The 72089-nt window shown below is 42.7% G+C and overlaps 3 protein-coding genes across 5 annotated transcripts in view; 2 read left to right on the forward strand and 1 right to left on the reverse strand.

Moving 5' to 3' along the window:
• Positions 1 to 10680: 10680 nt before the first annotated feature.
• On the forward strand, positions 10681 to 26283 carry ppm1na (protein phosphatase, Mg2+/Mn2+ dependent, 1Na (putative); the record flags this gene model as incomplete). The annotated part of the gene is made up of 6 exons (XM_079515057.1): positions 10681 to 11086; positions 15374 to 15945; positions 20033 to 20150; positions 20806 to 20920; positions 21060 to 21123; positions 25871 to 26283. 6 exons carry the CDS (start codon positions 10681 to 10683, stop codon positions 25913 to 25915), a joined length of 1320 nt encoding a protein of 439 aa, XP_079371183.1. The 3' UTR covers positions 25916 to 26283.
• A 5090-nt stretch (positions 26284 to 31373) lies between these two features.
• LOC306933059 (amino acid transporter heavy chain SLC3A2) lies at positions 31374 to 48321 on the forward strand. 3 transcript variants are annotated; one of them, XM_079515055.1, is made up of 10 exons: positions 31374 to 31597; positions 34755 to 35154; positions 35809 to 35955; positions 38558 to 38667; positions 40241 to 40318; positions 40473 to 40528; positions 41615 to 41810; positions 42882 to 42989; positions 45539 to 45601; positions 46955 to 48321. In XM_079515055.1, exons 1-10 carry the CDS (start codon positions 31544 to 31546, stop codon positions 47372 to 47374), a joined length of 1632 nt encoding a protein of 543 aa, XP_079371181.1. In that variant the 5' UTR covers positions 31374 to 31543; the 3' UTR covers positions 47375 to 48321. The 3 variants fall into 3 exon arrangements, with proteins under 3 accessions (XP_079371181.1, XP_079371180.1, XP_079371179.1); XM_079515054.1 differs by having other exon boundaries at positions 31376 to 31591; positions 35791 to 35955; XM_079515053.1 differs by having other exon boundaries at positions 31377 to 31597; positions 35791 to 35955.
• Positions 48322 to 66853: 18532 nt separating this feature from the next.
• The window catches only part of ptgir (prostaglandin I2 receptor), a gene marked incomplete at both ends in the record, with an annotated part of 48709 nt that continues 43473 nt past the window's right edge, over positions 66854 to 72089 (reverse strand). The window contains one exon of the mRNA XM_079514929.1: positions 66854 to 67153. Within this exon, the coding sequence (XP_079371055.1) occupies positions 66854 to 67153 (300 nt within the window). The remainder of the gene's footprint in view (positions 67154 to 72089) is intronic.

Here is a 72089-nt window from a genome sequence, read left to right on the forward strand (position 1 = left end):
GTACACTATACCACTCGTCCCCGTGGAGGCCCTGCTATAGCCTGCCTTTATGCTTTGTTTTACTTTATTTTCTATTGTTGCTACTACTTATTTGTGACCAGGAGTCATCAATAATGTCCATGCACGGAGGCAAAGACTTGGTCTTGTCCATGGTGGCGCATTTTGCGGCAATCCTGCCCGTCGTGGGCCTTTGGATGTTTTCTTTTAGTTAAAGTAACGGTTTGACCAGTTGTATTGATTTTATTTCTGTTACTGCCGAGATTGTTTTTACTTGCTCCATTTTTACGTCTTCCTTTAAGTAACGATGAACTGGGTTGTTGTAAATGTATGTGTGCATATATATATATTTTTTAAAGTTATATGGGTAAAAGCAAAAGGGGGGTAAGGGTTTAATAAGTTTTATACTTCATCCTACTCCTTTTCGGACATTGTTGGTGTAATTCTTTGTTTTAATGTATTTGTTTTCAAATAATGTTCGAAATAAACACATTCATTCATTTTTATACACCATTATAAAGTTCTTATTTTGAACATTTACTGAATGTCAGTCTCCATGTTTTATTCAGAATAATGATGTATGACACTGATTTACTAGGACACTATGGGACATTAGGAGTCCAACTAATACCAGTGGTTACTGGTTCTCAAATGTTTCATATGCAAGGACCCCCATAACTTTGAGAGGAACCAAATGGACCCGTAAGGGGTCCATCTGTACACTCTCAGAGTTACAGGCCTGTTATGGTCATTCAGGGCTACAGTAGCTCTTTACATGTTATGGGTGATATTATTTTCCAGTATTTTGTATGTACAGTACTTGACAAAAATGTCCACCAGAAGGCAAGCCAGCAGGCAAGGAGTAGGACCAATATGCACTGACGTACCTTATTGTACACAGGAGAACATAATACAGAAAAGTAGCTTGGTAATAATTCATTAATTGTGTCACATTTGTCTTTGTTTTCTGCCTTTTCAGTGCACTGATGTCATTCTGGACAATAACGTTTATTGTTAAAAGTGTAAAATGTGATTAAAGTGTCAAATGTGATTAATCAATGATTTGTGTGACAATGAATCGTCAACTTAAATGTTGTCGTCTTGACAGCCATATGAAGGCTTGATCTCTCACTGCTGTCTCTCCTGCTGCCTTGTTGTGGACTTGTTGAGCACAAACTCGAGTCGAGACCAACAACAAGCCATTGCAACGCACTGTGAGAAGTGACTCATCAGTCATCAACTGCCCAGGCTGTCTGTTCTTTGGCTAAATAGAAGTGTATATTTGCACGTCTCTAAAAATGTTTTGATGAATTGAACAAGGTGGACCCGGCCTCTTGTAAACAAGTGTAATGCTTTATTGGGTCGTCCACTCACAGTTAATAGTTTTTTTGTATTGAGTTGTGCTTGAAACGTACTGTAATTCTGCAATACTTCAATCTATCAAACCCACCTGGGTTCATGCCATTAACATGCAAGACCACAACACAGTTGCTATGGATACAACTTCAATATCGAATACACCTCTGACATACAGTAGTATATACAAATATAAAATAATAATATATACTAATATAAGATTCGATAGACCACCAAGATACCCATGTACCCGTCTAAATATACTTCCTTAAAACCCATTTTGGGCGGGAACCCCTTTTGGTGTTAGCATTATGTTATGCTTTAGCTATTGAAAAATAGCAGATCTACAAGCTCATAGCGCGGCACCGAGTGCCGCGCTACGAGCTTGTAGGTCTGCTATTTTTGAAAAATCGAAGAACGACTGACATAGAAACAGCTTTTTCAGAAAACTGTCAGGATTTAGAAGACATTTTTAGAATCTGATCTCAGGTCAAAATGGGTTAATGTCAACGAACTCCACACCCACAACACCAGAGGGAGTTCAACTAACCATGTGCAACCCAGATTCGGCACAAACAAGGGACTAAATTAACTTTGCTCCTATGCCACCAAAATGTGGAACGCCCTACCAACAGTCATTAAGACATGCAAATCCCTTGACTCCTTCAAATGAGCTCTCAAAGGGCACCTACGGATGGCTGCAATTTGAAAATGGCCCCCGTAAAATCTGATTCCCTCAACCACCCCTTTTTCCCCTCACTGTTTTTTTCCCCCTTTTTACCTCCTATGATGATTTCCTGTTTTTGGCTAAATAGAAGTGTATATTTGTTTGTACGTCTCTAGATGTTGTGATGAATTGAACATGGTGGACCCTATTGTAAAGAAGTGTAATGCTTTATGGAGTCGTCCACAGTTAACAGTTTTGAATTGAGTTGTGCTTGAAATGTACTGCAATTCTCCAATCTGTTAATAAATCTTTCTTTCAATCAATCAATCAATACACAACACTGTCCCATAACTGTGGCGCCCACTGGCCTAGTGGTCCAGGCACATCATGCCACATATAGGCTCTGGCCTGACAGCGCATCGCGGGTTCAAGTCCCGTTAATGACCACCTTTGCTGCATGTCCCTCGCCCTCTCTCTCTCTCCCTCTTTCCTGTCAGTCTTCACTTGATACCATCAATAAAAGGCAGAAAAGCCAAAAACCGATCTGCGTGTAAAGGTTTTAGGTAAAAAATGTGAAAAGCTGCCTCATGGTGGCGCTATAACTGGCCGTTCTGGAAAATGTGGGGCAGAGGTTCATCGTTGGCATCCAGGGAGTGTGTGTGCAAAGTTTGGCATCGGCCGGGTTAACGGTGCCGGAGATTAGCTGTACACAGACGGACGGAAGGACGGACACACACACACACACACACACACACACACACGGACGGAGTGCAAACTAGAAAAAGTGCCCTTCTGGGCACAGGTCTCCACCAGGAGGATAGGACTGTGTGAGATGTTTGGAAAACCTTTTAGGATTAATATAAACATGTTTTTGAGGCATTTTGTTCCAAAAAGGTGTTTTGCCAAAATCAACCTGTTGGTGGCGCTATAACAGGCCAATGTGAAAAGGGTGGGATATATTCCTCAGCCTAGTAAGAAAATGTGTGAAAGATTTCACGTAAATTGCATGCTGCGTTCATGATTTGAGGCTTTTGTTCAAAACGGGGCAATCTTGCAAACTGTGAAAGCCAATTATAGCCAATTAGGATGGAATATGAAATCTCGGACAGATCCGACTTGAGCACATGACCATAGATATACTGTGTAACGATTTGTGAGATTTTTGGACAGAATCTGGAGGAGTAATATCAAAAAATGTGTTTTACAAAGGTCGGCCTCCTGGTGGCGCTATAAAAGGCAGATGCGGAAAATGCAGGTAAAAGGTTTGTCCTTGGCCTCTAGGGAGTGTGCATGCAACGTTTCACGCAGATGGTGCAGTTTTAGGTAAAAAATGTGAAAAGCTGCCTCATGGTGGCGCTATAACAGGCCGTTCTGGAAAATGGGGGGCAGAGGTTCATCGTTGGCATCCAGGGAGTGTGTGTGCAAAGTTTGGCATCGACCGGGTTAACGGTGCCGGAGATTAGCTGTACACAGACGGACGGAAGGAAGGACGGACGGACACACACACACACGGACGGACGGACACACACACACACGGACGGAGTGCAAAACATACTCTCTCCCCATGCCTTCGGCCTGGTGGAGACAAACATACTCTCTCCCCATGCCTTCGCCCTGGTGGAGACAATAATAGAAAATATGAAAAAGCTACTACTGTGGAAGAGTTATCATATATTAATTTACTCATATTGATCCAATAAACAATTTAATATAGGTATAGTTTTGCCCACTCAATTCATAATTAACTTTCCAATTTTGGAGCTCTGGCTCATGGACTAAGAACCAAAAAGAACTGAACCGGTTCCCATTGGGAACCAACCGGTGGAAAATGGGTCTGGGTGGTGCAGTATTTAAGTCCCTCCCTGCCCCCCACCATGTAGGTTGTGGGGGTTGAAGGTTCGAATCCACCGCGGTGCATCCGGCTTTGTCGGGCGTCTATGCGAACACAATTGGCCCATGTTTGGGGGCGGCAAGCTGGGTGGGGAGGGTGGTATTGGTCATTGCATGTACTCCTACGGACTGGCGGCGGCACCTGTCAGTGTTGGACGGGAGGAGTATAGGACGAAGGCTCTACGTTCTCCCGGTGGGGGCTCCTCACTGGCAGGTGAGTAAGTAGGATTCAACAATACATCCTCCCGGAGGGGGCTCCTCACTGGCAGGTGAGTCAGTAGGATACAACAGTACATCCTCCCGGTGGGGGCTCCTCACTGGCAGGTGAGTCAGCAGGATTCAACGGTATGTCCTCCCGGTGGGGGCTCCTCACTGGCAGGTGAGTCAGCAGGATTCAACGGTATGTCCTCCCGGTGGGTACTCCTCACTGGCAGGTGAGTCAGCATGATTCAACGGTACGTCCTCCCGGTGGGGGCTCCTCACTGGCAGGTGAGTCAGTAGAATACAACAGTACGTCCTCCCGGTGGGGGCTCCTCACTGGCAGTTGAGTCAGTAGGATACAACAGTACGTCCTCCCAGTGGGGGCTCCTCACTGGCAGGTGAGTCAGCAGGATACAACAGTACATCCTCCCAGTGGGGGCTCCTCACTGGCAGGTGAGTCAGTAGGATTCAACAGTACGTCCTCCCGGTGGGGGCTCCTCACTGGCAGGTGAGTCAGTATAGGATACAACAGTACGCCCTCCCGGTGGGGGCTCCTCACTGGCAGGTGAGTCAGCAAGATTCAACAGTACGTCATCCCGGTGGGGGATCCTCACTGGCAGGTGAGTCAGCAGGATTTAACAGTAACTCCTCCCGGTGGGGGCTCCTCACTGGCAGGTGAGTCAGTAGCATTCAACAGTAAGTCTTCCCAGTGGGGGCTCCTCACTGGCAGGTGAGTCAGTATGATTCAACAGTACGTCCTCCCGGTGGAGGCCCCTCACTGGCAGGTGAGTCAGTATAGGATACAACAGTACTTCCTCCTGGTGGGGGCTCCTCACTGGCAGGTGAGTCAGTATGATTCAACAGTACGTCCTCCCGGTGGGGGCTCCTCACTGGCAGGTGAGTCAGTATAGGATACAACAGTATGTCCTCCCGGTGGGGGCTCCTCACTGGCAGGTGAGTCAGTAGGATTCAACAGTACGTCCTCCCGGTGGGGGCTCCTCACTGGCAGGTGAGTCAGTAGGATTCAACAGTACGTCCTCCCGGTGGGGGCTCCTCACTGGCAGGTGAGTCAGTAGGATTCAACAGTATGTCCTCCCGGTGGAGGCTCCTCACTGGCAGGTGAGTCAGTAGGATACAACAGTACGTCCTCCTGGTGGGGGCTCCTCACTGGCAGGTGAGTCAGTATAGGATACAACAGTACATACTCCCGGTGGGGGCTCCTCACTGGCAGGTAAGTCAGTATAGGATACAACCGTACGTCCTCCCGGTGGGGGCTCCTCACTGGCAGGTAAGTCAGTATAGGATACAACCGTACGTCCTCCCGGTGGGGGATCCTCACTGGCAGGTGAGTCAGCAGGATTCAACAGTACGTCATCCCGGTGGGGGCTCCTCACTGGCAGGTGAGTCAGCAGGATTCAACAGTACGTCCCCTCGATGGGGGCTCCTCACTGGCAGGTGAGTCAGCAGGATTCAACAGTACGTCCTCCCGGTGGGGGCTCCTCACTGGCAGGTGAGTCAGTATAGGATACAACAGTACATCCTCCCGGTGGGGGCTCCTCACTGGCAGGTGAGTCAGTAGGATTCAACAGTACGTCCTCCCGGTGGAGGCTCCTCACTGGCAGGTGAGTCAGTATAGGATACAACAGTACATCCTCCCAGTGGGGGCTCCTCACTGGCAGGTGAGTCAGTAGGATTCAACAGTACGTCCTCCCGGTGGAGGCTCCTCACTGGCAGGTGAGTCAGTATAGGATAAAACAGTACGTCCTCCCGGTGGGGGCTCCTCACTGGCAGGTGAGTCAGTATAGGATACAACAGTACGTTGCATGGTACTCAAGAGTATACCGTATTAACATTGTTCCTGATGTTCTAGCTGCCCTCTTCGGCTGCTCTGATGCCTCCCTCGCGCTGCCATACACTACACAGCAGACGCTGATGCTCGGTACATTGGTAGCCAAACGAATCATATTAACTGAATGGAAGACACCCATTGTGCCCTGTTTCTCCAAATGGCTCAATGAATTTATATCATTGATACATTTGGAGAGGTTGCGATGCAACGGCCAAGACAGCATAGCAACATTTGAATATATATGGGGCCCTATTACAACTCACCTTGACTCTGCTGTGTAACCGCTGGCCTGTTTTCCCTGTTGCTGTGCTCTCTTGCTGATTATGTTCTGTATGCCCTGCTGCTGTACTCTTGTTGATGTCTTATGATTGTTGTGTTCATAGCCTGTTATCTTATCACGATAGGTTTGCCACTCGTTTTATATATTGTCTAGTCTGGTGTATGTGTCATTGTTATGTATGTCCTGTATGTCATGTCTATAAAAAAATAAAAAAAACCTAATAAAAACTAATATAATAAAAAAACAGTACGTCCTCCCGGTGGGGGCTCCTCACTGGCAGGTGAGTCAGTATAGGATACAACAGTACGCCCTCCCGGTGGGGGCTCCTCACTGGCAGGTGAGTCAGCAGGATTCAACAGTACGTCCTCCCGGTGGGGGCTCCTCACTGGTAAGTGAGTCAGTAGGATACAACAGTACGTCCTCCCGGTGGGGGCTCCTCACTGGCAGGTGAGTCAGTAAGATACAGCAGTACGTCCTCCCGGTGGAGGCTCCTCACTGGTAGGTGAGTCAGTAGGATACAACAGCACGTCCTCCCGGTGGGGGCTCCTCACTGGCAGGTGAGTCAGTAGGATACAACAGTACGTCCTCCCGGTGGAGGCTCCTCACTGGTAGGTGAGTCAGTAGGATACAACAGCACATCCTCCCGGTGGGGGCTCCTCACTGGCAGGTGAGTCAGTAGGATACAACAGTACGTCCTCCCGGTGGGGGCTTCTCACTGGCAGGTGAGTCAGTAGGATTTAACAATACGTCCTCCCGGTGGGGGCTCCTCACTGGCAGGTGAGTCAGTAGGATTTAACAATACGTCCTCCCGGTGGGGGCTCCTCACTGGCAGGTGAGTCAGTAGGATACAACAGTACGTCCTCCCGGTGGGGGCTCCTCACTGGCAGGTGAGTCAGTAGGATTCAACAGCATGCAGTGACAACACAGAAATGTGTGTGGGGAGGAATCAATTGTTATAACGACTACATTGGGGATAAAAAGGGGGTAAAAAAAAATTGGATACTAAATTAAAAGGAAATGAAAGAAAACTAGAAAAAGTGCCCCTCGGGGCACAGGTCTCAACCAGGGCAGGTCAGGTTGTGGCCTCCTGGTGGCGCTATAATAGGCCAATGTGAAAAGGGTGCCATTTCTTCATACGCCTTTGATGGCAATTGGATGATTTGAGGCATTTTGTTCCAAAAAATCAACCTGTTGGTGGCGCTATAACAGGCCAATGTGAAAAGGGTGGGATATATTCCTCAGCCTAGTAAGAAAATGTGTGAAAGATTTCACGTAAATTGCATGCTGCGTTCATGATTTTTTGTTCAAAACGGGGCAATCTTGCAAACTGTGAAAGCCAATTATAGCCAATTAGGATGGAATATGAAATATCGGACAGATCCAACTTGAGCACATGACCATAGAGATACTGTGTAACGATTTGTGACAGAATCTGGAGGAGTAATATCAAAAAATGTGTTTTCCAAAAGTCGGCCTCCTGGTGGCGCTATAAAAGGCAGATGCGGAAAATGCAGGTCAAAGGTTTGTCCTTGGCCTCTAGGGAGTGTGCATGCAACGTTTCACGCAGATCGGTGCAGTTTTAGGTAAAACATGTGAAAAGCTGCCTCATGGTGGCGTTATAACAGGCCGTTCTGGAAAATGTGGGGCAGAGGTTCATCGTTGGCATCCAGGGAGTGTGTGTGCAAAGTTTGGCATCGACCGGGTTAACGGTGCCGGAGATTAGCTGTACACAGACGGACGGAAGGAAGGACGGACACACACACACACACACACACACACACACACACACACACACACACACACACACACACACACACACACACACACACACACACACACACACACACACACACACACACACACACACACACACACACACAGACGGAGTGCAAAACATACTCTCTCCCCATGCCTTCGGCCTGGTGGAGACAATAATTGAGCATACCACAAATAAAACTCTGCGGTCCTTCCCACAGCTGGTCCGGGTTTGAAATGAATCCGACCTGACAATCTTTGCTGCAGGTTATCCCATCTCTATCTCCTGACCATCTTTGCTGCATGTTATCCCATCTCTATCTCCTGACCATCTTTGCTGCATGTTATCCCATCTCTATCTCCTGACCATCTTTGCTGCATGTTATCCCATCTCTATCTCCTGACCATCTTTGCTGCATGTTATCCCATCTCTATCTCCTGACCATCTTTGCTGCATGTTATCCCATCTCTATCTCCTGCTTCTCCTTTCTTTCGCTCACTGTTACTATCAGAAATAAATAAAAGTAGAAATGCAGAAAAATTATAGATAATATTCCATGTCTACCTGATCACCTGACACAAAATGAACTGCAGCAAATAAATATATCATAGTGTACAGAGGCTGCAACAGACACCATCTATAAATAATGCAAAACAGTTATGGTTGGAAAAAACCCTGTCTGTCTCATTCTTATAGGCTCCCTTCTCATAATGGATGATTGGAGTCACAGTGGATGACTGAGGGTTTAGTAGCCCAACTACACACAACTTGGTGACAGAAAATATATACAGGTACATCCATTCTTAAGCCTGGCATTACATCCCTTTGTGTACATTGTGGGCGGCGGTGGCTCAGGGGTAGAGTTTCCGGATGGTAACCGCAAGGTCGCCAGTTCGAACCCGGGCTCCCCAGAGTGTCGAAGTGTCTTTGAGCAAGACACTGAACCCCTAATTGCTCCTGATGTGCTGGTTGGTACCTTGCATGGTTTACGCTGCCATCGGTGTATGAGTGTGTGTGAATGGGTGAATGTAATGCACATCTACATGTATGTAAAGCGCCTTGGATAAAGGTGCTATATAAATGCACCATTTACCATTTACATGGCAAATTATAAAACTTATATTTTTCCAAAATAGCAAAAATAATAATTGCGAAGCATTTTGATCTTGTAGAGCGACCATTTCCACATGCCGACGAATAGGGACCACAGGGTTCATGTGGTTAAATTGATCTCATACAAACAACCATTAAGTAGTTTGTCATAAGAACAACTGATAATTCCAAGTACTTCCAATTACGCAATTACTGTAACTAACCCAGACCAAAGCCTACAAATACAAAGTGGTAAGTTAATGAGCTTAAGAAACAGAGTAGTCTTAACGGAACAGCAAATCAACTGTTACTAAGTGAACTACAGCTAGTGGTTCCCAAAGTGGGGTCCGGGGACCCCCAGGGGTCCTTGAGGGAGTTCCAGGGGGTCCCCTGGTAAATGACAGTTAAGAACCAAATGGACCCTTATGGCTCTGTAACTCTGAGAGTGTACAAATGGAACCAAATGGACCTTTGACGGATCCATTTGAACCCATTTGAACCAAATGGATCCTAACGGTTCCATTTGGTTCCATTTGTACACTCTTAAATTAACTTTAATTTTACAATATGTATTAGTGTCCCAGATATAGAAATGCCATTAAATAGGGGACCGTAGCCTATAATTGAGGTCAAACCTGGGGGCCCTAGAGCCGTATAAATCTTCTCTTGGCATGTATTTTCAAATGGGGGTCCACAGGCTAATGAGGACCATTTAGGGGGTCCTTGACATGAAAATGTTTGGGAACCACTGAGCTACAGTATATGACTGGAGAGCCAAGTTGTGGGTTTATGTGTGTACACAGATAGAGGCCTGATGGCCTGAGTGGAACATTGATCCATATAATGAATCATTTCTCAGACATAAAATTGTTATCATAATGTAGTACAGATACAGTACTAAGCACAACAGAGTGAGGTGCTGTACAGTACTTCAGCAAAGGAATTCAACGAACTGACATGCTGAATCATAATCCATGTGGTAGGGCATCCACAGCTTATCCAAACAGCCTGGGAGGCTTAGTGATTATCTGGAAGTGTAATAAATAGAGAGAGAGTGAGAGGGAGAGAGAGAGAGAGAGAGAGAGAGAGAGAGGGGGGGGGGGGGGGGAGAGAGAGAGAGAGAGAGAGAGAGAGACAATGAGCTTGGGAGGGGTTAGAGGAGGGACAGATCAACAGAAATAGATGGACCAATAGAAGCACCAGCAGCGCAACATGAGGACAGGCGAGGGACAGATCGTCTACACACCCTGAAGAAGAGAAGAGAAGAGAAGACATCTAATACATGCCAATACCGTAGATGGATTTTTAGATCCTCCGAACACTCGAGGAAGACGAATTTGAAGATGAATTTGACTACTTTCTAGAAGTGGACCGACCCAATTTTCCATAAAACCCACAAGTCTTGATTTCTCAACTCGGTTCTCACCCCCCCCCCCCCCCCCCCCCCCCCCCACCTTTTGCAGTAACGGCGCAGACCTGTTGCGCTGGACCTCCTGCGGAGGACGAATAAAGGCCGGAGGCGAGTCACCACCAGGCGGAGGCACGCCGCGGCCAGGTCGGGCAAGAAGCTCGGGCGCACACTCCGCGGGGCCATGAGGCGGGCCAGGCGGGCCAGCAATGTGGAGGTGCCCACCTTCCTGCGCCAGCTGGCGCGGGAGACGGAGAAGAGGCTCACGTTCTTCTTCAAGGGGGGCGGGATCCGCGAGAGGGAGAGCGGCGACGAGGAGGACTGGGACGAGGACTCCATGCCCAGCCCCTACCTGGACCGGCCCGTGCTGGAGAAGCACACGGCGGAGGGGGGCTCCCGCACGGGCGTGAGCTACGCCGTGACGGGCATGCAAGGGTGGAGGGCCCAGATGGAGGACGCGCACAGCTGCATGCCGCGGCTCAGAGGGGAGCTGTCCGAGTGGAGCTACTTCGCCGTCTTCGACGGACACGCCGGCAACACGGTGGCACAGTACTGCTCCAGATACCTGCTGGATTACATCCTGAACACGGGTACGTATACTGGTAAACACCCAGGGGTCACAGTTACTAGAACGTCCTGAACACAGGTACTGGTCACAGTAAACACCCTGAACACATAGGGGTCACAGTTACTATAACGTCCTGAACACAGGTACGTACTGGTCACAGTACACACCCTGAACACATAGGGGTCACAGTTACTATAACGTCCTGAACACAGGTACTGGTCACAGTACACACCCTGAACACATAGGGGTCACAGTTACTAGAACGTCCTGAACACAGGTACGTACTGGTCACAGTAAACACCCTGAACCCATTTAGACCTGAGCTCGATTCTACGAAAATGTCTCCTAAATCATGACAGTTTTCTGAAAAACCTATGTTTCTATGTCAGTGGTGCTCAAACTATTTCATTTCAAGGAGGCCCAAAAATTATATGTAATTTGACACCGACCCCCATCTGAAAATATGTTGTTCCAGGGACCCCCGGCCCCAGAAGCAAAGATTAGAGTTAAAAACTGTTCGCTCTGAAAGAATATATATTCCAAATTTGCGCCACATTTTCATGATTTTTCAAAAATAATACTGGTCAGTCACACAGTAGTGTTAATTTTGTAGACTAATACTATGACAAAAAATTTCCGTCAACTACCTTTTGTCACTGACAAAAACTAAATGGAAACCAAATGAAAACTAAGCCATGGTGACTAAAACTAAGACTAAAGATATTGACAATTAAGACTAGTGGACAAGAGATCCAGTACAAGTCATTTTACACTTGCATGCTGAAAATAGCAGATCTACAAGCTCACAATTGTTTGTAGTGTAAAGTGTGTCATCACGACGGCATCAAGGCCCGCCAAAATATATTTTGGTCGCCTAAAAGTACACTGAAACATTTCAGATGACTAAATGAATAGAATAGAAATGTAGCTGCCAAAAACAACACTGGGTCACAGTAAACATCGTGAATACATATTACGATAACATCCTGAATACAGGCTCCGCCCACGGTGACTATAACACCCTGAATTCACCCTGGTCGAACAATGTAAATTGTACGTTAAGCCTTCATAACTGTTCTCTTCGCATTTACTTCGTTATTTGAATGATAATCAACTTGTCAAGTTCATAGCGTTCTATCTAGGTACGTTTCCAATTAACGCACACCTTTCCGACGACGCCACGTTCAAGTTAAAGTCTGTTCATTGAGAGTGTGGTCATGATGTAATTAGCACTTGTTGCTTCCCTAAGGAGATGAGTGTGTGAGTTTAATGGGCAGGTCATCGGGTAAGACTATTTCCAGAGTTACTTCAGTCTAATCTAGTCTGGTGAACACAAAGTACTTGACAGCAGTGGATTATAAGGCCCTGCAGGGCAGAGTAGAGAGAGAAACAGCTTGTTCTAGATACAAGTTGAAGGGAAGACTATTATTGTTCTGATTATCTACAATTGGAAAGCTACAATATAGGAACACCTTAAAAACACCTTCCCATTTACAATGCATTAGTGTTGGGACAAGGACCATGGGTAACATGGAACATTCCCCATTTAAAGCAGGCATCACAGTGAGGGTGAAAAGGCTTAGGATCCAGGCTATTGACATCTCTGCTGAGCTAAGTGGGGTCCGGGGACCCCCAGGGGTCCTTGAGGAAGTTCCAGGGGGTCCCCAGGTAAATGATAGTTAGGAACCAAATGGACCCTTATGGGTCTGTAACTCAGAGAGTGTACAGATGTACACTCTGAGTTAAATTAACTTTGATTTTACAATATGTATTAGGGTCCCAGAGATAGAAATGCCATTAAAATAGGGGACCGTAGCCTATAATTCAGGTCAAACCGGGGGCCCTAGAGCTGTAAAGATCTTCTCTTATGGGGGTCCTTGGCATGTATTTTCAAACGGGGCTCCACGGGGCTAATGAGTATCATTTTGGGGGTCCTTGACATGAAAACGTTTGGGAACCACTGCCTTAAACAGATGTCAAGAATCCACGTATTACTTAGGAAAGGGAGTTAGCTATTAGTGGGAACCTATATAATAATCCGACATAACATTTTAGGAAAGTCACACGCTCTGTTCCACATTTTCCTCCTCACTGGCTTGAGCAATTCACCCTTTGTCAAGTCCCGCCCGTGGTTGTGCCCCTCTTCGCACCCATTGGTTGCAGTTTCGTGGATGGACAAAAATCCTCTCTCCATCCACTACCATTGAAATAACGTGTTTTTCAGTTGCTTCATATTGATATTCTGTGCACTAAATTCTTATTTTAAACTTGGTGTCAGTAAAAAGGAACATCACAGGCGCAGCATGGTGACTGCAGGGCATATCATGTTTGTTTTTAGTTTTTCCCAAAAATTCAACATAAACAAGGTGGAACCAGGGCGGAACAAGGCAGAAAGAGCCTGCTGGTTAGTCAGTCAGGGACCAATCAGAAGGCTGATAAAGGGTGAATTGATCTCAACTTGCACACGGCATTGATCATTAGCATCTATTATTCAAACCCCGGGCAAGCCTTGTTTTTCAAATTTGCCCAAATTAATTCAAGCTGTTCATTTTATTAGCCTTTTTTTTGGAAACTCTGTAACTGTACGCGTGGACACGGATCAGGGACACCTGGAGGGCTCTGTTCTGTTGCCAGGTTCTCTCTGTTGCCAGGTTCTCTCCTTCCTCCGCCAGCGGCCAGAGAGACGGAGAAGAGGCTCTCGTTTTGTTTTCAAAGGGAAAAGGAGACCCACATGACATGATGACACCCATAGACCCACACGACATCAAAAGTCAAGAAACATAAAATAAACTGACAATAATATTGTCTGGTTGCCCTGTGGCTAAAAACACTAATTTATTTTTATATACACACATAAAGATGTAATCTCACCTTGATTTTAAGGACCACTTCACCACTTTTCAACCTATCTTCATATAATAGGTCCTCACAGTTTAGAAACCGTGGGCAGTTTAGAAACCGTCCTCCAGTGACATCATCATTAGGCAGATTTATTTTTAAACAAGATTTTTTTACAAAAATGTTTAGATTTTCATTATCGTGAGAACGATGGCTTCCATTTTCGCATTGCAACTTTTCAGGACTAGAAAGCCTGCAGTTTCTATTAGCTTGTATTCCCCATCGATGATGTCACTGGTGGACGGTTTCTGAACTGCTCACAGCCCTCCTATGAGACACAGACAAAGTAGAAAAAAGATTGCGCCATTTTTTCATGATTATTAGTGAGGACCTATTACATGAAGATTGTGATTGAAAAGTGGTGAAGTGGTCCTTTAATAACTTTTAAGGTCATCTCTGGTCTGGCCCTATCTTACATCTCCGACTTACTCAAGCCATAATGTCCCACAGCGTACTCTGAGGTCCTCAGATAAAGGGCTCCTCGAAATCCCAACATCCATGCTAAAAACGGGCCTTTGCTTTTCAGACCCTCCGGAATGCCCTCCCTCTGGAGACCAGGCTCGCAGAGTCCATCCCCCGCTTCAAATCCCTCCTGAAAACTCATTTTTATATAAAGCTGCTTTCATCCCTTAATTGTTTTAACCTATTGTATCTTTCTCCATATTGCTTGCTTGTTTTATCCTGTATCATTACTTATTGTTGTTTACCATTACATATTGTTTTCTATGATGTGGATTGTTTTTACTCTCTGTGGAGCACTTTGTAACTTCGCTTCGAAAGGTGCTACATAAATAAAGCTTCATTATTATTATTATTATTATTATTATTAATAATCTGTGGGGGTGGTCGCAGCAGTGGCACCCAACAAACAAACAAACATGGTTGTCTACACATCCTCCGCAAAACAACAGGGGTGGGCAGTGACTTTTTCCCCCTCTCTACATCAAATCTCTTCACAGAATATAGCCAATGTACAACAGGCGTTGTACACATTGCTTTGCGTTACTTGCGAAGTTGTGCATCTGCTATTTTCGCTGAATACTTGCCCCGGCCAGAATAGGGCAAGGGGCCAGTGAGGCTATCCAACGTTGAAGCACTGGGCCCTAGTGGTAAGAGGAGGGACTGCAGGCGGACCCGTGGAAGTATGATTGGGAAACCCCGTGCAGCTGGGCTTTAACATGGAGCGCGTTTGCACTTCCGCATTTTGGGCACGAAATTTTGGTGCCCAAATCGAAAAAAAGGCGGAAGTAGAAGGCTCTTCCGGGTGCTTCAAAACGCCACTGAGCAACTTCCACTGACATGAATAGCGGGGGGGCGGAGCTTCACGCCAGATCAGTCTATATCCTTTTATATACTCTATGGAATAGGCCAGGGTCACTACTAAGGTTCATGAGTATTTGACTGTGTGCAGGTGCTGTGAAAGTGGAGGAGGACCCAGAGGAGCTGAAGGAAGGCATCAACGAGGCGTTTCTGAACATCGACCGCCATATGCACGAGCTCACACGCACCGAGGGCTGGGAACGCAGTGGCTCTACGGCGACGGCGGTCCTGATTTCGCCCCGCTACATCTACTTCATCAACTGCGGAGATTCCCGCACCTTCCTCTGCCGCAAAGGCCAGGTGGTCTTCTACACGGAGGACCACAAGCCCTACAACCCCCGGGAGAAGGAGCGCATCCAGAACGCCGGCGGCCAGGTGACCCTGCAGAGGGTCAACGGCTCCCTGGCGGTGTCCAGGTCCCTGGGGGACTTTGACTTCAAGGAGGTGGACTGGAGGTGCCAGACGGAGCAGCTGGTGTCCCCGGAGCCGGAGGTGTACGAGCGGGAGAGGAACGCGGAGGACGAGTTCCTGATCGTGGCGTGCGACGGCGTGTGGGACGCCATCAGCAACGAGGACCTGTGTGCGTTTGTGCGCAGCCGCATGCTGATCTGCGACGACCTGAAAGAGATCTGCGCACAGGTCATTGACCTCTGCCTCTATAAGGTGAGAGGTCAGCACATGCAGGACTGTCTGTCTGTCCACGTGTGTGTCCCTGTCCATTTGTCCATCCGTCTGTCTGTGAGCAGCTAATCTGTTTGGCAGATCGCTGGATGCATTTTTCAGATCGGTTTGTTACAGCGTCACCAGGAGGTCGATTTTTGCTATATTTTATATTACATATTTCTTGATATTACTCCTACTCGTACAGATTTTGTCCAAAGTAAACATTGCGCACAAATGGGTAATATCTCAATAGTCATTATTTAAACAAAACAGGTTTTTCCGATTTGTCATATTCCATCCTGAATGGTTAAGATTGGCTTCCAAAGTTTGCAGGAGTAGGCCTACTCCGTTTTGAACAAAATGCCTCGAATCACGAACGCAGCGTCCGATTGTGGGCATCGAGTGATCTAGGTACATAGACATTGGGGCCATGACACTGTTCAGACAATATATGACACTGATAAGAGGCCATTCTATTCCATTGATGTAGTATTTGTTGTAGAGATTCCTTATGGGGGGGGTCTATGTTTACAAGAACACATGGGGGACTCTATTCATATTAGTTTACACACCTTTTACACAAATATTTTCGTCCAGCTTTTAGTGTATGTGCTAACACAAACTTTGTCCAACACAAACATTAAATGCTGTTGACAATGAATGGACAACTTTGAGTGTTCGTGTAAACACAAACATTGCGTAACACAAACGAAGGTGAGGACGCACATTTTGATTGGCCGGAATGATGTATGATGATGTACGATGATAAGATCTCCCCTGACTTCACACTTTTTACTATGACTTTCGTTCCGCGTCAATGGAACATTTCCAGACTCATAAACAACACAACTAGTAGTAAAGCCGGGCTTTTATAACTAGTTGTGGGGCTGCTAACGGGGCTTAATTTTAAAGCCCCATTAGCCCCATTTTAAAGCCCCATTAGCAGGGTATTTCCATTTCGCTTCATTGCTAGAGGTTTAATCTAGCAATGAACTATGATTTTGAGTTATAATCACGCTTGAGCCTGTTATTCAACAAAAGTTGAATAACTGTTATTCAACTGTTATTCAACAAACTAGATTATAACTGTCTAACATTGGCTAAGGAGGAACATGGGGGAAAAGCTACAGCAATAGCAGCCACCATGCAGTGCTGTTTTTGGCAGCAATTTTTTATTTTAGTTTTAGTCGGTCTCTTGAACAGTTTATTTAGTTTTAGTCACCTGGAATGTTTTAGTGTTAGTCTAGTTTTAGTCGACTAAATATCATAAGATTTTAGTCGCCCAAATCTACAGGTGACGAAATCGTCAGTATATTTAGTCTTAGTTTTAGTCACCATAGCTTAGTTTTCATGTAGTTTCCATTTAGTCAGTGGAAAAAGGTAGTCGACGAACATTATTCGTCTTAGTTTTAGTCGACAAAAAAAACACTGGCAGCCACACATGGCTAAGCAAGAAGCGAACAAATCCTGCAACAAATCCTGCAAGGGGGGGGGGGGGGGGGGGGGGGCTACAACAGATCAAATGTCCAACTGAATGAACAATCGATCGATACGCTGCAAAGTTTGACCTGAGGGTGGCGCAATAAACCAAGTCATGGGGGTCACCGCTTGTGTAGTCTCGCGTAGCCAGACAACTATTCCACAATCTCCGAATGCTATATAGAATCTGGAACTATATACACCTCCAAAAATATTATATGAGTAAGGATAAGCTGCCATTTCCGTTCACGAAAATATATTTTAAACATGTATTTATTTTATTTCCATTTCTGCTAAGCAACAAGCTATACATGATTAGATGATTTCTATTTACATTAGGATAAATGTGCGCGACTGTAAAGACGAAACGGAAGTGGCGAGGAGGCTCCACTTCCGCTTTATAGGTTACGCATGACTATATCCAGACTATATGATGGAAGCATTTATATTTTACTCATGACAGCTCTTTCGTCGCTCCAGACTGTATGATGGAAGCATTTGAAAATTGCGAGAGGCAACAGTCTGGCAACGTGAAACTACCGCTTGTGGGCATGAACCAAATAACTCTGTGGCATGTACAAGCTATGCAGACGTCATGGCAAGCTGCCAAATGTGCCAATTCACCTTTAGCAAAGCCCCGCCCTCTACCACTTAAGACACTCCCTCTTGGACACTTTCCAGCCGGGTTCATTCATTCCAATGTAAATATCATGGATTTTACAAATTAAATACTGGTTCATTTTTGGAACCAGACCTTCAAAATCTCTTCCAAATCCGTCAACAAGGCCTGCCATATGCACTGGAAAGATATGTGTGTGACATTTATTTTTTAAAACAATGTTTTATCATAATATGAAAACTATTGGTGGAGAGGTTTGTCTAACCCATGTTATGCTTAGCTGTGATTGGACCATAGCAGTTTTAGGAGGGGCTTAGCTATAGGTCAATTACATTATGAGATCAATTTAAATTCCATGGCAATCCAGATAGTCCATAATTTCTGTCTACTCATTCTGTCTCAGTACAGGGCTGTGGACAGTTCAGAAACCTGCCTACCAGTGACATCATCAATTTGGATTCCAAGCTAATAGAAATTACAGCCTTTCTCTTCCAGGACAGTTAGCATGCTGAAATAGAAGCCATTATGCTTGCTTAAATAAAATAAAATAAAATAAAATAAAATAAAAAATAAAATAAAATAAAATAAAATAAAATAAAATAAAATAAAATAAAATAAAATAAAATAAAATAAAATAAAATAAAATAAAATAAAATAAAATAAAATAAAATAAAATAAAATAAAATAAAATAAAATAAAATAAAATAAAATAAAATAAAATAAAATAAAATAAAATAAAATAAAATAAAATAAAATAAAATAAAATAAAATAAAATTAAATTAAATTAAATAAAATTAAATTAAATTAAATTAAATTAAATTAAATTAAATTAAATTAAATTAAATAAAATAAAATAAAATTAAATTAAATTAAATTAAATTAAATTAAATTAAATTAAATTAAATTAAATTAAATTAAATTAAATAAAATTAAATTAAATATTATTAAACGAGGCTGTATTCTCATGACTCTGTGGCCTTATAGCAGACTCCAAATCGTTCCATTATTCAGAAATAAGTTCAATGGATTTAGCAGCAACAAATTAATGGAATTATGAATGGCTATAGATTCATGTCAAGAGAAGAGAGGGGCATTAGACCATAGCCTGGCTAATAAGCCAGACCGAATCAGCAGTTGGCAAAAAAACATTGCCTGCCGGCGGATTAGTGTTGTGTGATATTAGTCTGGCTTATTAGCCAGGTTAATTAGACCATGCATAATATTTAACTGTGGAGACTCCTGGGTTAACTTACATGTTAGTTACTTCAATGTTATGTAAGTGGATTTGTTTTTCCTGCAGGTCTTCTTACGTTGGGTCCACTCAGTACCAACATAGCATGTCTTAAGACTGCACCAGCATAGTCTGCACTATTTATAGGTGTAGGGCTATGTACCGTACTGTAGCTGACTTGGATTATCCCGTGTGTGTGTGTGTGTGTGTGTGTGTGTGTGTGTGTGTGTGTGTGTGTGTCAGATGGACAGGCATTACCCACTGTCTAATGAGTCGTAATTGAGTGTGTAAAAGTGTCCCTGTAAAGGGCCCCATCTTGATCCTCTCTGAATCAAATCAACACTCAGGATTTTGGAAGTATGTATGTGCAGACTTTGTGACAAGTGGGTCTCAAATATTTTAGTTTTCCTGCATGCCGCAAAATCTGTACGATAGCCCTATGAATGAAAGACATGTACTATCCAATATTGTTATATCAATAGTTGTTCATCAATAGTTCTGCAATCTATCATCAAGCCATCATTCTATTGTGAACTGGCAAAACCATAATTAAATCGATTATCACCTTAATACTGTGACATCTTCAACTCATTTAGGTGCATCACTGTATATCTGCATGAGACCATCACCAGCAAGCCATTTACATTAATATAATGTGTTGATTTGTCTGCCCTTCCTCTGTATACTGTATGTATGTCATCAGCATAAGAACTCTAATAATAAGTCTGACATCTTGTCTCTATTTCCTCCCCCATAGGGAAGTGTGGACAACATGAGTATGATCATTGTACGTTTCCCTGGCGCCCCCCAGGTGTCACAGGAGGCACTGCAGCGAGAGGCCGAGTTAGAACAACGGATTGAGCTCAAAGTGGAAGGTGAAAATTGCTACTGAAGAGTAAATTAAACCATTGCAGTAACATGACAGTTAAATTAACTACACAACAGCCCTGTAAGACTACTAAGCCTTGAGGTCAATGCCATCTTTTTTTTTGTCAAATAGGTTTTTATTGAGAACAGATTATAAATTGTTGTAGATTAAACATTGTGATATGGACAAAAAAAAGAGAAAGAAAACCCTCAACCCTCCCACCCATACTGTTCAGTGACACCGCATACTATAGAATAAAATAGGAATTTGAAAAATGGAAAACATCTGAAAGAAAATGTCGTACAGTCAACCACATCAGTGGTATCCTGTCTATGAATTGTTTCTACTCAAGTAATGGACAAGGGGCAGCCAAACCTTATCAAATTGTTTCTCCCTGTTTCTCAGGAAATACCTTATTCTCTCAAGATGAAGCGTACTAGTCATTTCATTTAGCCAATGCTTAAATGCAGGAGCCTCCTCCTTTTTCCAGTGCGTCAAAATTAGTTTTTTTGCTGTAATCAGACCATATGAGAAGAGTTGTTTCTGTGCTCTCGTCAACCTAGGCATGGAGTCTGACAAACCCAGAGTAATTAGTAGAGGAGAGGTCAATGCCATCTCTCTGATTCATTGCGTTGTTGTGTTCACCATTTGTCTCCCCACAGAGATTGCCCAGGTGCTGAAGTCTAGAGACGAAGAACCCGACCTGCTGTATGTGATTAAATACCTGACCTCAGAGGAAATACCAGGATTGCCACCAGGGGGCGGCATTACTAGCAAGTGAGGCCTGAAACGCCTGCGAAAGGGATTTGTAGTCTAGTAGACTTTGTACAACTATAGTTAATTAATGTCACATGTTGCTCTAAAAATCTAAACAAATTCTACTGATTAGTACCTGCCTCTGTTTCTCTGTTTGCAGGCGGGACTGTATCATCGCTGCATATCAGAAATATGCCGTGTCTCCCAGAGCTCAAGAGCTGATGGTAAACCGCATAGAATTCACTGCATGTATATGATTTTCTTCCCCAGAACAAGAATCCTATAATCCTATAGTCCTATAGAGCGTCGCAGTCCCTCCCCCTACCATGGACCAGGAAATTAATCCCAATGCATTTTTCCCATAGACATTTCAAAAAGTATTTATTTAAAGACGGTTACGCCGCGGACAAAGCCAACTCGAGTCGTGACAACTCATGACAACACAAACAATATTTTGGACCAAACAAATAATTACAAAGAAGAAAAACAACAAAAAAGTGTTGTAACCTGCTGTTTTTTTCTTCTTTCTAATTATTTATTCGGCCCAAAAAAGTGTTTGTTGTCATGATTTGTCACGACTCGAGTTGGCTTTGTCCGCGGCGTAAACGTCTTTAAATAAATACTTTCTGAAATGTCTATGAGGAAAATGAACGGAGAATCATTTCCTGGTCCATGGTAGGGGGCGGGACTGCGACACTCTATTAGTCCTATTAGTCCTATTAGAACCTATTAGTCCGCTTGCCAGCCCATAGAGCCCCATTGTGAACCCGGACATTTTGAGTACCCTAAAGTTTTATAGAAATGTTGAATATGGGTCCCCAGCATGTAGAAACGGCCAGATGCTAACTTGCATATGTTGGGCAATTTTCTTAATAAGCATAATAACATTCAATATAAGGCAACATTTTCATTATGCTTTAAGTAGCATGTGACGGGTGAAACTAGGGGTTTTCCATGATTCTGAATCCATTGCAAGCATTCGTTTTTCACAAAAAAACACTCTAAAAACGGCCATAGCCATCATCACAAATAGCACATTTGGGCACAATTACAATTTACAATTTAGGCATTTAGCAGACGCTCTTAATCCAGAGCGATTTACATTAGGCAAGAACAAAAGCATGGGAATACATCACATATATAAAATGCATTTATCATGAAACATGCGGAAGCTAAGAACGTAACTAGAACATATCTATATAATGACATATGTACTATGAAGTGCTATGACTACATACAAAGCAATTATTGTGCTGTCTACATGACATGCTATAAGTCTGTTTCAAATGCTATCTAAGTCTAAAAAGTGCTATCTAAGGGGGTAGGATAAGTGCTATGGGCCATGATGGAGTCTGAAAAGGTGGGTCTTCAGACTACGGCGGAAGATTGGGAGTGATGCTGCAGTTCTGATTGCAACGGGGAGTGCATTCCACAGTTTTGGGGCCAGAAGGGAAAAAGTGGCAAGTGGCTATGGCCAAATTTAGCCCAAGGAGTGATTTTTTTTGTGCAAAAATAATGCTTTCAATGGATTCAGAATCATGGAAAACCCCTAGTTTGACCCGTCACATGCTACTTATTACATTTTGAAAATGTTGCCTTATATTGGATGTTAATGGTACCCCAGCTTATTATGCTAATTATGAAAATTGCCCAACATATGCAAGTTAGCACCCGGTATAGTTTCTAAATGCTGGGGACCCATACTCAACATTTCTAACATAAAACCATAGGGTACTCAACATGTCCACCAGCTCAGTGGCCTTGTGGTTAGAGTGTCCGCCCTGAGACTGGGAGGTCGGGGTTCAATCCCTGGCCGGGTCATACCAAAGACTCTAAAAATGGGACCCAGTGCCTCCCTGCTTGACACTCAGCATCAAGGGTTGGATTGGGGGTAAGTCCCTGCGACATACTAGCGTCATGTCCAGAGGGTGTACTTGTACATCAAGCTGCCTCACGCTACAGAAACAGGAGATAGGCTCCTGCCCTATGGGCCTCATGGCTTGGCAAGGCTACTTTACTCAACATGTCCGGGTCCAAATTCTGGCAAGCGGACTATATTCTGGAGGCAAACATTCACAGTGCCTCTTGCTGCGACGGGTTGAGAGCTTGCTGTCGATAAGATATTTCTGGCAAAGAGATTTGTTGAACTTGTGGAGGGTAAAATTGAGCGGGCCTAGTATACAGACCCAATAATGGGAAAATGGGCAATACTTGTGAATTATATATGGTGAAGCTATGAATGATGAGCTGATTTGGTCCTTTAACGATTATATTATACGGTTATATTATAATGAGTGTTGTTCAAGTTACTTTTAAAAAGTAATTAATTATAGTTATAAATTACTAGTGTGAAAAAGTAACTAATTACTAATTACTAATTACTAGTTACTAAATTATAAAAGTAACTAGTTACTAGTTACTTTACTTTATAAAAAAGGAGAAAGATATAAAATATATATAAGATTCAGACACATTGGGCAGTATTATGCGTGTCTTATGTACCAGGTCTTATTACTTAAGTTAAGACCTGGATGCGTGATCAATGCCATTTGGCTATTCTGAGTGGCCAAACAGCATTGACCACGCCTCCAGGTCTTAAGTTAAGTCATAAGACCTGGTACTTAAGACACGCATAATACTGCCCATTGTTTTCAAGGAACAACTATTCCCTAATGTCACTGCTCCAGTTGTGGTTTGATTTTAAAAGCTCTACTTGCCAATACAGAGGAAAAAACAGGAAAAGAACACTAGCCAGAATCCAAATATCCAAAATCACAGAACAATACAACACAAAATATATACACAGTTTACATTTGTGTGTGTGTGTGTGTGTGTGTGTGTGTGTGTGTGTGTGTGTGTGTGTGTGTGTGTGTGTGTGTGTGTGTGTGTGTGTTCCTAACCGTGCGCCACCAGACTTTACACCTTAAGGCTTGCCATGGACTTATAGAGGCGTTCCACCTTAAGGTGCAAGACCCGCCCAACTCTGTGTCTGATTGGCTTACCCTGGAATGTTACCCTATATGTTGACCAATCATCAGCGTGAATCTCGTTTGCGTCCAAGCATACGTATGGTAACGCCCCGCCGGCCTGTGATTGGCCTACAAAAATAAAACGTACAAGTTAGTTACAAGGCTGCATTCTGTCGCGTGTGCCAAGCTGTCATTCTCTTCTCACCATGGAGTAATACCTCGCGTCTCGGAGGACAGTCAAGACGGGCAGTCAAGACGGACAGTCAATCACAGGCAGGCGGGGCGTCGTTACCATGCCTCAGCCATGCCCATGCCTACTGTATGCTCAGACGCAAACGAGATTCACGCCAATCATCATCGTTATGTTGACGTCATGCCCTGTGAAAGCCACCTTCTCTTTCTCATGTGGAATGTGTTTCACTCTGGGAGCGCACTCAGCGCACCCTGTCAGTTTACATGACAGACTCCACCATGTCAGTTTACATGACAGACTCCACCATGTCAGTTTACATGACAGACTCCACCCTGTCAGTTTACATGACAGACTCCACCATGTCAGTTTACATGACAGACTCCACCATGTCAGTTTACATGACAGACTCCACCCTGTCAGTTTACATGACAGACTCCACCATGTCAGTTTAAATGACAGACTCCACCCTGTCAGTTTACATGACAGACTCCACCATGTCAGTTTACATGACAGACTCCACCATGTCAGTTTACATGACAGACTCCACCCTGTCAGTTTACATGACAGACTCCACCCTGTCAGTTTACATGACAGACTCCACCATGTCAGTTTACACTCCTCCTCCGCACTGGCAGGAGGAGGAGACGGTTCTTTTGGATCACATTACGTAACGTGGGTAACTAATAACTAGCTATTGAAAACACAGTAACTATAATGGCGTTACTGAATGGGAAAGGGTAACTAGTTACCGTAATAGTTACCACAAAAAGTAGTTGCGTTACGTAAAGTAACTAACAGTAGTTAGTCACAACACTGATTATAATTGACTGTGGTCCCCCACAGCTCTATACTAGGCCCCTTCCTGTTTTCACTCAAATAGCCTATCTTGCAACGCTTTGTGAGCTTGTAGATCTGCTATTATCACCAAATCGTCTCTCCAGAAAAGGAAATTACTATTTACTATGAAAACGTGCATTTCCCATCAGTTAGTTAGTTAGTCACCCCCAGGCATGACCATATTATGGTCATGCCTCGTGACATCACGTGACATCACGTGACATCATCAGGGATGGAGATCCCTGATGTCATCAATATTAAGCCCATATATGGAGATCCCTGATGTCATCAATATTGGCCAGCAACTCTATTGTACATATGACCTCAAACCTTTTGATCTCCATATATGGAGCTGACCTGTTCTGACATTCCATATGTTGATCCTTCCCCATCCATCCTTCCTCTTCGATGTCTCCCTTTTGACTGATACCTGTCCATTTAAACTCTAGACGGGCCTGCCCCAAAGTTATTAGTGCAGCTGCGGCTCGGCAGCCGGAAAAAACTAGTGTTCTCAACAGGCCCGAAAATTAAGGCCCGGCCCTACCTGGGCCCTCATCAAACCCTGTACACTCAAGACACTGCCCCCACTGCCACCCTTAGATCTCCATATATGGAACTGATCTGTTCTGACATTCCATATTTTGATCTGACCCCCCATGCCAAAGCGCCAGCGCTCACCCAGCAGGCTGCTGTCACCCAGGCGGATATGTTGATTTGACCTCCCATTCCAAAGCGCCAGCGCTCACCCAGCAGGCTGCTGTCACCCAGGCGGATGCGTGCACAGGACTTCGCCCTTTAGGGCGAGGTCACTTCTCGCCCTCACTGTCACACTACAGTGTCGCATGCCGAAAATAGCAGACCTACAAGCTCACAAAGCGCCACATCCGCAATGGGTTGTGAGCTTGTAGGTCGCTATAGTCAACGTACAACGAATTATGAATTGGCATTAAATGTATGACTGTGGCATTTCAGGACACTGGAGCATCTGAAGAGGATTCTTCTACCCAGAGCCATTGAAAGGAGAGTTCTGCCAATGAGGGGGCAGAAAACAGCCCGGTTCACGTGGTCCATGTAACTCGTTTGTCACTCTAAAGCCCATAGACTCCAGTGCATTCCGTAAACTTCCGGTTCAGACCTTTGTCACTATACTCTTCGCCAATAGAAGTCTACGCAGAAGAGCCGCCATTGGACTGGCCCCATGATGTGAACAGAGTTGTCATAACTCTTTCATCTGTACGACTCCAATTCTACCTAAAGTCATTGCCATGGAAACCAAATTAAACTACCATATTGAGCAAAAGGGACTCAACTCAACTGAGAAACTATAGCTATTGATGGAGAAGAAAAATAAAACGGTAGAGTTGGGGTGGCATTTCGCCTGGTAATTATTCTTTGTGTAATATTTTCTTGCACGACAACTGTAATGAGCACTTTGGTTTCTTAAAAGGTATGCAGTGAGAACTCAGTGAGAACTCAGTGAGAACTGACAGAAAATTAGAAGTGTTTTCACTAACCTTACAGTGCCTGGGTAGATCGATATCAATAGATGATGAGACAAAATGGCATCACAGTCCTACAGAAAAAGAAGAAAAGAAAGTTATGGTGTAAAGTTAAGTTATGACTAGCGCCACATGTACATCACACGTGCATCACCCCAGAAAGACTAACAATGGAACACAGTATCTGACAGTAAATAATTATAGTTTGCACAGTCCTGTGATGGAACCAAAGGGATTTAGATAGCAGTGGCATGTTATGCAAGCAGAACGTATGCCATGAAGATAGACCAGAGCGGGAGGGAGGTAGAGAACTTAGAATTGTGTACACGCATACCTCATTAAACATCCCGTTTAGAGAGGAGGTGTGATGTTGAACTGCACTGAGCCCTGGCTGATGCCATGTCTCTGCAGGCTTGTGCAACCTTGTGGACTATTTTGATGTTTTTGTTTTTGTGACAGAAGATGATCTCTGTATAAACTACAATACTTTTACCCTTTCTGACATGGAAATGTAATTAATGACTATGGTATATTTGTTGACTTTGTATTTATGGTAGTTTCTGCTAGTTTCTAAACATGTATCATTGGGTGACATGTTTGCATTATGCAAAAAAAACTGAAATATAGTAAAGAAATCAAATTGAGAGTTGGAAATATTATTCTAACAATTGTAACTGTACAATACATAGCAGGACTTAATTTTGTACAAAGTGTACACTAGTACACTACAGTGACATATCAAAAAACTGTGAGACCTTTTTTTGGGATCGGGACATTCAAATTTGATAGAAGAAAATCTACAAACATGCATAATTCCTCGATGCTCCTGTACTGTCGACGGCATTAAAAGTGACAATAATGAATGAGATTTGTTTGTACTGTAGCCTTGCCAAGGCCTCGAAAACAGGCTCACTTGTCCAGTGGGGGGTCATGGGTCTTGTAGAATGTGAATTGCCAGGCTGGGGTGAGACTCGGCACCTCAGTATTAATTGATCCAGCAAAGCGGTCATGGGACGGCATGTCCTTCCTCACCCTCTCAATCCTCCCAACCACTAAGAAGAAGCAAAGATACTTCAAATAACCATCTCTAGAGATGACATCAGAATACATGTAGTGAATGTGGAAAGTGGACACGGGAGGAAAGTAATATAGAAGGACTTGAGAGGAAAGGAAATAGACTGTAAAGAGGAACTGCTGCACATTTTCAGGTGAGTCATTTCTGTGCATGCGTTTAAAAAATACCATTCAGAACGGGAACCCCTTTTGGTGTTTTAACTAGTATTATGTCATGCTTTAGCTATTGAAAAATAGCAGATCTACAAGCTCGTATATCTGCTATTTTTTTTAATATTTTTGGGGGTCCTTGACATGAAAATGTTTATCGGAATTGTTTCTATGTCAATTCTATTGACATAGAAACAGGTTTTTCAGAAAACTGTCAGGATTTAGAAGACATTTGTAGAATCGTCTACAAATGTAGGCGTTCCCCGTCATGGTTGAACATGGACATAAACTGAGAGGTAACAATGTGTTTTTCCTCCATGTATCCTGATAATAATAATACAGTACAATGACCCAAATGCATGACCACCATTTGTGACCAGATTTGACTGAGGGACTGCCATCGCGCAAATTACAGCTTTTCACCAGAGGAGAAAAACTTTTTTTAGTTATTTTTTTCCAAAATGAGTTTATAGCACAGGCAGACTCTTCACATACTAGAGCATGTCTGAAATAAGTGTCAGAGCTGAAATCAACATGTAAATATGAAATAAATGCTTAAACATGTAGCTAGGTGTAATGTTAGAGACCACAGAAGTGAACCTTTCAAGCCTGTTTTCTCAACTCGCTGTTTTCTGCAAGACATAACTCTATGAGCCATATCTCCAAAACTGGTGGGCCAAACTGAACAACCAATATGTCAATTTGAAGCTATGATTCCCTGCTTTCATATGACATGAAGAAAACGAAAATTCAAAAGAATCCAATGGCAGTCCCTCAGTCAAATTTAGTCACATTTAGAGAGATCTCACTCAAAGGCAAAGGTATTTGAGGTCGAGCCATTGCGGGCTAAAGGCTAGTTCGTACTGTACAAGACAAGCTAGGGCTCATGTCTATTAAACGGCTCTGGGCATTAATCCTCAATAGATCGGCTCACTGTCAAAGCCGTGAGTCATTCATTAATGACACAGCGTGAGCCACCAGAACGTCCAGGAGGATTGAGCCAAGTGGCTCACAGCCTGTGAAGATGTTCCAAATGAGAGCCAAGAATCTGGCTCAGAGAGGGGGTTGATTTAGTAGGAGTTAGGCTTTATGATGAGCCAACGCAAGAAAATCCAAGTTCCACGTATAAATCCAAGTTCCACGTATAGGTTGACTAGGCCTGGCTGCCACAATTATTACATAATCGTCTAATCGCAATTATTTGAGATAATCACAATTATTTTATGTTGAAAAATGTTGAAATATTTTCATACATTTTCCAAAAATAGCTGCTGAACTAGCTGATCTACAAGCTTACAACGTGTCACTTCGGGGCGCATTGTAAGCTTGTAGATCAGCTATTTCAGCTAACTGTACATGTTTTTGAAAGTATAAATTGATTAAATATTAGGGGTGCATGATTATGAAATTATGACCAATATTCGATCTCTGATTATTTGCAGGGTCATATCTGCCGATACCAATTCTGACCGATTCCGATATTATACAGAGGACCACAATGGAAACAAGCCTAGGCCCTACAGGGGCTTGGCCCAAAGCATGTTAATAAAGTATTCAATCAATCAATAAATAGCATAATACTTTTCCAAGTGTCTGTTTTCACAACTGAATGACTACTGAATGAGATGAGTACACAAATTAGATTTTATTTTAAATGTCATGATTTTTTTGCTGTTGATAACCGATTAAATGATCGGTATTATTTTGAGACCATTCCGATACCGATATGGCATTTTTATGGCCGATATGGCTAATTCCAATTATGCTACCGATTAATCGTGCATCAGTAACTCTCTGTAGGCCTATTATTTAAATTATTTGTCATATCTGGCAACGTGCAATTTTTTACAACAAATCCTAAACATGTTCCAATGTTCAATGCCAAAAACACAATTAAAGTGTTAATCGTAATTACGTGCGACAATTATTCGTCAACTTCAATTTGTGATCGTGACAGCCCTAATCTTCACATGTGATGGTTAGATCATAAAGTTGTTGGGGTATTTGCCAAGTACATTTGCAAGTGTACTGTACATAGTGAATGAACTAGAGCCAAAATATTTATAATAAATTCTTCCTGTGTGAAGTGATTTTAAAATGCTTCTGATCATGAATGTTTTTGTGCAAAACAATGCTTGGAATGGATTCAGAATCATGACAACCCCCTAGTTTCGTAGTTTGACATGTCACATGTACTTAAAGCATAATGAAAATGTGAAAATCTTGCCTTATGTTAAAGGACAACTTTAGTCTTTTTTCAACCAAGGTTCATGTTCTAGGTGAGTGTTCATTTTTTTTCATTTGCTGCTTTCTTTCGGTTTCGGGATTTTAGCTGTTTTTGACAGAAGGGCGGGGGTATTCGAGCATGGGGCTAAATATGTATTTTTTTACAAAATATTATGGCGATTTATTTTTTTATTATTTACTATAGTCCTAATAGACCCCAAGAAATTACATCTGGCCACAGAAGTTCACAGGATCTACTGAATGTGAAGGAGGCCTGGGGGGGAGCCACACTGTGTCATAGGCTCAATATGTCAGTTTGACATATTCAATTTCAGTATAGATCCTGTGATCCAGATGTAATTTCTTGGGGTCTAGTAGGACTATAGTAAATAATTTAAAAAAAAATCGTTATAAAATGTTGTAAAAAAATACATATTTAGCCCCTTGTTCGAATGCCCCCGCCCCCCTGTCAAAAAGAGCTAAAATCCCTAAAACGAAAGAAAGCAGCAAATGAAGAAAAATTAACACTTTCTCTAATAACATGAGCCTTGGTTGAAAAAAACCTAAAGTTGTCCTTTAATAGTATGGTCACATTATAAACCCCTATATTTATAGACAATATTTTAGGGCAATAAAAAAAGATGAATGTCCCAAAATGAATGTCCCACTCCACAACTCCGCCTGCCAGACTATAATCAGATGGTGGCAATCAGATTAACATATTTGTCAATCAGTTTGTCTCTCTTCGGCCTTGGTGTACAATGTTGTGTACCATTTATAGAATTAAAAATGTTTCATTCATTTGAGCTTGAAGTCAATACCACAACACTTTGTTGAAGATTAGAACAGGGAGATTGCAGAATCTTGAATGCTCAATTTAATAATAATAATAATAATAATAATAATAATAATAGCCTACTCCTCCTCCTCCTCCTACTACTACTACTACTACTACTACTAATAATAATAATAGCATACTCCTCCTCCTACTACTACTACTACTAATAATAATAATAATAATAATAATAATAAATTAATAATATATTGTATTTGTTTTAACATCATTTGTTATGAAGTAATGTCACAGGAAGATAAATATCAGTAGTAAAAACCCTTCAAGTTTTCTGGAAAACAAAACAAAAGACAAACAAAAAAAACCTCACAAGACTTGACAAACACAAACCCACCCACCCAACCCCCTAATAAACCCAATCACTTTTCATCCACAGCACAGATAATCTCAGTGTTGCATATAACAGACAAAAGCATAGCCCACAATCAATCCCAAAAAGTTAAAAACAAGATTAAAATAAAGTTAAGTCAAGTCAAGTATTACCTGCTGACAGTGGCTAGCCTAAACACAAAAGGTAGCGGTGCACATGTATAATGTAGGCCTACCTTGTAAAGTTTCAGTATTTTCTTTTTTTTATCGAATGTTGTTTTTCTGGCCATGATATTATCATTAAATAATGCAAAAATGTCTCGCGTTCACTCATCTTACCCCATTCTCCGAGCTGAGTGAGCTAGTCCGTTAATTGAATAATTCCAAACACCTGCTACAGCCCATGTGATGTTGTTGATCGAGGTTTGGTAGGAAAAAGATGCTCCTCACCTCACTCAACTTTCTAGACATACTAAAGCTGTGAATATCGATCAGGACAGTTCTGGAAAGTGGAAAGAGGCTAAGCAGCATTCAATGGAGCAACCTGAGGCCGTGGTCGCCAAAAACAGCGTCATTGATGCGGTAAAAGTAGGCTATATATTCAGCAGCTTGTGATCCTACTAATCTAACACTGCGCAATGCATTGCAGGTGTAACCCCTATCTTCTGGTTCCCAGCAATAATACAGCAGACACAGTCACAGTCTGGATTCAGTATTTGTTTTTGTTTTTTTACTAGAGACCACCTGAGTAAAACACACAAATAATATTGTCAGAGGCAGGTCAGATCTGTCATGCTTTCTCCAGCTCCTGTCTCTTCAAAGCCCAACATAAAGTCAATGTTTAACATTTGTTGTCATAGGCTATTCATTGAACAGTCAACATTACTAATGACAACAATACTAATGTGATTAACACCAGTGTTGCAATGACATGAATTGACTACATATATTTATTACATGGCTTGGTTGAATGCTTGATTCTGATTGGTCAATCGCTTAATTCAGCGGTGAGTTATCTCATGATAATGACCGCTCCGCTGTATAATGACCGCTGCCTAATCAAACCCTCTGAGCACCACCAGCTGCGCGGCTGCGCCCGCTTGATTTACTGCCGTTTCCAACATAACAGCCATGTAAACACACACACACTACTGACACACAATGTAATTTACAGCTAAACATTGCTCTTAAAAATGTTTTTGAAAACATTTGAGCGAGAAATAGACGAAGCAGCTGGACCCGAAAATGGATTCTATTTGATCAACTCACTTCCTTGTTTTCCGACAGTGCTTCAGCCCTGCAGCTGGGCAGACTCAGCCAGCGCGAAGTTATGGAATACTTTTTTTGTTGTGTTTTGGATCAATGGATTAATTTGTTAGTTAGCCATGTAATAAGCGGGATAATATCTGGCTAGGTGGTCATTGTCGGGATATAATTCACCTTCAGGGAGTGTAACCACCTCGGCTTCGCCTCGGTGGTTAAACTCCCTGTCGGTGAATTATCTCCCGACAATGACCACCTAGCCAGATATTATCCCTTACATATATATCAGAACCATAAAACAATAAACACAATAATTGTACACTCCACACATCTGTTACACAGGCATGCAGATGAAGGCTGGCTGAGAGGCCAGTCAGTGGTAGCCTGGCTAATAAGCCAGACTCAAATCACACTGTCAACTTTTTCATGTCAAGGACCCCCAAATTGACACTAATTAGCCCTGCGGACCCCCATTTGAAAAGCTATGCCCAGGGACCCCCATAAGAGGAGATGTTTAGGCTCTAGCAGTGATTCTCAATCCGTTTAATTTCAAGGACCCCCAGTTTGACATGCATTAGTCTACGGACCTCCATTTAAAATGGCATGGACCCCCAATTTTTATTGTAAAAATCAATGTTGTTAATTTAACTCTGAGAGTGTACAAATGGAACCAAATGCATGCGTTAGGGTCCATTTGGTTCCATGTGCACGCTCTGCAGAGTTACAGACCCATAAGAGTCCATTTCGTTCCAAACTATCAAGGACCCCTGGGGGTCCCCGGACCCCACTTTGGGAACCACTGATATAGGCCAGGGGTTCTCAACCCGTGGGTCGCGACCCCTCGGGGGGTCGCCAAATTATTTTAGGGGGTCCCCAAATTATTAAAAAAAAAAAAAAAAAAAGATTTATTTTTAAATTTTATTTTCACGATTTTTCAAAAATAGCAGACGAGTGGCGCGCTATGAGCTTGTAGATCTGCTATTTTTCAATAGCTAAATTATAACTGCTTAAAACACCAAAAGGGGTTCCCGCCCAAAATGGTTTAAGGTTATTGTAGCAGTCAATTTATATTGGGGGTCGGGAGGGGGGCGGGGCGGGGGTCCCGAGACATTGCCAAAGCATTTCCGGGGGTCCCCGGCCAAAAACGTTGAGAACCCCTGATATAGGCTATACCTAGAATCCTAGAAATGAAGTTGGATCCATGGCGGCTGCGGGTGTGTGCCTGTTGGAACTGTGTGGGGTTGCATGCTGTTTGTTGTCACCAAAATACTTGTGAGATGTAGATCGGCTATTTTCTTTAGCAACTTTAGCAAGCACGTTTTTACCTCATATATGCTTGGGCTGGAACACTGTATGGTCATTGGTCACATTACTGTGTTTTGGTTTGTCTTGCAGTATAGTGCAGACATGCTTTATTATTGGGTAGCCTACTACTTTTTGTTCTGCAATGCATAGTGCAAGGTATTGTTGCGACCGCAGCAGGTCGCATTTACTATGAAATCGTACACTTCCCGCCACGGCCGTCAGTCACTCAAAAAAGAACAGTTGAGATATTCTCCCCTAAATGAAGCACATACATATCTTAGCCAGGTCCTAGAGTACATGCCAAAGCGCCAGCGCTCGCCCAGCAGTCTGCCGTCAGCGAGGCGGATGCGTGCACGAAACCTCGCCGTTTAGAGCGAGGTCGCTTCTCGCCCTTAGGCGTCTTACTGTATAGGCTTAGTATTGTAAACTAGGCATAGGCAATCTTATGGGTGCACTCACTGCCAACATTGGCAAAGGGGAGGGGAGGGTGATCACTGGCACACAAGTGTTTGAGAGAGGACATAGACGTAGTCAGTTAATTAGTCCCCTCACAGGTATGATAATTACTCCTGCATATTTGGACATTCATCTGAACTCTAGTTGGGGAGGAAGTGTGGGAAACAGGTGGGAGTATTGTCATTATGGTCAATACAATGTCCTGATGTGAAGACATTTCAAAAGAAGGAAAAAAAAGTCAGACTTGTTATGAATATGGAAAATCTAAATCTATTTTATTTTGGTGTGGTGATTCAATTGAATATGCAGTGATGTAAATAGGTTTTCAATGTAATGGGTCCCGGGACCCAGGGGGTGGTCATTTTATGAGTCCTACTGTACTTCAGCGACGTCGTAGAGTACAGTACTGAGAGTACATTATTGCGTCCCAGCACCCCCGGAGGGTGACATGATTGCGTCCTTTCTCAATTTAGTGAGTCTAAAGCCCTAACCACACCAAAGGGTCAAGGCGGTTTAAGCGTTGTCCCTGCAGTGTGATATGTCTTGTTGCAAGTTGACCCTAGTGATTCAACGCATGGAATTCAATGGCCCAAACCACACCACAATGGTATATTTCCCCCCTTGTTTCCTGATATCCTTGCTGTACCTTACTTACACTAGTACTTTTCATACTCTACTGTGTTGCCTGAGCCTCAATAAAGGTCTTGTCTGTCTGTACTAGCCACGCAAAATGACCCTGAACGCCGGAGACCCAGGTTACGGCAGTGGGGCTGCGAGCGGAGGATCGGGCCTGTCGGGCGGCGTGGGCGGCGTGGAGACGGCCCCATTGCTGATTCCCGAGCAGCCCGATTCGGAGTTGGAACAGGTTCGATGGAGGCCCTTGTCCAAGGAAGAGCTGGAGCTCGCCGCCGGGGGGCCAGGATGGAGGAAGATTCGCTCACGCCTGGTGTTACTCTTCTGGTTCTTGTGGCTGGCCATGCTGGGCACCTCCATAGCCATCATTATGAAAAGCCCCAGGCCGATTGCTATGCCTCTGCAGTGGTGGCAGAAGTCCCTTTTCTACCAACTGCAACCTGCCCTGTTTCTGGACACCCAAACGGACGGACCAGGCGGGATCAGTGGTAAATAGCTTTGATGTGTGCCAGGCTCAGTTGAGTTATTACACACCGTAAAGTACATTTCTGTGAAGAGTGCCACACCAAATCTACAAGTCTCTTTCTCTTTTTTTATAATTTTTATCCCACGATTTTGCAACCCTGTTTTTTCACCCAGTGCCAATTATCTAATGTAATCCTGGGCGCTACACTTCCTCTGCCAACCTGGGGGGGCAGCGGACTGACCTCATGCCTCCTTCTATGCATGAGGAGTCCAAGCTGCTTCTTTTCACCTGACAGAGGGGAATTTCCCTGGCCGGACGTAGCGTGTGGAAGGAACACGTTATTCCGACCAGTTCCTTTCCCCTCCATCAGGCTGGCCAGGGGGAGGTAGTTTTAGAGACCAGGATTACTGCATGTTTTTGTGAGGGTACCTACCCTAGGTGACACGGGGAGAACATGCATCTCTCTAGCTCTATAGTAAACAAAAATGTGTGGGTTACAAATGTCATCCAATCAGGAGAGAACAGATCATTTATCAACCTATGTTCCAGTGTTGTATAGCTATGATTGCTATTGGAATATAGAGCTATTCAACACTTACGTTAACAATATCACTTTGCACCTTCAATGAATGCAATTTGTGTTTGGTGTGATTTCCAGTGGTGTGTGATCATCTAGGCTATCTGAAGTCCCTGGGAACAGGGGCCCTGATCCTGGAGGGTCTATTTCATAAGGAAGTGTCCCCTCCAGAACTCACAGTGATCGATGAAAGCGTGGGGACATTGCCTGAGATCCAGCATCTGGTCACGGAGAGCAACAAACTAGGTGCGTAGAAGCCGCCTCCCTCACCTTCTGACATGCATGCTGTTGCCTGGCTGACCTTTTTACTGCAGGGGCTTTCAACAGGTGGTTTGTGGACCACTGCTGGTCCTTGAAGGTATTGCATGGTAGTCCCTGACCATGCATTTAGTAATCTCAGAGACAGACTGTTGAATCAAATTCAAAGGAAAAGAGTGCTGTTTTTCCTTTATATTTTGCCGACGTAATGCATGCACGGAGCGGTGCACTAAAGGCTCATTCATAGTCTGGATTTTCGGTGGTGAGGTGACCACCGCTCCGGTGGTGAGGTGACCACCGGAGCTGAAATAACGTTGAGCGGTGGTGAGTAAAAACAGGAGAGAAGGGCTGGTGCCGGTGGCGGTGGTTTGCTCTTCACCGCGGCCCGTGACGTCATGTTGTAGTTCGGTGGTCACCTCACCACCGAAAATCCAGACTATGAATAACGCTTAAATGACCTGGTGACTTATGATGTTGCCTCAATGTTGTCAGTTACTGGTAATATGTCGGGGGCAAGAAATTCCCCAGAAAAGGAAGTCTCAAGAAGCGGAAGTATACTGTACCAGATTTGCTGATTCATTGAGTCATCATTATTAGGAAAAGTGCCCATATAATGTGTCTGTCTGCTCATGCATACCGGGAAGATACAAATCTGTAGGCTTCGTCTGTAAAGTTAGCATCAGTGCTTATCAACATTCTGTTGCTCTGGACCACTTTGACCATTTCAGTTAAATAATGCCTGGGCTTGACATAATTTGTTGCACAAAGTATCATGAAACAAATTAAACCAAGCCCTCAACAGTCATTTCAAGCTTTTTCTCCCACACCACGACTTATGAAATATTATTTAAACATATTTTAATGTATATCGGGTATTTTATTTAAATAAAACATTTTCCCATGGACCACCTGGGGAACTCTAGGATGTACAGACACAGGGAGCATATAGCAATCTTAGCCCATATCCACCTCCCAACACAACAGAAGTGGTCCCCAGGTTGATTCTTAGTGAGGGTGGTGGTCCCCAGGTTGATTCTCGGTGAGGGTGGTGGTCCCCAGGTTGATTCTTAGTGAGGGTGGTGGTCCCAAGGTTGATTCTTGGTGAGGGTGGTGGTCCCCAGATTGATTGTTAGTGAGGGTGGTGGTCCCCAGGTTGATTCTTAGTGAGGGTGGTGGTCCCCAGGTTGATTCTTGGTGAGGGTGGTGGTCCCCAGGTTGATTCTTAGTGAGGGTGGTGGTCCCCAGGTTGATTCTTGGTGAGGGTGGTGGTCCCCAGGTTGATTCTTAGTGAGGGTGGTGGTCCCCAGGTTGATTCTTAGTGAGGGTGGTGGTCCCCAGGTTGATTCTCGGTGAGGGTGGTGGTCCCCAGGTTGATTCTTGGTGAGGGTGGTGGTCCCCAGGTTGATTCTTGGTGAGGGTGGTGCAGGTTGATTCTCGGTGAGGGTGGTGGTCCCCAGGTTGATTCTTAATGAGGGTGGTGGTCCCCAGGTTGATTCTTAGTGAGGGTGGTGGTCCCCAGGTTGATTCTTAGTGAGGGTGGTGGACCCCAGGTTGATTCTTAGTGAGGGTGGTGGTCCCCAGGTTGATTCTCGGTGAGGGTGGTGGTCCCCAGGTTGATTGTTAGTGAGGGTGGTGGTCCCCAGGTTGATTCTTAGTGAGGGTGGTGGTCCCCAGGTTGATTCTTGGTGAGGGTGGTGGTCCCCAGGTTGATTCTTAGTGAGGGTGGTGGTCCCAAGGTTGATTCTTGGTGAGGGTGGTGGTCCCCAGATTGATTCTTAGTGAGGGTGGTGGTCCCCAGGTTGATTCTTAGTGAGGGTGGTGGTCCCCAGGTTGATTCTTGGTGAGGGTGGTGGTCCCCAGGTTGATTCTTAGTGAGGGTGGTGGTCCCCAGGTTGATTCTCGGTGAGGGTGGTGGTCCCCACTTTGATTCTTGGTGAGGGTGGTGGTCCCCAGGTTGATTCTTGGTGAGGGTGGTGCAGGTTGATTCTCGGTGAGGGTGGTGGTCCCCAGGTTGATTCTTAATGAGGGTGGTGGACCCCAGGTTGATTCTTAGTGAGGGTGGTGGTCCCCAGGTTGATTCTTAGTGAGGGTGGTGGTCCCCAGGTTGATTCTTAGTGAGGGTGGTGGTCCCCAGGTTGATTCTTGGTGAGGGTGGTGGTCCCCAGGTTGATTCTTAGTGAGGGTGGTGGACCCCAGGTTGATTCTTAGTGAGGGTGGTGGTCCCCAGGTTGATTCTTAGTGAGGGTGGTGGACCCCAGGTTGATTCTTAGTGAGGGTGGTGGTCCCCAGGTTGATTCTTGGTGAGGGTGGTGGTCCCCAGGTTGATTCTTGGTGAGGGTGGTGGTCCCCAGGTTGATTCTTAGTGAGGGTGGTGGACCCCAGGTTGATTCTTAGTGAGGGTGGTGGTCCCCAGGTTGATTCTTAGTGAGGGTGGTGTATCCCAGGTTGATTCTTGGTGAGTGTGGTGGTCCCCAGGTTGATTCTTAGTGAGGGTGGTGGACCCCAGGTTGATTCTTAGTGAGGGTGGTGGACCCTGGTTCACAATCGGTTGAAAACCCCTGTTTTAACCGGCCATTTTACTGATCCACAGGACTCAAAATAGTGTTAGACTTCTGTCAGCTAGATCTATTTGGACTCGGAGCTCAGGATGCTGCAGGAAATCACACCGATGTACCTTCTGACCACTCGGACACAGTACAGGTACAGTAGTCGGATGATTTACTTACTAGTAGGGCTGTCACCATTACACATTTAAGTTGACGAGTAATTGTCACACAAATAATTGCGATTAACGATTTCATTGTATTTTTGTCATTGGAAATGGGAACATTTAATATGAATAGAAATTACATTTCTGTTTACCTTTTAGGCTTCGTAATTGAAAAAGCGCACAGAGCAGATATGACAAACAATATGATATACCAAGAAATTACTGCCATTTTTATACATTTTCTACTTTAAAAACGGTAAAAAAGAATTAGCAGAATTGTATGTATGAATTTTTCAAGATGGAAATTATTGTGACAAAATAATTGTGATTATCTCAAATGATTGCAATTAGACGATTATGTAATGATTGTGACAGCCCTGCTCATACTGGTGAAATGAACGATTACTAGATTTGCTGGTGAGATTAACGACTGGACCCTGTCGTTTGTTATGGAAGCATAAAGCTGCCAAAATTAAATGTTTGCAGCTTTATGCTTCCATAGTGCTCATCCTATGAACGAATGAAAAAGCAAAAGCAAATCGCATTGCATTTTCATTTTCAAGTCGTATACAATTTGAAAATGCAAATGCAATGTAAATTGCTTTTGCTTTTTCATTGTCATAGAATGAGCACACCTGGAGATGAAATATAAATGCTATTACATTATATTTTCACTTAAATGCGTTCAATATCTGAAGGTTAAAAAGCATTTATCTTATTTCATTTGAATTTTCTAAATTGCATTTTCATTGTAATATTGCCCACTAATTTGCGGGGCATTTTTTGAAAATTGCAAATCAAATGATCTTTTATTTATAATTTGAATTGTGTCATAGAATGAGCACATCTGTAGATTAAATGTAAATGCTATTGCCTTTTAGATTTATTTTTGTCTCATGAAATGCGTTGATGACCTGAAAATGAAAAAGCATTTCTCTTATTTCAATTGACTTGCCATTTCATTTGAATTTTGGCAGCTTTATGCTTCCATAGTTTGTTGACCAGGCTTCACACCAGTGTTGATTTTGTCGACTAAAACTATGACGAAAGATTATAGACTACCATTTCTCACTGACGAAAACTACATGGAAACTAAATGAAAACTAAGCTATGATGACTTAAGACTAAATATATTGACAATTTTGTCAACAAATACAAACTAGACTAAAATGTCAGGAAGGGACTAGTGGACAAGAGATCCAGTACAAGTCATTTTACTACTTTACTTTGTCACATGCTGAAAATAGCCAATCTACAAGCGGTGAGCTTGTAGATCGGCTATTTTCAGCAACACGTCATTACGATAAGGCCCGCCAAAATACATTTTAGTCGACTAAATCAACTGTAGATTTAGTCGACTAAAATCTCATGACATTTAGTTTTAGTCGACTAAAATTTCACTAAAACTAAGTTTCACTCCAAAGACTGACTAAAACTAAAATCAAAATTTGCTGCCAAAAACAACGCTGGTTCACACCATTTACCCTGATCTTGCACTAAGTCACGCTGGATAAGAACATCTGCCAAATGACTAATGGTGTGTGTGTTTGATACATTTTACAGTATGCACTTCGGTTCTGGCTGGAGCAGGGCATCGCAGGGTTTTCAGTCTGTGACACGGACGCAGCGTATTCAGAACAGGTGAGAAGTCCTTGGTGGCTGCAAGTGGTTTGCATCTTGAGTTGTGTAACTTCCATTGACACCGAACTGGATGATGGTGATACTGTACATGGAAGGAATGAAAGAGCATTCTCCCAAATAATTAATTCTCGGTTAAAAAATGTCTGTCTTTCAGGTTCTAATGGACTGGAGACTTGTGATCAATGAGTTCAGCACCCAAGATGACGAAAGGTAATGCATGGACCTAGGGGTAGGGGAATTGACTAAAAAATATATTGAAACCGATCGGTTTTCTTTTCCTTATATCAACAAGAAAACATTTGAATAGATGTTTGAATAGATGAAAATTGTGAAAATAGCGATCTATTGCAATGTGTAATGTTGTGGGGTTTCACCATTTTCCACAATTGTTCATTAATCATAATCAAGGTCAATCAAGGTTTGAACGATTGATTTTCAAACCTTGATTGAAATTGAAATATTGCCCAGCCCTACAGTATATAGACCCATACAGGCACGCCTGATGTAATGAAATGAAATGATTACTATATTTACCCAGGGTATCTGGGCTAAGCTCAAGAACTTGTTTCCAGCCAGGCCCTGCTCATAGAACACATTTCATCGTAGTGGTTCAATGCCTTGTTCAAGGGCACTTCAGCGGTGGTAATTTTAACGTGTCGGACAGCTGATTCGAACTGGCGACCTTCCGGTATCAAGACCGCTCCGCTATCCGTTCGGCCACCGCTGCCACTGATGTACAGTATTGGGTGGCGGTGGCTCAGGGGTAGAGTGGCTGGATGGTAACCGCAAGGTTGCCAGTTCGAACCCGGGCTCCCCCAGAGTTGGTGTCGAAGTAGCCTGGGGTCCACCTATGCTTTCTATGGCATAGGCGGCTACCGGCAGGATCCGCCGGGAGAATCCAAACGCAGCTGTGCAACATGAGACTAATTAATTAGAGTGACAGAGAGAGAGAGAGAGAGAGAGAGAGAGAGAGAGGAGTGTGTGTGTATGGGTGTGCGTGTGTCCGTCAATTTAACAAAGGTGCAGACGATCAGAAATCAGCAGAGAGTGATCGACGTTTGCGCTACTCTATGCCGAATTGAAGTGGACTTTTTTTTTCTCCCGGTTTCCGAGGCTAGTGTCGAAGTGTCCTTGAGCGAGACACTGAACCCCTAATTGCTCCTGATGTGCCGGTTGGTGTCTTGCATGGTTTCCGCCGCCATCGGTGTATGAATGTAATGCACAATTATGTAAAGCGCCTTGGATAAAGGCGCTTATATAAATGCACCATGTCTTTCTCTTCCAATGTCTCCTCAGAATAGTGGTGGTTAAGCAGACGGGGGATGTTCTGCCTGCTCTCAACACCTCCAGCTCCATCAACACCACCCTGGTGGAGGTGGTGATGAGAGCCATCCTGCCACCCAAGCCCCACGTCCTGTCTGCCCAGGAGGTTGCTGCTGCTATCGAGACTCACCTGCAGACCTCTAGAGGAGATATATGGCCCAGTTGGACAGTAAGCTGCCGTCCCTCCATGGGGACTGTCTCCTGTGTACTCTTGGTCCATAGTAGGGATAATAATCACTTACTTTTATCCAGGGCTAGAACTGTAGATTAGTTTCTGTACCATTTTGATTAATTGAATAATCGAGAAGCAGGTTTTTTAATATATACATGTATGTATATATATATATATATATATATATATATATATATATATATATATAAATAAAAAAATCGAGAAGCATGGTTTTTAATATATACGTATATATTTATGTATATGTGTACATACAAACTTGCACTACTGCCTTGAAAATGTAATGTTAACTCAGACGTACCCTGAAGGAATGGAAATGGACTAAGAAATGGGAATTCATGTGTTACACAAAAAAGAAGGTTGTGCAATTACATTTAATGAATGATGATTTTTTTAAATCAAAAAGCAATAAACGCAGATCTACAAGCTGAACAGATTGTAGATGCAGCTATTTTCACTCTTTTTGCACACCACCATTGTACAGTGAAGTACCATACAGGGCTATGTGTGGTTAAAAAAAAACTGTTAAAATGTCTTCGATTTTGGATTAACCCACATAAGCGGCTATCATTGGTTCTAAGGGTTTTGTTATATTTGTTGTTTATTGCCAAGCCTTATAGAGCGTCGCAGTCCCGCCCCCTTTCATGACGACGCCAGGCCCAGGAAATAATTCTCAATGCATTTTCCCCATAGACATTTCAAAAAGTATTTATTTAAAGACCTTTTAAGCGTCGTACAAAGCCAACTGGAGTCGTGACAAATCATGACAATAAACACTATGTTGGACCAAACAAATCATTACAAAGAAGAAAAACAAGAAAAAAAAGCTGTTTTCTTCTTCTTTCTAATTATTTGTTCGGCCCGAAAAATTGTGTTTGTTGTCATGATTTCTCACAACTCGGGTTGGCTTTCAGTACGACGCTTAAAAGGTCTTTAAATAAATACTTTTTGAAATGTCTGAGGAAAATGAACGGGGAATCATTTCCTGGGCCCTGGTAGGGGGCGGGACTGCGACGCTCTATTGTACAGTATGTGTTGTGTTCCTGGCAGGTTGGTGGTAAAGCTTCCCATGACCTGCAGAAACTACTGCTAGTGTTGTTAATGACTCTACCAGGATCACCTGTAGTCCAGTATGGAGAAGAGCTCACTCCCACACAGGTACTGTGTTACATGGTTGGTTCAGTCCAGTATGGAGAAGAGCTCACTCCCACACAGGTACTGTGTTACATGGCTGGTTCAGTCCAGTATGGAGAAGAGCTCACTCCCACACAGGTACTGTGTTACATGGTTGGTTCAGTCCAGTATGGAGAAGAGCTCACTCCCACACAGGTACTGTGTTACATGGTTGGTTCAGTCCAGTATGGAGAAGAGCTCACCCCCACACAGGTACAGTACTGTGTTACATGGTTGGTTCAGTCCAGTATTGAGAAGAGCTCACTCCCACACAGGTACAGTACTGTGTTACATGGTTGGTTCAGTCCAGTATGGAGAAGAGCTCACTCCCACACAGGTACAGTACTGTGTTACATGGTTGGTTCAGTCCAGTATGGAGAAGAGCTCACTCCCACACAGGTACAGTACTGTGTTACATGGTTGGCTCAGGGCCCACTTGAAAGCTGTCACATTTTCAGGCTTGGAGCCAGTAAGCGAATGCAGGAATTACAAGTTGGCCAGGCGAAAAGCTGACACAGAAAGCAACAAGAACACATTCGAAACGTTAATAAAGACAATAAAAGAAGGTGTCTTTGCACAGACATTATAACCTACAGACATTATGCAGCATAAGGCGAACATGACGCCAGCACAAATTAGTGACTCATTGACAGCATTAACGGGTAAATCAAATAGTGTTCACGCATGTGAGAACATGAGACGGCAGGGCTTTCGCTACAGAATCGTAGTTCAGACCTTCAGTTAAACCTCTCTCAAACGCTAGGAGACACTGACCATTTAGGCGAGAGGTTGTTCATTGTACTTCTGCGTGCACTTTGTACTCTTTGTACACTAGTAAACCGGCGTTCAACAGTACAGTATGTGGTCATTGGCAGTGTAATTAGTGCCCCGCACACTGGCGAAAACGTCAGGGTCCAATGGATTCAAGAGGTTTTGTCAAAAGTGCTTTTTAATACTTTTCATTGTATTTGTTCAATATTTTTGAGTGGTGCAACCACTCCAAGGAACAGCAATGTCTGTGTTAACCTATATGTGACTGAGTACCAGTAAGGGCAAAAGTGGCGCTTTTGTGCCAGAAACAGAGAGAGAGATAGTGCTGCTAATGAGAGAGAGAGAGAGAGAGAGAGAGAGAGTTGCACCACTCAGTTCACACGGGTGTGATTTCTTAACAACACACAGACATAAAGGGTGTTCAATAGCATTGATTTATAAAAAATAAATGAACCTCAAAAGGAGTTGGGTTGTTTCGCCACCGACAGCGATGATGTTATACTTTAAAGTTCGTATTGATCTGTATCCCAATGAAAACCTTTTTTTCCAAGGTTTTAAAAGAAAATAATACTGACTTTTATTTGGGGGGCCCACTTGCAATATGCTCCCAGCCCAGTTGAGAAGCGTTGCTGTGTTTTATTGATATAACCACATGAATGAACCCTGGCGTCCCAATTCGGGGAATGTCATATAGTAGTCGAACATTGCGTGGAAATGGCAGATCTAAAAGCTCACGACGTGATATTGTTATGAGTTTTTGAGTGGTGCAACCACTCCAAGGAACAGCAATGTCCGTGTTAACCTATGTGACTATGTTTGTGTTTGTGGGGCTAAATATGTATTTTGTTACAATATTTTATAGTGATTTATTTTTGTATTATTTACTAAATGGTAAATGGTGCATTTACATAGCGCCTTTATCCAAGGCCAATTGTGCATTATATTCATACACCGATTGCGGCGGAAGCCATGCAAGGTACCAACCAGCACAATTTGGGGTTCAGTGTCTTGCCCAAGGACACTTCGACATGTAGACAGGAGGAGCCGGGATTCGAACCGCCGACCCATGGATCATTGGACGACCTGCTCTACCTCCTGAGCCACAGTCGCCCTATACTAGTCTTACTAGACCCCAAGAAATTACATAAAGCCACAAAAGATCACAGGATCTACTGAATGTGTCAAACTGACATATTGAGCCTATGACACACAGTGTGGCTTCCCCCCAGTAGGCCTCCTTCACATTCAGTAGATCCTGTGATCTTGTGTGGCCAGATGTAATTTCTTGGGAACTAGTAGGACTATAGTAAATAATAAAAGAAATCGCTATAAAATGTTGTACCAAAATACATATTTAGCCCCTTGCTCGAATCCCCCCCCCCCCCCCTGTCAAAAACAGCTAAAATCCCTAAAACGAAAAATCAGCAAATGAAAAGAATGTAACACTCATCTTTTACTTTCTCTAATAACAACCTAAAACATGAACCTTGGTTGAAAAAAATCTAACAACCTAAAACATGAACCTTGGTTGAAAAAAATCTAAAGTTGTCCTTTAAGTGGTTAACCCATTCTGGGCGGGAACCCCTTTTGGTGCTTTAACTAAGCATTATGTTATACTTTAGCTATTGAAAAATAGCAGATCTACAAGCTCATCGCGCGCCACCGAGTGGCGCGCTACGAGGGGGAGGCCTAAAACTATATAGTTAATTTGTTTTTTCTATAAACGTTTGAATTGACTAAATGAATCTTTTTCTGCCACACAGAATGTAACTGTGAAAATGGACTGGTCACAGTGGCAGGTTAATGGAACGTCCAAAGTAATAAAGGTAAGTAATGAAGTTATGAGCCGTCGGTCTAGTTGATTGTACTCTAGTCGGGCTCGCAGGCAGTAGTATTTATAGTCTGTCTAGAACGTGACTGAGTCAGAATTGTCACATCTTTGTCTAAGCTGGTTTTGCGTGGCTCAGGGGTAGAGTGGCAGGATGGGAACCGCAAGGTTGCCAGTTCGAACCCGGGCTCCCCCAGAGTCGAAGTGTCCTTGAGCAAGACACTGAATCCCGAATTGCTCCCGATGTGCTGGTTGGTGCCTTGCATGGTTTCTGCTGCCATCGGTGTATGAATGTGTGTGAATGGGTGAATGTAATGCACAATCTATGTATATAAATGCATCATTTTTTTTAATGTTATAATGGACTGACTAAATGTTTCCTGTTTTGTACCAAAACAATAAATAAATAACTTGTTTTTTTAGTACAGATACTGGTAATTTGACAAAGCAAGCAAATTGTGAGAACAAAGTCAATTCAGTTGTGTTGGGTTCGTCTGAGTAAGGCCTGACACACCTTCGCAAAAGATTGATGTATGCTTGTTGTATACAAAGGGTGTGACACATCTTGCCCCAATGCATTTCCAATGGGAGTCACATGGTTTGACACAACATTTGTGTTGTATGAGGGGGATGGGGGCAGTCGAAACACAGCCGAAAGCCATACAACAGCTTGTAGTCCAAAATGTGGACTACAAACCATGTGACTTCCTTTGGAAATGCATTGGGGCGGCCATGACACTCGCAACATTCATACAACAAGCATGCATCAATGTTGTATGCTAGATCGAAAGGTGTGAGTGAGGCCTTAGACCACACTAGGATAATTTATATCCTGGAGTTCTTGGGTTAGCCAGCTAGCCCACGGCTGGGCCGCCACAACTAAATAGAGACCAGCTGTTAAGTGCAGTGTTGTTTTTTGGCGGCAAATTTCTATTTTAGTTTTAGTCAGTGAAACGTTTTCATTTAGTTTTAGTCACCCAGAATGTTTTAATGTTTGGTCTAGTTTTAGTCGACAAAATATCATAAGATTTTAGTCGACTAAATCTACAGGTGATTTAGTCGACTCAAATTTATTTTGGCGGGCCTTGGTGCCGTCGTAATGGCTGATTTTACACTTGCTGAAAATAGCCGATCTACAAGCTTGTAGATCTGCTATTTTCAGCATGCAAACAAGTGTAAAATGGCTTGTACTGGATCTCTTGTCCACTAGTCCCTTCCTAACATTTTAGTCTAGTTTTTATTTGTTGACATATATTTAGTCATAGTTTTAGTCACCATCGCTTAAGTTTTAGTCGACGAAAAACTGATTAAGTGCGGCTGTATTTACATTCTGCCCAATCCCGTCCTCCAGGACCAGGAGAGGGCCAGGTATTCTGCGCTAGCTCTCTTCCACTCCCTCAGTCGCTCCAGAGCCAGAGAGGAAGCCCTTCTCTCGGGAAGCTTCACGTTCCTCCCGTTCAACACCACCGGCCTCCTCTCCGCGGCGTCCTCCTCCTCCAACTCCACCCTTTCTCCTGCACGCGTCGTCTCGTCTCCCCCCATTCTGGCCTTCCTGCGCTCCTGGGGTTGCGTCCATTTCCTGGTTCTGCTCAACCTGGGCTCCACGCCCCACGCCCTGGACCCGGCCTGGGCGCCCAGTCTTCCGGAAGGCGGGGTGTTTGTGGCCTGTACGGGGATGGACCGTCTGGGATCCACCTCGTTGGAAACGCTGACGGTGCGACCCCGCGAGGCAATAGTCATTAAACTATTTGAGACAGGCAGTTACTCCTAAAGCTGTTATTGCCCTGTGCTGAGATAACGGGTTCTCCTACAGGATGAAACATTTACGCATTTTAATAATGGATCACATTCTAAATGTTCAATGGACTAGGACAAAAAAATAATAAAATCACTATTGTGTTGAGTTGGGTTGGTACAGTCATTTGTCAAATATTTTCTTTGAACCACATGAACACTATTCTGGGCGAACATTCAACCTTTGGTGTAGAGGGGGGAAAAAGGAGGGGGCATAGTATAGACCCCCGGGGTCGATACGTAAAAATTCTATACTGTACGTAAGTGGTTGAAGCTGTTGAGAAGCAAGTAAACAACTATTCTTTTTACACATCTGTTCATGTCTAGATTCTGCTGACTCTTAAGCAGCAGGGGGTGCTGTTGTTCAGAATCGTGCATTTGTGCCTTGGCTTACAACAACCCTTTTCATATCAAGCTCCATTATTTATTGGGCATTTGAGCCATATTTTGTTATTGGATAAGAATTTGTCCACACTTGCATGGTGTATTGATGTTGGTACCATTAGGAGATACAGTACAACAGGCAAACGTTCAAGAGAACAATTATTTTACATTCTCTAATTGTGACTTCTTGTAAAAGCCGATAATGTAACTCTTGAGAGCGTAACCTTTTACATTCGAGAGTTAAAGATCTTATAAGGGTCCATTTGGTTACTGGGGACCACCTGGAACCCCCTCAAGGACCACTGGTTGAAAACTACTGCCTTACATGATATATTGTTTTTCCTATTTGTATGTTTGTGTGTATATTATGTATACAGGTGCATCTAAAAGTCAAATATCATGGAAAGTTTTCTTTATTTCTGTAATTTGAAAAGTGAAACTTGCATATCGTTGCTGTCGGGAGGAAACCTCCTAACTCCATTTTTGACACTTATTTTATTTTTTGTGCATAAATCAGTGCTATTAAACGCCCTTTACGTCTGTGTGTTGATTTGAAAATATTTAACCAGTGGAAAGTAGTAAACGCTTTGGACAAAACCACCTAACTCCATTAGACCCTCAAACTGTCCGCTAAAGCAACTAACTCCACCACCTCTCTCCCCCTCTCATGCAAGTAATTGACAATATTTAATTAAGTCATAACACTAACTTTGTTGAGGCAGTATTGCTTTGTTTTCATAATATAGTTTTTCATAATTTCCTGAAAAAAATATACTTTTCATTCGGTGGTTTCTTCCCTACAGCAGAGATATATTCTTGTGCATAAAGTGAAGTCTTGAACTCGTTTGCATAGAGGGTATGTACAGTACATGCATGCATAAAGTGAATGGCAGATCGAGTGGCAAAGTGAATTTAATGTTGTTTATCCATTTTGGGTGGGAACCCTTTTTAGTGTTTTAAATTATGTTATACTTTAGCTATTGAAAAATAGCAGATCTACAAGCTCATAGCGCGGCACCGAGTGCCGCGCTATAAACTTGTAGGTCTGCTATTTTTGAAAAATCGTGAAAATGTGCCTCAAATTTATTACAGAGTGAACATGTTAACTCAAATCTTTGAATATATATTATTACAGAGTGAACATGTTAACTCAAATCTTTGAATATATATTATTACAGAGTGAACATGTTAACTCAAATCTTTGAATATATATTATTACAGAGTGAACATGTTAACTCAAATCTTTGAATATATATTATTACAGAGTGAACATGTTAACTCAAATCTTTGCTTCATGGGGAGGTCCCTGGAACAACATATTTTCAGATCGGGAGGGCGGAGGCATGTTATGTACATATATTCTTTGGGGTTCTTGACATGAAATATTGAGAACCACTGATACAGAAACATAAGGTTTTTCAGAAAACTGTCAGGATTTTGAAGACATTTTTTTAATTTCGACGTCAGGCCAAAATAAAATAGGCCTTTTCTGTGTGGATGTATGGGCTGTCAAGGCCAGAAAGTAGTTGTTTTGCCACTCAGTAGGCACTCCCACATAACTTCCGGGTATGATGATGTCACGTGCATGCCCTCTATTGTTGAGTGCCTCTCATCTTCCTCTTGACAATACAGGGCAGTTGGCTGGTACCATCATGGTCAGTACACCAGTTAGTAGTTTCCTCTTGACAATACAGGGCAGTTGGCTGGTACCGTCATGGTCAGTACACCAGTTAGTAGTTTCCTCTTGACAATACAGGGCAGTTGGCTGGTACCATCATGGTCAGTACACCAGTTAGTAGTTTCCTCTTGACAATACAGGGCAGTTGGCTGGTACCGTCATGGTCAGTAACACCAGTTAGTAGTTTCCTCTTAACAATACAGGGCAGTTGGCTGGTACCATCATGGTCAGTACACCAGTTAGTAGTTTCCTCTTGACAATACAGGGCAGTTGGCTGGTACCGTCATGGTCAGTAACACCAGTTAGTAGTTTCCTCTTGACAATACAGGGCAGTTGGCTGGTACCATCATGGTCAGTACATCAGTTAGTAGTTTCCTCTTGACAATACAGGGCAGTTGGCTGGTACCATCATGGTCAGTACATCAGTTAGTAGTTTCCTCTTGACAATACAGGGCAGTTGGCTGGTACCATCATGGTCAGTAACACCAGTTAGTAGTTTCCTCTTGACAATACAGGGCAGTTGGCTGGTACCATCATGGTCAGTAACACCAGTTAGTAGTTTCCTCTTGACAATACAGGGCAGTTGGCTGGTACCATCATGGTCAGTACACCAGTTAGTAGTTTCCTCTTGACAATACAGGGCAGTTGGCTGGTACCATCATGGTCAGTAACACCAGTTAGTAGTTTCCTCTTGACAATACAGGGCAGTTGGCTGGTACCACCATGGTCAGTAACACCAGTTAGTAGTTTCCTCTTGACAATACAGGGCAGTTGGCTGGTACCATCATGGTCAGTAACACCAGTTAGTAGTTTCCTCTTGACAATACAGGGCAGTTGGCTGGTACCACCATGGTCAGTACACCAGTTAGTAGTTTCCTCTTGACAATACAGGGCAGTTGGCTGGTACCATCATGGTCAGTAACACCAGTTAGTAGTGTCCTCTTGACAATACAGGGCAGTTGGCTGGTACCATCATGGTCAGTAACACCAGTTAGTAGTTTCCTCTTGACAATACAGGGCAGTTGGCTGGTACCACCATGGTCAGTAACACCAGTTAGTAGTTTCCTCTTGACAATACAGGGCAGTTGGCTGGTACCATCATGGTCAGTAACACCAGTTAGTAGTTTCCTCTTGACAATACAGGGCAGTTGGCTGGTACCACCATGGTCAGTACACCAGTTAGTAGTTTCCTCTTGACAATACAGGGCAGTTGGCTGGTACCATCATGGTCAGTAACACCAGTTAGTAGTTTCCTCTTGACAATACAGGGCAGTTGGCTGGTACCATCATGGTCAGTAACACCAGTTAGTAGTTTTTTTTTTCAGTGTGCAGGGCAGGTGCAAACTCCTGCTGGGAAAGGAAATCGGCATCTTCATAAAGCTATTAAACTTACAGAAACACGTTCTGTAAAATCTCCTGGTAGATAGATGGCTGTGTTGACTCTGGACTTCATAAAACACAGTGGACCACTACCAGCAGACAACATGGCACCCGAAATCACATCACTGACTGCGGAAACGTCACTATTAGTCGGTTGTTTAAAGTGGGAAATTTGGTATATAGTATTTTTTATTAATATTGTCTATATACATACATTCATGAATCCACTTGCTGACTGGCTGTTAGTATTGGGCTTTTTTTGTTCTTTTTCATTGACATCCTATGGCAGGCAAAATTGTCAAAAATGTCAAACTTTCCTCATGCTTTATATAGCATGTGACATGTCAAACTAGGGGATTTTCATGATTCTGAATCCATTCCAAGCATTAGTTTTGCACAAAAAAACACTCCTTGGGCTAAAAACAGCCATAGACGTCATGACAAATGTGATGAGGTCAGCACATTTTGGGAAAGAGGCTATATGGCGGTTTTTAGCCCAAGGAATGTATTTTGTGCAAAACCAATGCTTGGAATGGATTCAGAATCATGAAAACCCCCTAGTTTGACATGTTATATGCTACTTAAAGTAAAAGGAAAGTTTGACATTTTTGGGTGCCATAGGATGTTAATGATAGGGTCACAAGAATTGCCCAATATCAACAGCCGGTCAGCAAGTGGATTCATGAATATATGTATAGGTATATAGTCTTTTTTATTGGCCTAAAATATTGTCTATATATAGACAATATTTTAGGCCAATAAAAAATACTATATACCAAATTTCCCACCCGTCCACCTCGACTGCCGGACTATATGGACTTCAAGCTACTCTGACTCGGTGCCTCTCACTCTTCCTCCTATAGCCTCGGAAACCCAGACGTTTTTATTTTATTTTATTTTATTTATATAAGTGTTTTGCATTGAAAAGCCATGTTGGTGAATGATGGTATTTAATTCTGCTACATGGAGCACCACGCAAGTCAAATTTGAATGTCACACAGAGGCCTCATTTTACTGGACGACGATGGCAGAAAAACAAGGCGAGGCAAATGTATTTGTATAGCACATTTCAACAAGGCCACTCAAAGTGTTTTACATACAACATTAAGCAACAAATGAGACAGAGAAAAAAACAAAAAACTTAACACAAATTAAATCATTATTAACTCAGCACACAAAGTTTGCCTCCAAAAATGCTTCAATATTATCCGCAACACAGATTTATACAATATCCATAATCCCATGCTTCATCTCTGAAAAACATTGAAAGCGATTGTGACAAAAAAAAAGTTTATGTAATTTTTGTTAATTGTCTCCACCAGGCTGAAGGCATGGGCAGAGAGTATGTTTTGCACTCTGTCCGTGTGTGTGTGTGTGTGTGTGTGTGTGTGTGTGTGTGTGTGTGTGTGTGTGTGTATGTGTATGTGTGTGTGTGTGTGTGTGTGTGTGTGTGTGTGTGTGTGTGTGTGTGTGTGTGTGTGTGTGTGTGTGTGTCTGTTACCAGCTAATCTCCCGCACCGTTAACCCGGTCGATGCCAACTTTTGCACGCACACTCCCTGGATGCCAACGATGAACCTCTGCCCCAAATTTTCCAGAACGGCCTGTTATAGCGCCACCAGGAGGCCGACTTTAAAAAAACACATTCTTTGATATTACTCCTCCAGATTCTGTTCCAAAATCCCGCAAATCGTTTCAGACTATCTCTATAGTCATGTGTTCAAGACGGCTCTGTCCGATATTTCATTACATTGGCTTTCAAAGTTTGCAGGATTGGCCCGTTTTGAACAGAAAGCCTCAAATCATGAAAGCAGCGTGCAATTTACGTGAAATCTTTCACAGACTTTCCTACTAGACTGAGGAATATATCCCACCCTTTTCACATTGGCCTGTTATAGCGCCACCAACAGGTGGATTTTTGCAAAACACATTTTTGGAACAAAATGCCTCAAATCATCCAATTGCCATCCAAGGCGTAAGAAGAAATGACACCCTTTTCACATTGGCCTATTATAGCGCCACCAGGAGGCCACAACCTGACCTGCCCTGGTGGAGACCTGTGCTCTGAGGGGCACTTTATCTAGTTTTTTTTTTATTTTCTGAGCTCAATTGCACCCCAAAAAACAGAACTTTTAACATTCAGTAGATTTTCTGTGTTCTTGGGTTTTCTGGCTCAAACAAGTGCTCTGATTTTCCTACTGACTGTGATGTCACAGCCTGCAAATCCCATGACAATGGCATTTGCAGCTCAAAAAGGCTTCACAGACACAGACAAAATCCCAGACCACAGAAAATCCACTGAATGTTCAAAGTTCAGGTTATGAAGACCCCTGGCTGGGAGTGGGTGGAGTCGGATCATGTGGTTCTAATCATTTCACTTAGTGGTGGGTGGGGTCTGGTGTTAGCCTTATTAGGCACACCTGAGGTAGGCCTTATAGGCCCAGGTAGAATTATCACTCTGAAGGGCGACTGTGGCTCAAGAGGTAGAGCAGGTCGTCCAATGATCCATGGGTCGGCGGTTCGAATCCCGGCTCCTCCTGGCTACATGTCGAAGTGTCCTTGGGCAAGACACTGAACCCCAAATTGCTCCCGATGTGCTGGCTGGTACCTTGCATGGCTTCCGCCGCAATAGGTGTATGAATGTGTGTGTGAATGGGTGAATGTAATGCACAATCTATGTAAAGCGCCTTGGATAAAGGCGCTATATAAATGCACCATTTACCATTTACCATTTGAAGAGGTTGAGCTCCATGGCTGTCTTTGATGCTTTAAAGCGCAAATAACATGCATTTTAAAACTGCTTTTAATATTTAATATCATATTGTCTATGTCCCTCAAAGTTATTACTTGCGCAAGCAGAGCGTGCAAGTAATGTTATAAGTCAGGTGCTACGCTGCGCGTGTTCGGGGCCAGCACATGTTATGACGTCATATGCTGGCTCCAAGCTGACCGTGCAGGTATGTTTTCCGTCATGCTACGAAGCATATGTCCCATGACGTGATGAAGATATGTACCAATGTCCCTTAGAATGCACATGATATGATGTCATACGGACATACTGAAGCTGACCGTGCAGGTATGCTTTCCGTGAACCGTGATGAAGATTATGTACCAACGCCAGGGTATAATTGGTTGACGATGGTGACGTAATGATGATATGTTTCAGTGTCAAGTACATGCATCAAACCACCCAGGTTTGATGACCCACATTATACCACCAACCACTCAGAAACTACATATACATACATCTAGACATTATACACATATATGGATTATGAGCATTATGACGTGAAGAATATATGTACCAATGCCAGGGTATAATTGATGGTGACGTAACGATGACGTGTTCCAGTGTGATCTCGAAAAACGTATAATGAATTACCATCATTATTCTTCAACATATGTTAAAAGTATTTCATAGAGATATATATAGATATAGTTGCAAAGAGATCAGTTTGGACATACTGCACTCTACTGACGGTTTTAGAGGCAACAAGCTTTAGAGACGACAAGACAAGGCTTGGAGTCTTGGAGAGAAGAACTTGATGGTAAGAAGCCCGGATAGACGAGCTACGAGATAGAAGATTTTACCATAATTAAAAATATTACTTTTTTTCCTCCAGAAGCAAGGTACGTAGCAAATAGCTAAATCTAATAATTCAATATGTGAGGCTAATATTTGAAAGTTTATAGCGGTCTACAGCACTTGCACGCTCTGCTTGCGCACTAGTAGGCCATGTATGGCCTACTTGTGTGCAACAAGCAAGTAGGCACTCGACAGAGCGCAGTTCTAGTTTCATAGGCCCTTATTTATCAACGCAGTGTACACCCAAAACAGGTGTACACCCAATTTTGGGTGTACACTGCGTGTACACCGCGTTGATAAATAAGGGCCTAATGGTTTGAGCCTCAATCACCACTTTGATATAACCAGTCCTTGTCATTTATTTCTGTACTTTGAAAGCAGTTTTAGCTGCAGTACCACAATGTCCTGAGGTGGTGGGGGTGCTGATATGCAGATTATTTAATATTTGAGTCATTATAATACTGATGCTAGATAAAACCAGGCTTGTTTCCATTCCATGCCAGCTTGGGAAATCAACAATGGTGGACATTGTAAACAAAGTGGAAATGCAAATTTGGAACTGAAGACTGAAGAAGAGGAGGAATTATACAAAGTAGGGTGACATTGATATCACGATGAGGACAAAATCAGTTGAGCTGTTCCTGAGAGCAATTTCCATTAAAGCAAATATGATATGAATTTCCATGGCCAAAGACCATCAACAGAAACACTAATCTGTGCAGCTGTACAACAAGCAATACAGTGGAAGGAGAAGCAGGGAAGGGAATGGTTAGAGGAGGTAAAGTGGAGAGTACATCATGTGAAGGACGTCGTGCTATCGGGAAGACTGTGACCGTCTGAAGACGAGACTTCACTTCACCACAACACCCAACTCAGAGATCTGAGACGCTCTGCTGGCATCCAAAACGTGAGATCACTTCAACCTTGTGTTCGTTGTTCATTAGAATAGTTGTTGTTTTCAGAAGAACATTGAGAAAAGTTGTTTAAAATGTTTAGATGTGTCATTGTTATATTCAGTCAAGTGCACTCAAATCCATCCATTACTGTATGTCTTTCTCTTCTGAACCAGCTGCAGGACACACACAGAGCCTTAAGATGAACGACACCCTGGGAAATGGCACCGACTCCTACATCCCCTCCATCTACGATGCCATACGCGTGCCCTCAGTCATCACCAATCTGGCTATCGAGCTCATCCTGGTTCTCCCCAGCAACATCTACGTCCTGTGGCTGATACTGAGTGGAGCTGGTGGGACGATAGCCTCTGAGTTCTTCTATCTCAACCTGACTGCATCTGTGATCATCTCTACCCTGGCCTCTGTCTTTGACCTTGCAAATCACTTCACATACAACAATATTATTATTATAGTTGCACGCATCGTTGTTGTGTTTTTCTTGTTCTCTGTCCCATCGTTCCAGTGTTGTATCTGTGTGGAGCGTTACATAGCGGTGGTTCACCCTGTGGTGTTTCTCAGGTACAAAGCTCTCCGGTACAGGGTGGCCTGTTGCTGCGTTGTCTGGCTGATGGTGATTGCACTCAGCTTGTTTTATTGTATGTTACCGAGTGTGGTGTGTTACATCTTTCTGGGCTTTAGCATTGTGTGCATTGCTGTGCTGTCTTTCTGCTGCCTCTCTGAAACAGCCTGGACCAGGAGAAGGACAGAGGGACAGTGGCAATGACATGAAGAGAAGGGCTTTTAGGATTATTCTCATCAGCTTGGTAGTAATGGTAGTGACTATAATGAGCTATATTCCCTCTATTCTGTCTGTACTGAGCCTGACTGAACTGTCCAGCCCAATTGCTATGTTAATCACATATACATTAGCCAGGGTGTCAGGGTTTGTTTTTTTTGGGTCGCTAATTCTATGCTATTGTTTCTAAACCCTATAGCAGTTTGTGATTTGGAAATAATTTAAGTGTGTAATTTATTTATTATTATTCAGCTATTTGTTGTGTTGTTGTAATAAATATAGCCTATTGAATTACTCGTGGAGAAAACTATCATGCATTGTTTTGTTTTCATTCATGAAAAAGTGTGTTTCTCAAGCTGCTATTTTCACAAGTTCAAGATTTCTTATCGGTGACGATAAAAAAAAGAAAAAAGAAAGGAAATATGGGCGAGCTGTGTTGAAAGCTCCCGACAGGCATGCACACACACACACACACACACACACACACACACACACACACACACACACACACACACACACACACACACACACACACACACTCACTGACCAAATGACCAGTGTCCCTATTTTATAGGCGGTATAATCTCACGGCGGTGTAAACTTGTATATCGGCTATTTCGTCATGCTGACGTTTAACCCATTTTAGACGGGAACCCCTTTTGGTGTTATGTTATACTTTAGCTTTTGAAAAATAGCAGATCTACTACTCTGAAAAGCCTTCCATTTCCCCCCCAAAACCGGGAGGTATAATTAGGACAGAACATTGCCATTCTGATCAAAACCATGGAGAGTGACGTAGATTTAGACTCTGAATCTAAATTCTAAATTGACAGTTTTGTAAAAAAAAAGAAAAAGAAAAAAAGAAAAAAAAAGTTTTATAGTTTAATAGTGGTTGTGGTGTCAACAATAACAATATGAAGTTTTGCTTCAGTCCAATGATGTTAATGTCATGGGAACACAGTTTTGCACAGTGATGAGTGTCTTCAGTTGTCTGAAGAAAAGTGAAGAAAACACACACTCTGGGATCTTGAATGAAATGCAGAATCCACGTTACTGACCCATAGATAATCTACAAGTTGTATTGTCAAGAGGAAGTTGAGAGACACCAGACCCAATTAAGAGATGAGCTGAAGGTATACTATCAATGCAAACATGGGTTTGCCGGATCTACCATATGGGCACTTTGGGCACGTGCCCAGGGGCCCTTGGGCACCAATTTCCCTGCTAATACGAATGAAATAAATGGTGTCTAAAAAAATAGTGTTTTATTGTTGCAAAGTGCAATTGTGTGTAAAGCAGCAACAATGCGCTAGATTGGCTGTCACTTTGGGCGGGGTAGGCGACCGGAAATAGGCCAATATAACGGCATAAAACTGCCCCAAAACGGCCAAAAACAGCAAAAAAATGTGCGCGTGCGATACGCGAGCACACAAAGATTTACGTGTGCCTGTGAAGGGGGCCCTTCGAGCTTCAGTGCCTCAGGGGCCCTCAGAGGTGCCGAAACCCTCATTCACGCCTTCATCTCATCCCGACTGGACTACTGCAACAGCATCCTCTATGGCACCACTGCAAAAACCAACAAACTACAAACTACAATACGTCCAAAACTCAGCTGCCCGCCTGCTCGACATTTCTGTATCCTTTTCTTGAGTGGTCTTATGTAATCGTGTTGTGTTGTATACAAGTAGGAATGAAGTCTACCAGCACATGGAGCGAATTATGAACTTTTTTTCACAACTGTGGTGTCACTGCAATTATAAATCACTTGAATGGTGATGAATCAGCTAGACTGCATTGCACACTTCCTTTTTTGTGTTATGATGTGTCATGTGTTATGACGCGCATGCACATTATATTGACATGATATGCCAAAGTGCTCTTGCTTGTTGAAATATGTTCTGTTTAAACTAAAGCATGCATGCTTAACGTTAAGATTCCACAGCTCGCCATTTTTCTTCTATGAGAATAGAATTGCCCTCCTATAGATTGATAGTCAACCTCACACCTGTCATGATGATACTGGCCATGGTATGGACTATGGAGACACAAGGACCAGTAGGCCTACCATGTTAAGGCTCATACATATAGTCTGGGTTTTCGGTGGTTAGGTGACCACCGAACTACAACATGACGTCACGAGCCGCGGTGAAGAGCAAACCACCGCCACCGCTCCAGCCCTTTTCTCTGTTTTTACTCACCACCGCTCAACGTTATTTCAGCTCCGGTGGTCAGCTCACCACCGGAGCGGTGGTCACCTCACCACCGAAAATCCAGACTATGAATAGGCCTTTACGTAGACAGGACTAGAATTGCATTTTATGTAGTCATAGCACTTTATAGTATATATGTATAGTATAGTATAGTATGTATAGTTTATATGTATAGTTTAATTATATAGATATTCCACTGTTACGTAAATTGTAAAATTGTACCATGGCATACCTACTGTATCTGCCACAGTGCTGTGAGAGGAGCCTGGTGTGGCAGGGCCTAATTAATAGCCCCGTCACAAGGCCGTCATGGTAACACATTCATTAACATGGTATTATGGTAAATTAAACTTCTCCCCCTGCAGTAAGAGCACCTCAACCCCTTAAAAAACATTACTTTACAAAACAACTTATCTGTACGGCCCCTTGGGGGAGCTGTACCGCCCCGTTGAGAAACACTAGAGGCCTATTAACACTATAGTTTTAGTTATACATTATATATGCAAGCCAGTTGAATCTTAGTTGTCTCTCTATAAGTATGTCTGTTCTGTTTCATACGGTGCTGCTATCATCAGTGGCGTATCCAGGAATTACGTTTTGGGCAGGCAAGATGTGTTAATTGTCGTCTCCCCGCGCACAATCGTAGCACTAAAGGTTTTCAAAGAGATATACCTGCTAGACGAGTAGGATACAAAGGCTGAAACTTGAAAGGCATGCATTTACATTCCAATGGGTGATTGAGGGTCGCGCTCTACCGCAACGGCCAATCAGCTGTCCATTAATAGTTCTCAGGTCTTGTTTTTGTCCTCTTTTTTGAGTGGTGCAAACCACTCCAACAACCAGCTTTGTTTGTATCCGTGTTTGTGTGTACCTGTACGTGGGCCCAAAAGAATGAGCATGGTTACTATGGTCACTGACATTACGTCAGACCACAGCTGATCAGGCTATATAAGACCTTGCACCACTCAGTTCACACGGGTGTGATTTTTTCTCATTGTATGGATTTTGGCCAGGCCAGAAATGGATTTGGACAGGCGGACGCCTGCCCTCGCCTTATTGTAGATACACCTCTGGCTATCATGCTATGAGATGTCAAGTGACCGGCATTGAAATAATGCATAATGAATTGTCATGGATGAGGGTATAGATGAGAGACTAGCTTGTAGTTTGATTCTGTTTTTTAAAAACATCACATAAACCTGCCTATCTGTCATCTCGGCTGTTGCTTGCAAGTGATAGTCACAACTACGGCACCAGGCAAGCTATGAGAGGTGCTTTCACCCAGCTTAAACCCTAAACTGATGCTTTGAAAAAAACTGTTGTTGTTGTATGTATAGGGCAATCACTTACTGGAATAGACTTCCACAACATTTAACATTAATCACCAGCAAAGTTGATTTTAAGAAAAGACTGAGAAGAGATGTGTTGAGGAAAGAGATTGTGTTAGATTGTGTCTAATGTGTGTCGGTTTTTAACTATTTTTGTCATGAGTTATGTCTGGTCATTTATGTTCTATTTTCCTTTGATCTATTTTTTTCTTTTTGTTTAAATTCATTTTTGTGTGTTTTTGGTTTTCATGGTATATATTCTATTGATTTTGTATGTACTTTAAAGGACCACTTCACCACTTTTCAACCTATCTTCATATAATATGTCCTCACTAATAATCATGATAAAATGGCACAATTTTTTTCTACTCGGTCTGTGTCTCATAGGAGGGCTGTGGGCAGTTTAGAAACCTGTCCACCAGTGACATCATCGTTAGGCAGATTCTTTTTTTAACAAGTTTAATTTACAAAAATGTTTCGATTTCTATTATCGTGAGAACGATGGCAATCATTTTCTCATGATTATTAGTGAGGACCAATTATATGAACATAGGTTGAAAAGTGGTGAAGTGGTCCTTTAAGGTATATTTTTTTAATGCATAACTTTCGCAATTGTTTTTGTCCTTGGTATGTACATGAATGTGCATACTGTAGGCTATTTGCTCTTTAATTGTTATTTTAATATTTGCTCAAAATGTTTTGCTATTTTTTGTGTTGCTAAACTTTGTATTTATTCCCAACATTTTCAATGTGTGTTCTTTTTGTTTCCAGAGAAGATTGTGTGCACAACACATCTCAATGCCTATATTCAGGCCAGGCGCTGGATGTCAGGCATCAAGGCAAACATCAAGGAAGAGGAAGAACATCCGCACACCAGTTTGTAGAGCTCCGAGACTTACTTTATTTGAAGGCAACAATTAAATGCAACGTTTCGACCGACTAGGTCTTCATCAGGCAAATATTTGTTGCCTTAAAATAAAGTAAGTCTCGGAGCTCTACAAACTGGTATGCGGATGTTCTTCCTGGACTGCATTGGTTACCCATCAAGGCCAGAGTAGATTTTAAAATCCTTTTAACCACTTTTAAGGCACTTCATGGACTGGCCCCACTTTATATCCTCGACCTTTTAACCCCTAAGGATAATGTGAGACCCCTCAGGTCCTCGGATAAAGAACTCCTAAAATCCCAGTGACTAGGTTAAAGACAAAAGGTGATAGGGCCTTTGCAGTGGTGGCTCCTACCTTGTGGAACGCTCTGCCCTTGCCTTTGAGAAATTCCACGTCAGTTGACATTTTTAAAAGCAGTTTAAAAACGTTTTTGTTCTGTAAATACTTTTCCCATGTTGTCACTTGATTTCCCCTGCAGGTCTGTTTGTTTTGTCTCCATGTTACATATTTGAGTATTGATTATGATGCATATATGTATGTATGTGTATATATATATTATATGTGTGTAAATGTGTTTTATATGTATATATATATATTTCTTGCATTACATATGTTACTACTATGTTGTTTAACCTGATTGTTTTATATTTTGTCACTGTTCAGCACTTTGTAACCTTGTTTCGAAAGGTGCTTTATAAATAAAATGTACTTACTTTTACTTACTTACTTCCTCTTCCTCTATGTTCTTTTTGTTTGACACAGCAGCCAAAAACTGCAATATTTGCAATATACAGTACAGTATGGAACAAAAAGACAAGGATTCACATTTTGGTGAAGTTGTTAATATTTCCACACAACGTTTTACAGGATAGACTTACATCGTTAAAACAATTAGATTACAACAGATTTACTTATTTTCTGCCAATTGACTAATAGTTTCACCAGCATACTGTACTGCTTGGTTGTGACATGTTTTAACCACATTGGGGCGCTCTTACTGCAACACCAATCGGCTGGTCTTACTCAAATTTTTGTGCTCTTGTGGTCAATACTACAGTAAATGTAAGTGTGTTGCAAACAGAGGACTCAAACTATGGTTGAAATCAAATCAACTGTGTTCACATGTATAGCTTCTGACTGGTTATTAGAGTGAGTATGTTTACTTTTGTACATGTGCTAACACACTGTAAATGATGCATCTACTATTTGTACAACTGTGCAATGAGCAATGCGATTGTTATGTCCATATCAAATAAATAAACATAAACATAAACAGCCCATCTAAACCCATCAAAAATCATTGATGATCAGTTGTTGAATTGCTGTGGTATTGGCACTACATACTGAGATGAACGCTTGAGTCTGATGTATTTGTATTATATCCACCCTATCCTCAGACCTCAGACCATTTATTTAAATTAGAGCCCATGGACAACATGAGGCTACTTACTTGTTATTTACTTACTTAAAATTAAAATCAGAACTACTGACTAGGCAATTCTTTGAGGTCGTTCTCATGACCAACTGTTGATTCCTCGCTGCCATTTCACAATGTATATGATATTGCACAATATATTTTGGTCGCATTTCATCAAAAGTAGAAATATACTGACCTTTCACATTTCGCACAAACATTCACACCCTACTGAGCATTTGACATTTACGAACTGAAGTCACTATAGAACCACATAAATAATCACCAACATAACATGTCTAGGCTTATAACATCTTATACAGTATTAGGTCCAGTGTTGTTTTTGGCAGCAAATTTAGATTTTAGTTTTAGTCATAGTCTCTTGAATAGTTTTCATATTTCACATTTTAGTCACCCGGAACGTCTAGTTAGACGACTAAATGTCATAGGATTTTAGTCGACTAAATGTGTTTTGGCGGGCCTTGATGGCGTCGTAATGACTGATTTTACACTTGCTGAAAATAGCAGATCTACAAGCTCACGTGTCGCAGCACGACACATTGTGAGCTTGTAGATCTGCTATTTTCAGCATGCAACCAAGTGTAAAATGACTTATAATAGATCTCTTGTCCACTAGTCCCTTCCTAACATTTTTGTCTAGTTTTTATTTGTTGACGAAAATTGTCAGTATATTTTGTCTTAGTTTTAGTCATCATGGCTGTTTTCATTCAGTTTCTGTTTAGTTTGTCAGTGAAAAAAGGGAGTCAACGAAAAAATGTGGTCTTAGTTTTAACAACAACAAAATCAACACTGATTCTCATTATAAAGGTGGTACCATTTCCGTCTACTCGAGTCTTTTTTTAATGCAAGAATATGATGGCTTCTATTTCAGCATGCCAACTTTCCAGGAACAGAAAGGCTGTAGTTTCTATTATAAGATCGACTTACAGTACAGGGGGTCCCCAGAAAAATAAGGAGCAGTTTAAACACTTATTTCATGTATTTGAGTGGTGCAGCCACTCCACACAATGTACGTCCCTCCCTACAGTTGGGTGCCACCGATATTGTCCCTTATCATTTGACCCATTTAGGCCTGACCTCAAAATTTAAAAAAATCCATCTAAATCCTTCAGTTTGCTGAAATAAATATAAAATAAATAAAATAGCAGACCTACAAGCTCGTAGCGCGCCACTCGGTGGCGTGCTATGAGCTTGTAGATCTGCTATTTTTCAATAGCTAAATTATAACAATGTTTAAAACACCAAAAGGGGTTCCCGCCCAAATGGGTTAACTGTCCTTTTGCGCAGATCACGCAAACCTCAGCAAAAAGAAAAGGACAATATCGATGGCCTCCAACTGTATATCTCTCCCTATGTCTGTATGTATGTCCCTATGTTTAGGGTACCAAAAGTGGCGCTGTTGTGCTAGAAACAGAGAGAGAGATAGTGTTGCACTGTTGCCTGCTAATTACAATGTGGAGTGTGCATGCATGCGAGAGAGAATACACTCTTACTTGTGAGAGAGTTGTCTGCTAATTCCCCCACACAGTAACTCTGTCATTTCTCATCCGTTTCGGATGCGGGGCGGCTCGCCGGAAGCGGGCCAGTACCCTGGGCGCATTCCTGTGGATCTGGAAGTTCCGGCGACCTCCACATGGAGTTGCACCACTCAGTTCACACGGGTGTGATTTCTTTTCACAAATGTTGACAAATCTTTTCTTATGGAGGTACCTGACACAATTTTCTTTCCTCAAATGGGGGTTATGCTACAGACGTAGCAAGTACTGACACAAAACTAGATCGTTGGCTAGGGGTTAAGGGGATAACTTATGTCCCTCTCCTTTATTGCAGAGGCCCTAGCCTAGATGCATACAGTACAGTACAAACTTACTGACCAGATGGACAATGGTGAGGCCAGAAACAACTGGGTTTTCTAAATTCAAACAGAGCATTTTCCTGTTTATCTTGTCTTGTACTTGCTTCCATTTCGTGTAAACACCCACCCGATGTCCTCAAGCATAGTGAAGGTTACGATAACTGAACTCGGACGGAGCACAGCACTGTTTAAAATGTCCATTCATACAATCAACATACATTTTGCAACATGTCTCTGAGAACATACACACATTGTCAAACACAAGCATGCAACTTCCATCTTTCTAGTCTTACAGCACTTCTTATTTGTCTTCTTCTTTCATTTTTTATAGAGGCATAGGGTGACAGTAGGCTGACAGTAGGGCATTCACTTCTAGTCATTTTTACTAGTTGACTAGTTGCCTAGTTTACTAGTCGACTAGTCGACTAGTTGTTTAACTACATATTAACTACAAAATAAATAATAAAAAGCTTTTTTTTGTGGGAATAAATATTTGTACATTTAAAAACTGTGTACATTGGTGACTATAACTATAATCTACCTGATCCTGAGGCCTACAAAACCGAAAAAAAAAAAAAAAAAAAAACCTTTCTTTTTCTTATCAACTAGTCAACTAGTACCAACAAGGTCGACTAGTGGATTTACTAGTCGACTAGTAAACTAGTCGACTAGTTGCTTAATGCCCTAGCTGACAGGGAATGGGGAGAGAGAGTAAAGGCCGTCGGGATCGGGAGTCGAACCCGCGGCACACTGCCAGACTGGATTACCAGCCAAGGTGCCCAGACGGCTACGCTCGGGCCTCTTTCATTTCTTTTAACAGAGCTTATGATTGTGTGTACAAGAGATACATATTCACATTTTCTTCCAGACAAAAAAAAAACTACACAAAATGAAGCCACAATGCACGATACACAAATATATACACCACATCAAATGCAAAAATGACCTTGTAAGTATAGTTCTTACAAGGACCTCTGCAGCAGTTTTTCAATTTGCAGGCTCCCTTCAACAGGAATTCAACATATACATTCATGCAAGAAACATTCACAGAGGCGTCGGTATCTGTTAAGTAAAGTAAGACATCATATGCTGTAGGAATATAGTACCACATCTCTGTGCAATGCAATAATATGTCTCTACTTTGAAGGAAATGTATGATTATCAATGTCTACATCAATGTTGCTGACAAGATATAGTGACAAGATAGTTAGACTGTGTATGCTTCCTTAAACCTCACACGCCACCACAAGCGCACAAACATGCAAAAAGGGGGCCCAATGTTTAAAATTAAACGTGGTGGTTTTAAACAAAATACAGGGCTTCTGAGGTGGAGGAACATGTCACTGACTCAGAACAAAATATGTCTTTTCAGCAACAACAAAATTGTCAATGTATGCAACATAGTAGCCTAGATATATTAAGCCTTAATAACCTGGTAAATATATAAAATAAATAAGTCACATTTTACAGAATATATGTCTTTGATGTGTACTAGCTATGAATTAATTACATCATACTGAGATTTGGTTTAAAGGAGAATTCCATACTAGAAGGCTTTCTTACCTTTATTTGTAGTTGTTACGTCCCCACCAAAGAGGTCCAAGTGTTATTTTGTGCAAAAGTAGATTTTTGGCTATGTCCCCTACCATAAGCCCTCAATGAATTGCATTGAATTGCATTGAATTGAATGGGGCATTGGGGTTGTTGTGTTAATTTGCTTATTTCCATCGCTCAAAAATCTATTTTTTTGTATATATCTTCTCTTCATAATGTAAATAGTATCCCAAGCAGCACACTTTACTACTTATTTTGATGGAAATTAGCGAATTAGCACAAAAACCCAACCCCCATTTAGGGCTTATGGTAGGGGAAATAGCCAATAATGCACTTTTGCACAAAATAACACCTGGACCTCTTTGGTGGGGACGTAACAACTACAAATAAAGGTAAGAAAGCCTTCTAGTATGGAATTCTCCTTTAAAGCTGCAAGCGCCGACATTGGGCAGTGGTTAAATAGCATTTTGAGCTTCATGCAAACATCTCTTGACAACCAGTAGTACTGGTGCTACTACCCGACCACAGGATATACGTTTCTCTGTAGGAGAGCATGGACACCAACTACAAACGCTGTGTTAGTTATATTGTATTAACATGTTTTATTCTCGGGGGGGGGGGGGGGGGGGGGGAAATGATATGGATTGCATCTTTAATGGAACAAAGCATAATTTAAGATCTAGTGCAAGTTCATTTGTAGGGCATGCTTATAAGCACAAACGCATTCCTTTGCAAAATTGTCTTGTTTCTTTCTTGTTTTCAGTGCAGGGGCTGATATGCTTTCTTTCAGGGATGCATTATGTTGTTAATGAGTGTTTGATGACATGACAGTTTGACTGCCTATCCATGGTGCAGGATACTCAGTCTGGTATACATTCTAAAGCCATTGCCTCTCAGTGTCGACCCCGCCGAGCGACCAAGAACGCCATGTTTGGTCCAACATTTTCAGCGATAAGGATGCTGACGTCGGTCAGTCCGTTCGTTGGTCCTTGGCAGCACTTGGGTCCCAAACAAAGTATCTTGGAAACGCAGGCTAGACTAGATAAGCCATGGAATGTCCCGTGTCATTCTCCTTCAGGATGAGCGCTATACTGATTTCTGCAAACCCTGTGGCCCCTCTATAGCGCTACGCTGCAGGCAAATATTGCACACAAGACATCATCTCAAAATCGAATGGACGGATTACCATGAAACTTGGTGAGCACATTCACGCTCTCCCGGAGGAGTGGGCGATCCCTGGCATGACTGTTCCTCTAGCCAGCGCCACCCTCCGGTCACAATGCAAACCTTGCACGGAAGATTATGTCCAGAAGACCATGGCATGTCCTGCCAACCGACACTTTGGTCCCAAACAATAATGCATCTCAATACTACCTGGAGTGTAAAAGGACCAACACAAACATCTAGGGGTGGCTAGCGGAGCATTGAGACGTAGTCTTGTTTAAATATCACAGTGTTCCGCACCCTCGTCACAGAGGAGGGCCGGTGTCCATGCTGGACCGTGGATCTGTGGTCAGCGAGGTGCTTTGCAGCACGCAGATGTCCGATGGCAGAGACAGGGCATGGTGAGCCTTGGTCTTCATGGTGAAGGGGAGACAGGCGAGACAGGAGATACAGGAGAACAGGGACCAGAGGTGGCGGCCCACGGCCTTGCGGCAGAGGATGAAGACCCACGGGTCCACGATGGGGTTGAAGGCGTAGAAACGGAACGCCGTCAGGTTGGCCGTGTCGTTGGTGGACGGCTCCACCGCGTTGACGAAGCCTGCAGTCTAAAGAAAGAGGAACAGGTTCAGTCCTATAAGTGTAAAAATGACATCAAATGGACCATATGGACTCTTAATGCATTAAGAGTCCATTTGGTTTAATGTTTGTGTCTAATGGAGTTAACATTACTGTAGGTGCCAAAGTCAGACATAGAAGGAAGCAACACAGTTTTTTTGACCATACATTGGACTCTGTAACTTTTGGTGTCTTTTCTCAGTAAAACCTTTTTAAGAAAAGTTACTTTTGTCTTGTCGTTTGCGTACAACTACTGTTTTGTGTTTTTGTGAGGTCTACTCCACCAAGTGGTACATTTTTAAGAACATTTAGACGGAGTGCCACTACAATTACTCTAATTATCTAATAGACCCCCAGGTGTGGTTAGAATATTGAAATATGTCTTCCCTGTGTATTTTTGGTTTCTCAAAAGTCCCAATCGAGGCCCAGGTCAAAAGGCCCAATCGAAATGACAGTGATGTAGTGACACCACAATATCATCCTCTCCCCTAACCCCTCCCCCTTTATCATACAACAACAGCCTGTGGGTGCGGCTTTTAAAAAAAAATATTTCTCCTTGTATAGTACCAGATGATCATGTTTTTAAGGGGGGGGAAATCACGGCACTCATTTGGTAACCAACCCTGCCTCATTTAGCTGGGGACCACCTGGAACCCCCTCCAAGGACCCCTGGTGGTCCCCAAGGCCACTGGTTGAGAACCACTGGTTTAACACACGCACGCACGCACGCACGCACGCACGCACGCACGCACGCACGCACGCACGCACGCACGCAGGAGAGAGAAAGTGATGGACGGTGAAACCGCATCCATTTCCTCCATTAACCTTTTAGGTATGACAGGCCTGGTATCACAGACAGAAGCATCTGGCGAACCATGCAGCCATTCAGGGAAGAGAGAGAGAGAGAGAGAGAGAGAGAATTAGCAGCTGGCCCAGGAAGCGTCTTCACCACCTCGCTCCTCTCCTCTATCAACAATGCCTTGTTTCCTTCACGAAACATTCAAACAAACAGTGCCCTAATTAATGGCGTGCTGTGATTGAGTGTTACTATTGTACGTGGGTGTAAATGTTTCCCTGTTGCTAAGGCTCTGGGAATGAAAACTAATAAGCTATATACAGAGTTAGAGCAGCCGCGATGCTGTCACTCAGGCCATAGAGTTATAAAGGAGAGAGGGCAGGCCTGGGCCCGTGGCTCAGCGGTCCAGGCACCCTGGCTGGCAATCCAGTCTGGCAGTGTGCCGCGGGTTCGACTCCCGATCCCGACAGCCTCCACCGCATGTCACCCCCCGTCAGCCCCATATCCCTCCATAAAAAAACATAAAATAAAGGCGAAAGCCACAAAAAACATTACAAAAAATAAAGGATTGAGGGCAGCGTTGATGTCGTCGACTAACACTATGACGAAGAAATGTCCGCCGACTACCTTTTTCCACTGACGGGAACGAAATGGAAACTACATGAAAACTAAGCTACGATGACTAAAACTAAGACTAAATATGTTGACAATTCCGTCAACAAATAAAAACGAGACTAAAATGTGAGGGAGGGACTAGTGGAGAAGGGGTCGTTTCATGTTTGGTTGTACGCACGTGTCACGTTCCAAAGAATAGCTCACAAACAACGCCACTATTTTCGGCAAGCGTATAATCAGCCATTACGTCAAAATACATGTTAGTCAACTAAATCAACTGTAGATTTAGTCGACTAAAACTAGACTAAACACTAGACACTAGAGAACATTTCAGGTGACTAAAATGTGACTAAAACTATTCAAATTAAGTTTTATTACAAAGACTATGACTAAAACTAAAACCTAAATTTGCTGTCAAAATCAACACTGATAGAGGGGCGGACGAGTCTTCGTTTCAATGGAAGTTGCTCAGTGGCGTTTTGAAGCACCCGGAAGAACGCTCCCCTTCCGCAATATTTGTGAGAAAATGAGATTATCGCTATACAATAACAATATTATCACAATATCAAGGTATTTTGGTCAAAGAAATCGTGATAATTATATTTTGTCCACATTTTCCCTGCAGCCCTAATGGGAACATTACAGTCCAGATCAATGTCAGAACGAGTGCCGAGAAGGAACAGGTTTAAATGGCCTATACTCACACGCGCGCACGCATACGTACGCACTACGCACGCATGCACGCACGCACGCACGCACGCCCGCACGCCCACCCACCCACACATATATATAAACCCATGAAAAACAACATCTTGCAATTATCCCGCTGTCCTGCGTGTGATATCATCACCTAACAGTAACATTAAGCAGATGTTGAAATCAATAGTATAATGTCTTCAAAAACACGAGGCACAGCATGGACGAGAAGAAGACTGGAACTCTGAAAAACAACGGGCAGATGTGGTACAATGCCGCTAACGAGGTGATTATGTTATTTGCGAGATTGAAGGACATTCCTTGGAATTGCACAACAGATGTTGATATAGGACTGTTGGGGATACACTTAAGGGAGTGTACGTGTTATTCTATATATATATTATTTTAACCCATTTTGGACTGAGACCGATTCTAAATAAATGACTTCTAAATCCCTTATTTTTTTTTTTTTTTTCTAAATCCTAAAAGTTTTCTGAAAAACCTATGTTTCTATGTCAGTGGTTCTCAACCATTTTCATGTCAAGGACACCCAGAAATATCTGTATTTGGCCACGGACCACCAGAAGCAGAATATTTGAGTTAAAAACGTTCTGAAAGAATATATATTCAAAGATTTGAGCTCAAAACGTTCGTTCTGAAAGAATATATTCAAAGATTTGTGCCACATTTTCGCGATCTTTCAAAAATAGCGCATCTACAAGCTTGTAGATCTGTTATTGTTCAACAGCTAAAAGTATAACATAATCCTTGAAACACCAAAAGGGGTTCCCACCCAGAATGGATTAGATAAGTATTCATTAGCTCTATAATCCAATAGAATGGATTAGATAAGTATTCATTAGCTCTATAATCCAATAGAATGGGTTAGATAAGTATTCATTAGCTCTATAATCCAATAGCAATCATGAGTGTTTGTTCAGGGCTCTCCCCGTCTCTCCACCTCTTTAGTAAACAGAACATATATATCTTCAGGTTGGGATACCAATTTCATCCATTCAGCAGAGAGAGAGAGAGAGAGAGAACTCATACTGGGCGAACAGGACGAACAAGTGAATTTGGAAGGGATGCAACAAAAAAAAGTGCTCAGACAAAATTGGAACTGGAACACTTCAAAATGTAAGCTGATGATCGATCTTTGTGGGGTTCTCTCTCCTGATTGGATAACATTGGTATCCTGTGGCCTGAAAAATGTATTTAGGAGAGACCCAGTACTTGAGCCAATGATCACTATGAGAATATAGAACTTTAACATGTTGTGTTTTAGTTTTTTTCAATAAAAATCACACCCGTGTGAACTGAGTGGTATATTTTTAAGTTATATGGGTACAAGCAAAAGGGGGGTAGGGGTTTAATAAGTTTTATACTTCACCCTACTCCTTTTCAGACATTGTTGGAGTATTTTCTTTTGTTTCAGTTTTGTTTTAATGTATTTGATTTCAAATAATGTTCGAAATAAACTCATTCATTCATTCATTCATTCATTCATTCATTGCTGTTCCTTGGAGTGGTTGCACCACTCAAAAACAAGTAAAAGTAATACAAAATAAAATAGCACACGCACATACAGTAACACGCGCATGTGCGCGCACACGCACGCACGCGCACGCACACACACACACACACACACACACACACACACACACACACACACACACACACACACACACACACACACACACACACACACACACACACACACACACACACACACACACACACACACACACAGGCGCATGGGGTTACACCATCACCATAAAACATGTCGCAAGCAAAATGAATGTGGTCTGAAAAAGTCTGTTCCGTGCGCAGCTCTTTGCTCAATTACACAAGTTCCTCTTCTAAAGTGTTGTGACAGCCGGGATAGACCCACCATGCATCACACTGTGTAACGCTGATGATGCTACAGCACTTTGTTACAAAAATAAATAGTAAGAGCTCCATTATTCACCCTTAGGGTATTCTTATATACATGTGTCACACATGCATAACGTGTCACCTGTACTGTAAGTGTGAATAACCGACCACTTACTGTTGTAATGTTTCAGATATACAGTATAATTTAGTCATTTCTCAACCCGTTCTGGACAGGAACCCCCTGTTGGTGTCTTAAGCATCATGTTATGCTTTAGCTATTGAGAAATAGCAGATCTACGTTTTTAACTCAAATCTTTGCTTCGGGGGGGGGGGGGGGGGATTACAGATAATTCTGGGGGTCCTTGACATGAAAAAGGTTGAGCACCACTGACATAGAAACATAGGTTTTTCAGAAAACGTTTAAGATTTAGAAGACATTTTTTTAGAATCGGCCTCAGTCCAAAATGGGTTAACCACTAAATTAAACTTGACTTAACCCCTATACTTACGAAGTTACGACTAATAGTGAAAATAGCCAATGAACATGCAACACGCAATTTGTGAGCTTGTAGAGCAGCTATACAATGTAATGATTTTCTCAAAATAGGGAGGCCTCCATGGCTAAACGTAGGCAAATGGCAAAAGTGTCTTAATTGTGAACAGAGTATGCAATTAAACACAATAACCCATACCGGCCCTAACGCCATGAGGATACTGTCTGCTACAGGCCTATGCCATGATTCGAGAGGTGGCAATAACAGCGAAAATCTCCAGCTAAGGACAAACTATTATTCATAAAACATGACTCATTGCCTTGTGTAATGATGAAGTGGAGATGTTGTGTGGCGTCTGAGTTGTATGTCACATAATTGAGTGTAGTCCTTGATAGTTTGTACTACAGTGTACCGTGTATTGGAAATTGTTATTTTCACTTAGATTAGTGG

The sequence above is a fragment of the Electrona antarctica genome (assembly GCF_951216825.1).
Source record: "Electrona antarctica genome assembly, chromosome: 11".
NCBI classification, from domain to species: Eukaryota; Metazoa; Chordata; class Actinopteri; order Myctophiformes; family Myctophidae; genus Electrona; species Electrona antarctica.

Excerpts from the sequence above, each read along its gene's own strand:
- LOC306933059 (XM_079515053.1), top strand. The coding sequence starts at position 31,544 with ATGGAGCAACCTGAGGCCGTGGTCGCCAAAAACAGCGTCATTGATGCG. Across the intron at positions 35,956-38,557 it reads CACGGAGAGCAACAAACTAG|GACTCAAAATAGTGTTAGAC; the intron begins GTGCGTAGAAGC and ends ACTGATCCACAG. Across the intron at positions 40,319-40,472 it reads ACGCAGCGTATTCAGAACAG|GTTCTAATGGACTGGAGACT; the intron begins GTGAGAAGTCCT and ends TCTGTCTTTCAG.